This window comes from Pristiophorus japonicus, chromosome 6, assembly GCF_044704955.1.
Source record: "Pristiophorus japonicus isolate sPriJap1 chromosome 6, sPriJap1.hap1, whole genome shotgun sequence".
Lineage (NCBI taxonomy): Eukaryota > Metazoa > Chordata > Chondrichthyes > Pristiophoridae > Pristiophorus > Pristiophorus japonicus.
Window position 1 is genome coordinate 62590413 of NC_091982.1, and position 72089 is coordinate 62662501.

Genomic DNA, 72089 nt, shown 5'->3' on the forward strand with positions numbered 1-72089 from the left:
CGGTGGAGGAGGATTTCCTGGAGTCTATTAGGGATGATTACTGGACCAATATTATGAGGAACCAACTAGAGGGCTGTCCATCCTAGACTGGGTGATGTGTAATGAGAAAGGACTGATTAGCAATCTTGTGCAAATCCCCTTGGGGAAGAGTGACCATAATATGATATAATTCTTTATTGAGATGGAGAGTGACACAGTTAATTCAGAGACTAGGGTCCTGAACTTAAGGAAAGGTAACTTCAATGGTATGAGATGTGAATTGGCTCGAATAGACTGGTGAATGATACTTAAAGGGTAGACGGTGGATAGGCAATGGCAAACATTTAAAGATCACAAGGATGAACTTCAACAATTGTACATCCCTGTCTGGAGTAAAAATAAAATGGCGAAGGTGGCTCAACCGTGGCTAACAAGGGAAATTAGGGATAGTGTTAAATCCAAGGAAGAGGCATATAATTTGGCAAGAAAGAGCTGCAAACCTGAGGACTGGGAGAAATTTAGAATTCAGCAGAAGAAGACAAAGGGTTTAATTAAGAGGGGGAAAATAGAGTACGAAAGGAAGCTTGCTGGGAACATAAAAACTGACGGCATAAGCTTCTATAGATATGTGAAGAGAAAAAGATTAGTGAAGACAAATGTAGGTCCCTTGCATTCAGAATCAGGTAAATTTATAATGGGGAACAAAGAAATGGCAGACCAATTGAACAAATACTTTTGTTCTGTCTTCACGAAGGAAGACACAAATAACCTTACAGAAATATTAGGGGACCGAGAGTCTAGCGAGAAGGAGGAACTGAAGGAAATCCGTATTAGTCCGGAAATTGTGTTAGGGAAATTGATGGGGTTGAAGGTCGATAAATCCCAGGACCTGATAGTCTGCATCTCAGAGTATTAAGGAAGTGGCCCTAGAAATAGTGGATGCATTGGTGATCATTTTCCAACAGTCTAGCGACTTGGATCAGTTCCTATGGACTGGAGGATAGCTAATGTAACAACACTTTTTAAGAAAGGAGGTCGAGAGAAAACGTGGAATTATAGACCGGTTAGCCTGACATCGGTAGTGGCAAAAGTGTTGGAATCACTTTTTAAAGATGAAATAGCAGCACACTTGGAAAGGAGTGACAAGATCTGTCCAAGTCAGCATGGATTTATGAAAGGGAAATCATGCTTGACAAACTTCTAGAATTTTTTGAGGATGTAACAAGTAGAGTGGACAAGGGAGAACTAGTGGATGTGATGAATTTGGACTTTCAAAAGGCTTTTGACAAAGTCCCACACAAGAGATTGGTGTGCAAAATTGCAACACATGGTATTAGGGGGAATGTATTGATGTGGATAGAAAACTCGTTGGCAGACAGGAAGCAGAGAGTTGGGATAAACGAGTCCTTTTCAGAATGGCAGGCAGTGACTAGTGGTGTTCAGTGCTGGGACTCCAGCTATTTACAATATACATCAATGATTTAGATGAAAGAATTGAATGTAATATCTCCAAGTTTATAGATGACACTAAGCTGGGTGGCGGTGTGAGCTGTGAGGAGGATGCTAAGAGGCTGCAGGGTGACTTGGACAGGTTAGGTGAGTGGGCAAATGCATAGCAGATACAGTATAATGTGGATAAATGTGAGGTTATCCATTTTGGTGGTAAAAATAGGAAGGCAGAATATTACCTGAATGGCGACAGATTAGGAAAAGGGGAGGTGCAACGAGACCTGGGTCTCATGGTACATCAGTCATTGAAAGTTGGCATGCAGGTACAGCAGGCGGTGAAGAAGGTAAATGACATGTTGGCCTTCAAAGTTAGGGGATTTGAGTATAGGGGCAGGGAGGTCTTGCTGCAGCTGTACAGGGCCTTGGTGAGGCCTCACCTGTAATATTGTGTTCAGTTTTAGTCTCCTAATCTGAGGAAGGACATTCTTGCTATTGAGGGAGTGCAGCGAATAGTCACCAGACTGATCCCCGGATGGCAGGACTGACATTTGAGAAGAGACTGGATCGACTGGTCCTGTATTCACTGGAGTTTAGAAGAATGAGAGGGGATCTCATAGAAATATCTAAACTTCTGATGGGATTTGACAGGTTAGAGCCTGGAAGAATGTTCCCGATACTGGGGAAGTCCAGAACCAGGGCACACAGTCTAAGGATAATGGGTAAGCCATTTAGGACCGAGATGAGGAGAAACTTCTTCACTCAGAGAGTTATGAACCTGTAGAATTCTCTACCAAGAAAGTTGTTGAGGCCAGTTCTTTAGATATATTCAATAGGGAGGTAGATATGGTCTTACGGCTAAAGGGATCAAGGGGTATGGAGAGAAAGCAGGAAATGAGTACTGAGGTGAATGATCAGCCATGATCTTATTGAATGGTGGTGCAGGTTCGAAGGGTCGAATGGCCTACTCCTGCAAAGACTTTCTATGTTTCTATGTTTCTAAGTTCAATGATATTTTGAGGATCGTCAGCATGAGTACTATTTTAAATCATGCACTCCTTCATGACTTCAATTATAAATCTGACACACTCTTTGTTCTCATGCTGTTGGTGTCCCTCAGCACTCTGTGGGTTGCCTCCTGCAATGCATGACACATAGGTAGGCTTAGTTTGGCACCCTATTTGCCATGAATGATCTTTACACATTATTAAGATTGCTTTCTGAGCTCCCATAAGATGGCTCTGCACTTCGATGTCCTCCTGATGAACCACGTGCAACATCCAAGGCCATTAAACAGGGGACTGTATTACATTCAGACATTGTGGCATAAGTGTTTTGGTGGCTATCTGTGTGTGCCACAAGAGCAGATGGACCCCCTTGTAACCATTGCCATTTTCATCTTTGTCTGTAAAGAAGTCCCATAATCGCCGCAAGCAGGTGCGGACAGGCGGTAGTCCACCTCAGACCCTGCCACTCATGGACATCGAGGAGAAAGTGGCAGGCCTCATCGGTGTCACTGGTCGGGCAGCTGCCATTGGGGGCTCTGACACCCGCTCGGAAACTGAGGGTACATCCTGCACTCTCCCTGGGCTGGGTTAGGGCAATTTCCTGCAGTGACTCTGGACTTGATATAATGGAGTAGCGGCGGTCCTTGAAATGAGCCTGTGCTATGCGACCTTCCTCATGTCACCCTGCCCCTTCCCCTGCTGCTAACTACTTATCCATTGCTTCCTACTTCCAGATGACCAGTCACAGGCTCATCGGTCTCCTCCTCTTCCTCCTCTTCATCAGGCCATCGTCTGTAGGAGGAAGAGGAGGAGGAGGAGAACGATGAGCCGACACCAGTGCAGTATCCGATGACCCCTGTTCCACCATCGGCACTCAGCTCCTCTGGGGACGATGTGACGTTCTCGGCGTTTGAGGATTGCGAGGCTCCTGGTACCAGTGGCATGCAGCAAGGCAGTGCTGGGATCGAATCCCGCATGTCATCTCTCCGGAGGGTGCGTCGGCAAAGTCGATCTGCTGACAGACAGGCAGACATGGAACCGGACATGGTGGGAATGTCCAGGGAGAGCATCCAGCTCACCCGTCAGCTCCTTGATATCGTGGGGAGGATTCCCGCAAACATCGACAGTCTGAAAGCGACTATTACGGAGTTAGGTTCACAGATTGTCAGTGTGAGCCGTGATACCAGCGAGGCCATCAGTGCCCACACATAGATACCAGCGAGGCCATCAATGCCCAAACACAGAGGCTGGTGGCCGCCAGCAGTGACACTGGAGTCCCGGAGAGTGCGGCGCGAACCCTTGTGGAATATGGTGCATCACAGGCACAAGCTCAGCTCCAGTTTGGGTAGGTGATGCAAGCCATAAACCCTCCCGCCATACTCTCTGCGTTCCCCACTGTCACACCCAAACCCAAACCACCTGTGACTGGCAACGCTGATAAAGTGTCTCGCCAGTCAGAAGCCGGGCCTTCCACGCCACGAGCTGGTCCAGTGTGTCCCCAGGCAGTGTCTCCATTGTCTCTCCCCCTAACACAGCAGCACTCGGGCAGCCTTGCTGCACACCATTTTGGTGCCACTTTGGTTAGGAACAGCAGGCAAAGGAATGTGATAAGCGGAAGGGGGAAAAAGCTGGTGGGAAAAAAGAGTGGGGCAGGATATGATGTTGCTGAATTATAGTATTGCTGATGGATGCATCGTATGTTTAATGCTGCTGGATCTCCTATGCTTTCTCCACCCACCAACTATTCTTTAGGTCGCGGGTTTTTTGTTGGACTTCGGCCTTCAGCTGCCTGAAGAGCTGCTTTGCTGATCCCAAATTGGGTTGCTGCTTTAAGTTCAGAAATGCTTTGTACTTGCAGGCTTATTAGCTCCTGGATCTCCTGGTAGTTATCTTCAAACCATTCCTGGTGTTTCCTGGTTGAGTGACCGAGCATCTCGTCACATGCGCTGGTTATGGAGGCCTTGAGGGCAAACCAAGTGCTGTGGGCACTCTGCGTCTCGAGGTCATCGAGGGTCGCCAGGTTTGCAATGAGGTGCTGGCTGTATAGGGCTTTCTTAACAGAGTCTTTGAGTGTCCCGGCGTTGAATTTTCTGTGGCAATGTTTCTATTGCCGTCGCTGCTTTGGGGCTATATTGATGTTAATGACGGAGCGGATTAGGCGGTGGTCCATCCAGCAGTCGTCGACGTGCGAGGATTCTTCAGTGCAGTCAAAATCACCTACCGCCCAGGCACCCAAGGCCCCACCCCACTGCTGGTCAAGAACGGAGAGGCACTCATTGAGGACACTGAGGCAGTCATGGCCCGCTGGAAGAAGCACTTCGAAGATCTCCTTAACCGAGACTCTGCCTTCAACACAAGTGTTCTCGACTCCATCCCGCAGCATGCGACCCGCCACCACCTCAGCAAAACCCCAGCCCGGCACGAGGTAGAAAAGGCCACAAGAACATAAGAAATAGGAGCAGGAGTAGGCCCTATGGCCCCTCGAGACTGCTCCACCATTCAATAAGATCATGGCTGATCATCGTCCTCAACTCCACATTCCTGCACGATCTCCATATCCCGTGATTCCCCTAGACTCCAACAATGTATCTATCTCAGCCTTGAATGTATTTAGAGACTCAGCATCCACAGGCCTCTGGGGCAGAGAATTACAAAGATTCATAACCCTCTGTGTGAAGAGCATCATAACATCTACTTTGCCAGCCTTGAAACAGAGGTCAAGTGTTAAGTGCTAAGCTGCTTGTTATATATTTAACCCCTTGTAACCTGTAATATACTACCACCAGAGGAGCCTACCTGTTGGAGTCCCAAGGGATCCCAGCATCCCTTGGGAGCACGGTATATAAGCAGGCCACCCATGAGGTACCTGCACTCTGGAATCTTATTAAAGGAACTAAGGTCACACTTGCTCATTGTACACAGTACTCAGTTTCATTCTTTGTTGTGAACGCATCACTGCTCACCTATCCACTTTCTATTTTTTGTGACTCCATGTTGATTTAATTGTCCCTCTACTCTTCCATCCTCAGTTCAGTCCGCCAGCCGGTTGAAACACCTTTTCAGAGGCTCCAGGAACTTTTGCCTCATTGTGTACCTACCATTAAGTGGACACATCCCTTTAAATTTCACTTAATACTTGATTTTCCAGTCCCTTCAATAGGCTGGCTGGCTGAAAGAAAGTATTTCATTGATATAGCGTCTTTCACGACCACCAGACATCCCAGCCAGCCTTCAGCTCAAGAACAACAAGGCAACGGGAGTGGATGGAATCCCCACCGAAGCTTTAAAGTATGGCGGAGAGGCACTATTGGCATGAATGCCTGGCCTCATCTCTCGTATCTGAAAGGAGGAGAGCATGCCAGGAGATCTCAAACATGCCGTAATCATGACCATCTTCAAGAAAGGTGACAGTTCCGACTGTGGCAACTACAGAGGAATCTCCCTGCTCTCGGCCACTAGGAAAGTCATCGCAAGAATCCTCCTCAACCATCTTCTTCTTGTAGCTGAAGAACTCCTCCAAGAGTTACAATACGGATTCCGTCAACTAAGGGGTACAACGGACATGATCTTCACCGCATGAGAACTACAAGAAAAATGCAGGGCACAGCACCAACCCTTGTACATGGCCTGCTTTGACCTCACAAAGGCGTTTGACACTGTCAACCAAGAGGGAATATGGAGCTTCCTCCTCGGTTTCGGATGGCCCCAAAAGTTTGTCACCATCCTCCGCCTGCTCCATGACGACAGGCAAGCCACGATCCTGACCAATGGATCCACCACAGACCCAATCCTTGTCCAGACCGGGGTCAAGCAGGGTTGCATCATCGCACCAGCGTTCTTCTCCTTCTTCCTTGCTTCAGTGCATCTCACTCTCAACAAGCTCCCCGCTGGAGTGGAACTAAACTGCAGAACCAGTGGGAATCTGTTCAACCTTCGTCGCCTCCAGGCTAGATCCAAGACCGTCCCATCCTCTGTCATTGAACTACAGTATGGGGACGACGCCTGCATTAGCGCACTCTCAGAGGCCGAACTCCAAGCCATCGTCAACACCTTCACCGAGGCATACGAATGCATGGGCCTTATGCTAAACATCCGTAAGACAAAGGTCCTCCACCAACCTGACCCCGCCACACAGCACTGCCCCCTGTCAATCAAGATCCATGACGTGGCCCTGGACAATGTAAACCATTTCCCATACCTTGGGAGCCTCTTATCAACAAAAGCAGACATTGACGACGCGATCCAACACCGCCTCCAGTGTCCAGCGCGGCCTTCAGTCGTCTGAGGAAGAGAGTGTTTGAAGCCCAGCACCTCAAATCTGGAACCAAGCAGTGATATCTGCCCTCCTACATGGCTCAAAGACAAGGACTATATGCAGCAGACACCTCAAAGCACTGGAGAAGTACCTGCAAATCCACAGGGAGGATAGACGCACCAACATCAGTGTGTTCGCCTAGGCAACATCCCCAGCATCGAAGCACTGACCACACTCGACCGGCTCCATTGGGAAGGCCACATTGTCCACATGCCCAACACAAGACTCCCAAAGCAGTGCTTTACTCGGAACTCCTACACGGCAGACGATCCCCAGGTGGGCAGAGGAGACGTTTCAAGGACCCCTCAAAGCCTCCTTGATAAAGTGCAATATCCCCACCAACACCTGGGAATTCCTGGCCAAAGACCGCCCTACGTGGAGGAAGAGCATCCGGGAGGACGCTGAGCACCTTGAGTCTCAACACCGAGAGCGTGCAAAAACCAAGCGCAGGCAGCAGAAAGTGCATGCGGCAAACCAGACAGCTCACCCACCCTTTTCCTCCAACAACTATCTGTCCCACCTGTGACAGAGACTGTAATTCCTGTATTGGACTGTACAGTCACTTGAGGATTCACTTTTAGAGTGGAAGCAAGTCTTCCTCAATTTCGAGGGACTGCCTATGATGTTGTTGTTGGGATAGAGTGGCCAGGCAACGCTCAAACCTGCCGTTCACTCTTCAAGCAAAGCATTCAATTATGAGCTGCTGATGTAAGGCTTTTCCAGGAGCCAAATCTCCACAATGCCTCCCCTGTGGTTGTGGTGGTGGCATGGTTTCCTCGCTAGGCTCCTCTTTCTCTTCCTCCTCCTCTTCCCCCCTACTCTCCTGAGGTGGTTCTGCAAACCCCATTGGCAATTCCTGTCCCCTCATGATGGCTAAGTTGTATAGCATGCAGCACACCTCAATGAACTCAGAGACCTGCTGAGGGGAGTATTGCAGGCTGCCTCCAGAGTGGTCCAGGCATCGGAACCGCTGCTTGAGCACTCCAATTGTCCATTCGATGATGTTGCGTGTGGCTGCATGGCTCTCATTATAGCGATGCTCGGCTTCTGTCTGAGGTTTCTGGAGGGGGGTCATGAGCCAGGTGGCGAGGCCGTAACCTTTGTCCCCGAGCATCCAGCTCTGGCCTTGTGGTTAACACTGGAACAGGCCTGAGACACTGCTCTCACGCAAGGCGAAAGCAGCATGGATGCTCCCTGGATATTGGGCATTGACTTCCATGATGTGCTGAGTATGGTTGCAGATGATCTGTACGTTCATGGAGTGGAATTCCCTTTCGGTTTTGGAAAACCTCTGGATTCTGTAAAGGTGCTCGCAGGGTGATGTGCATACAGTCAAGGGCACCCTGAACCTTGGGGAAGCCAGCAAATCGTCCAAAACATACATGCCTCTCACTTTGGGCCTCCTTGGTCATTGGGACGTTTATGAAGTCCATCCTGCGTGCATACAGTGCATTAGTCACCTGGCGAATGCAGCAATGTATAGCATGCTACGAGATGGAGCATTAGTTCCCCGCTGATGCCTGAAAGGAGCTGGAGGCATAGAAGGCAAGTCCCGCAGTCACCTTCACCTCGACGGGCAGTGCAGTCCTGTTGCCTCTGGTAGGCTGTAGGCCTGCCTTTATGAGCTGGCAAATCTCTGTGACCACCTCTTTTCGAAAGCACAGCCTTCTAACGCACTGTGCCTCAGAGAGCTGCAGGTATGAGCGATGGCCCCTGTAACCTCATGGAGGGGTAAGGCCTCCTCCCCATACGTCTGCGAGCTCTTCGAGTACATTGCAAATGATGATCAACAAACCTTCTTCCAGCTCGACGCGTATGAATATAGCAGCCAGGATTACTGGCTTCCGACCGAGCATGGCCCCCCCCATTCTTTTAAAATGTCCTTAAATGTCCTTCATAAAACAATCTATAAACTCACATAAACTTCACAATGAAAAGTGTACAGGAACGCAGCGTTCTTCTCCCAATATTTAATCCCTCACCACTGTGACTTTCTCCGCCGTTTACAACATGGTGCCATTAGCGCCCGGTGTGCTCGGGGTCCATCTGGTTTTCCTGGGGTTGTACACGGGCGGACGCTGAATTGAACGAAATGCATGAAAGTTCTCCCCGGGGCGCTAGGACAGCGATGCACGATGACTTACGTCATCCAAATGGTCAAAACAGTGGCAGGGTGGTAAGTTTTAGCGCCACAGCATAACCTTTACCGAAAATTCCACCTGGGTGCAAAATCTTCTGCGTCTTGTTTCACGGTCAAAAAATCATTCTTGCGCCTCACCCAGGTGCTAAATGGGGTGCAAATCAGCCAAAGATCCAGTCCATAGAGTCACACCACACAGGAGGAGGCCGCTCTGGGCTGTTCCAATTGACCTCTATGATTCTAACATATGTTTGTTCAGAGCCCAGATAAATCACCAGATCCTTTCTGTATAGTCCTGACACCAGTAAGAAAGAAAGACTTGCATTTATGTAGCGCCTTGCATGATTACCAAACGTCCCAAAGTGCTTTACAGCTAATGAAGTACTTTTGAAATGTGGTCACTGTTGTAATTTATGAAACCAATTTGTGCACAGCAAGCTCCCACAAACAGCAATATGATAATGTTTTTTTAAATGGTGTCGGTAGAGAGATAAATATCGGTCAGGTCAACAGGGAGAACTTCCCTTCTTGTCTTTGAATAGTGTCCATGGGATCTTTTATGTCACTCTGGAAGGGCAGACAGAGCCTTGGTTTATCATCTCACATGAAAGACAGAACCTCTGCCACTGGAATGCCAACCTGGATTTTGTGCTCAAGTCTCTGGAGTGGGACTTGAACCCACAACCTTCTGACTCAGAGATGAGAATACCACCCACTGAACCAAACTGACATGTGTACAGCCAGCTCTCCTGTGACTGCAGAGCTCCCAAACTTCCAGTATCCCACCGTGAAGAATCCGATTCATTGCTCCGTATTTCCAACAATTGGCAGCAAGTACTATACACATCTGTGAACAATGCAATGTATTTTTAGAACAAGTTGTGGTTAAATACCAATCATTACTGCAATGCTATTTTTGTTTTCAAATCAATTTTAAACAGTAGCACAGGTGCAGCATTGAGAATCCGGAACCCTCGAGACCGAGGTCCTTCCGGGTTCCAGGCTTTTACGGACTTTAGATCGTCTTTCTGACATCATGAATCCGGAAAACCTGAGCCCAGGTTCTGGAATTTACGGATTTCGGAGCGTCAGAAAGGCAGGGGAGGGGGTTCCCTGCCGAGGAGCTGATCAGGCAGGTCCCACTGCGTAGGAGGTGTTCGGGCCGGCCCCACCACGGAGGAGGTGTTCGAGCCAGCCGGCCCCATCACGGAGCTGTTCAGGCGGGCCCCATCGGTGAGGAGGTGTTTGGGCGGGGCTCACTGTGAAGGAGCTGTTTGGATGGGCCCCACCGCGGAGGAGCTGTTTGGGCGGGGCCCCACCGCGGAGGAGCTGTTTGGGCGGGGGCCCACCGCGGAGCAGCTGTTTGGGTGGGGCCCCACCGCGGAGGAGCTGTTTGGGCAGGACCCCACCGCGGAGGAGTTGTTCAGGTGGGGCCGCACTACGGAGGAGCTGTTCGGGAGGGGCCCCATCGTGGAGGAGCTGTTTGGGCGGTCCGGCGAGGAGGTCCCGAGGTAAGGGTAGTGGCGGCAAGGGGTGTGTAAGCAAGGCCTGAGGTCGGGCAGCGGTGGGACCCCGAGGTCGGCAGGGTCGGCAAGTCTGGATTTTCGACGCTGCACCTGTACGTGTAAGGACAATAGATAAGCGACATGCAGAGAAATGCGCACTTCTCCTCCAAGCACCTTCTCTCTGACAGTAAGTGCTTGAGCTGTGGGATGGATGTTCCTGGTTGTGGGTGTGAGGAAGTGAGTGCTGTTTGTGATGAAGATCCTCCGTTGTTTGCACCCTTGGAGCTGACCTACTTTTTTCTTACACCAACAAAAACTTGCATTTATATAGAGCCTTTAACATAGTAAAGCATCCCAAGGCACTTCATGGGAGCGATTATCAAACAATATTTGACACTGAGCCACGTAAAGAGATATTAGGAAAGGTGACCAAGAGCTTGGTCAAAGATGGAGGTTTTAAGCAGCATCTTAAATAGGATTACATACGATATACGGCACAGAAACAGGCCATTCGGCCCAACCAGTCCATGAGGCATTTATGCTCCACTCGATGCTCCTCCCATCTTTCCTCATCTAACTCTATCAGCATAATCCACTATTCCCTTCTCCCTCATATGCTTGTCAAGCCTCCCCTTAAATGCATCTATACTATTCACCTCAACCGTTCCATGTGACAGCGAGTTCCACATTCTCACCACTCTCTGGGAAAAGAAGTTTCTTCTGAATTCCCAATTGGATTTCTTGGTGACTATCTTATATTGATGGCCTCTAGTTATACTCTTCACCACAAGTGGAAACACTCTCTCTGCATCCACTCTGTCAAAACCTTTCATAATTTTAAAGACCTCTATTAGGTCACCCTTTTTTTTTCAAGAGAAAAGAGTCCCCACCTGTTCATCCTTTCCTGATAATGTATTTCTGGTATAATCTTTGTAAATCTTCTCCGCACCCTCTCGAGTGCCTCTATATCCTTTTTATAATAAGGCGACCAGAACAGTACGCAGTACTCTAAGTGTGGTCTAACCACAAAAGGAGGAGAGAGAGGTAGCGAGGTTTAGGGAGGGAATTCCAGAGCTTAGGTAGCTGGAGGCACAGCCACCAATAGTGGAGTGACGGAAATCAGGGATGAGTACTGTTATATATGTGGACTTGTACAGCCACCAGAGGGCTTATCCCCTGGAGTCTCAGGGAACCCATAATCCCTTGGGAGCACAGGTAGTTAAGGAGGCTTCACAGGTTGGAGAAGCACTCTGGAGACTTGCAATAAAAGACTGAGTCACACGTTACTTTGTGCTCACAGTGTTCAGTCTGACTCTTTCTCCATACACAACAACCGGCAATGAAATACAGATAGCGAACACAAAGATACAGAGAACAGTGGGCATCCTGGAGAAATTTTCAGAGGGAGATGATTGGGAAACTTTTGTGCAGTGATTCAACCAATACTTCGTGGCCAACAGGCTAGATGGGGACTAGAGAGCTGTCAAATGAAGGGCGATCCTCCTCACCGTCTGTGGGGCACCAACATATGGCCTCATGAAGAATCTGCTCTCTCCAGCGAAAACCACGGAGAAATTGTACGTCAATTTGTGCACACTGGTCCAAGAGCATTTGAACCCAAAAGAAAGTGTTCTGATGGCGAGGTACTGGTTCTATACCTACAAAAGATCTGAAGGCTAGGAAGTGGTGAGTTATGTCGCTGAGCTAAGACGCCTTGTAGGACATTGCGAATTTGAAGGATATTTGGAGCACATGCTCAGAGACATTTTCATATTTGGCATTGGCTACGAAACCACACTTGGCAAACTTTTGAATGTGGAGACCCCAACCTTGAGTAAGGCCATAGCGATAGCCCAAGCGTTCATTGCAACTAGTGACAATAGGAAGCAAATTTCTCAGCACACAAGTGCTGCTACAAGTACTGTGAACAGAGTGATGTTGTTTTCGAATGGTAACGTACAGGGCAGGTCACACATACCTGCAGCTGCACATCCGCAGATGACTCAGAGTCCACCATCAAGCGTGATGAATGCAAGGCCATTAATACCTTATGGTGCTGCCGGGGTGATCACCATTTCCATTCATACCGATTCAAAGAGTACGTTTTCAAGCGCTGTGGAACAAAGGGACACCTGCAACGAGTGTGCAGGTGAGCTGCAAAGCCTGTTAAACCTGCAAACCACCATGTTGCAGAGGAGAACAGATCTACGGAGGATCACGACCAGAGCCTCAGATAGAGGAGGCAGAGGTACATGGGGTGCGCACATTCACCACGAATTGTCCATTGATAATGCTGAATGTTGAACTAAATGGACTCCTGGTGTCAATGGAGCTGGACACGGGCGCGAGCCAGTCCATCATGGCAAAAAGACTTTTGAAAGGTTGTGGTGCAACAAGGCCTCAAGGCCAGTCTTAACTCCAGTTCGCATGAAAATAAGAACTTACACTAAAGAATTGATTCCTGTAATCGGCAGTGCTACCGTAAAGGTCTCCTACGATGGAGCGGTGCACAAGCTACCACTCTGGGTGGTACCGGGCGATGATCCTACGCTGCTCGGTTGGAGCTGGCTGGGAAAGATATGCTGGAACTGGGACGACGTCCGAGCACTATCGTCCGCTGACGATGCTTCATGTGCCCACATCTTAAAGAAATTTCCTTCGCTGTTCGAACCAGGCATCAGGAAATTCCAAGGAGCAAAAGTGCAGATCCAACTAATTCCGGGGGCGTGACCCATCCATCACAAGGTGAGAGCAGTACCGTACATGATGAGAGAAAGGACAGAGATCGAGCTAGACTGGCTTCAAACAGAGGGCATCATTTCACCGATCGAGTTCAATGAGTGAGCCAGTCCTATTGTCCCAATCCTCAAGCGAGACAGCACCATCAGATTCTGTGGCGATTACAAAGTAACTATCAATCGTTTCTCCCTGCAGGACCAATACCTACTACCAAAGGCTGACGACCTCTTTGCAACGCTGGCAGGAGGAAAGGCGTTCACAAAGCTGGACCTGACTTCAGCCTACATGACGCAGGAACTGGAGGAATCACCGAAGGCCCTCACCTGCATCAACACGCAGAAAGGTCTTTTTGTTTATAACAGATGCCCGTTTGGAATCCGATCAGTGGCGGCAATATTCCAGAGAAACATGGAAAATTTACTGAAGTCGGTCCCACACACCATGGTCTTTCAGGACGACATCTTGGTCACAGGTCGGAACACAGTCGAGCACCTGCAGAACCTGGAGGAGGTTCTTAGTCAACTCAACCATGTGGGGCTCAGGTGAAAACGCGCGTTCCTGGCGCCTGAACTTGAGTTCTTGGGAAGGAGGATTGCGGCAGATGGCATCAGGCCCACCAACGTGAAGACGGAGGCAATCGAGAATACACTGAGGCCACAAAACGTGCCGGAGCTGTGGTCGTTTCTGGGACTCTTGAACTACTTTGGAAACTTCTTACTGGGTCTCAGCACACTGTTAGAACCACTGCATGTCTTACTACAAAAAGGGGTTTGGGCCAAAAGCCAAGAAAATGCCTTTGTAAAAGCGAGAAAATTGTTTTGCTCGAGCAAATTGCTTATGTTGTATGATCCATGTAAGCGTTTGGTACTAGCATGTGGTGCATCTTCATATGTAGTTGGGTGTGTACTGCAACAAGTTAATAATTTCGGCAACGTGCAACTGGTTGTTTATGCATCCAGGAGTCTGTCGAAGGTTGAGAGATCCTACAGCATGATTGAGAAAGAAGCGTTAGCGTGTGTCTTTGGGGTAACGAAAATGCATCAATACCTGTTTGGGCTAAAATTCCAATTCAGAAACTGACCATAAGCCACTTATATCCCAGTTTTCCGAGAGTAAAAGGATAAATACCAACGCATCGGCCCGCATCCAGAGATGGGCGCTCAAGTTATCCGCATACAACTATGCCATCAGCCACAGGCCAGGCACAGGATGCTGTTCCGATGCTCTCGGTAGGCTGCCATTGCCCACCACGGGGGTGTAAATGGTGCATTCCGCAGATCTAGCCATGGTTATGGAAGCATTTGAGAGTGAGCAATCACCCGTCACTGCCCGGCAGATCAAAACCTGGACAAGCCAGGACCCCATATTATCTCTAGTCAAAATCTGTGTGCTTCACGAGAGCTGGTCCAGTGTCCCAGTGGAAATGCAGGAAGAGATAAAGCCGTTCCAGCGGCGCAAAGATGAAATGTCTGTACAGGCAGACTGCCTTCTGTGGGGCAATCGAGTAGTGGTCCCCAAGAAGGGCAGAGACACCTTCATCAATGACCTCCACAGTACCCACCCAGGCATCATAATGATGAAAGCAATAGCCAGATCCCACATGTGGTGGCCAGGTATCGATGCGGACTTAGAGTCCTGCGTTCACAGATGTAATACATGCTCGCAGTTAAGCAATGTACCCAAGGAGGCGCCACTACGTTTATGACCTTGGCCCTCCAAACCATGGTCTCGGGTACATGTCGACTATGCAGGCCCGTTCTTGTGTAAAATGTTCCTTGTGGTTGTAGACGCGTATTCCAAGTGGATTGAATGTGAGATGATGTCGACTAGCACGTCCGCTGGCACTACTGAAAGCCTGCGAGCCATGTTTGACACTCACAGCTTACCCGATGTGCTGGTGAGCGACAACGGGCCATGTTTTACCAGTGCTGAGCTCAAAGAATTCATGATCCGTAACAGGATCAAATATGTCACATCTGCCCCATTTAAACCAGTGTCAATGGTCAGGCAGAGAGAGCAGTGCAAACGATCAATCAAGGCTTGAAGAGGGTAACGGAAGGCTCACTGCAGACTCGCCTATTCCGAGTCCTGCTTAGCTACCGCACGAGACCACACTCACTCACTGGGATCCCACCTGCTGAACTGCTCATGAAAAGAGCACTTAAGACAAGGCTCTCGTTAGTTCACCCTGATCTACATGAACAGGTAGAGAGCAGGCAGCTTCAACAAAGTGCATACCATGATAGCGCAAATGTGTCATGCGAGATTGAAATCAAGGATCCTGTATTTGTATTAAATTATGGACAAGTTCCCAAGTGGCTTCCTGGCACTGTTGTGGTCAAAGAGGGGAGCAGCGTGTTTCAAATGGACTCATTCACCGGAAACACTTGGACCAAATCAAACTCAGATTCACGGACTACCCTGAGCAACCCACCTTGGATCCTACCTTTTTTGATCCCCCAACATACACATCAGTGGCACCACGGTTAACCACGAAGCACAACCCATCATCCACAGCAGCCCTGCAAGGCCCAACATACCAGACAGCCCAGCAATGCCAGCTGCACAGCAGCCCAGCGAGGGCCCAACAAATGATTCACCAACACCAGCTTTCACACCGAGACGATCAACCAGGGCAAGAAGGCCCCCAGATCGACTCACATTGTAAATAGTTACACTATTGACACTTTGCGAGGAAATGTTGTTATATATGTGGACTTGTATTTACTCTGTGCAGCCACCAGAGGGCTCATCCCCCGGAGTCCCAAGGGATCCGAGAATCCCTTGGGAGCACAGGTTGGAGAGGCACTTTGGAGACCTGCAATAAAAGACTAAGATCACACTTTACTTTGAGCTCACAGTGTTCAGTCTGATTCTTTCTCCATACACAAGTACGAGGCCAGAATTGGAGGAGCGCAGAGATCTCAGGCGGGGTGGGGGTGGTGGGGGGGGGGCGCTGGTTATAGGGCTGGAGGAGGTTACAGAGATGGGAAGGGGCGAGGGCCATGGATAGAGTTGAAAATAAGGAAGAGGGTTTTAAAATCGAGGCGTTGCCGGACTGGGAGCCAATTTATGTCAGCGAGCACAGGGGTGATGGGTGAGCGGGACTCGGTGCGAGTTAGGACACGGGCAGCCGAATGAGCTGACATTTACGGAGGGTGGCAAGTGGTATGTTGGCCAGGAGTGCATTGGAATAGTCAAATCTATCGGTAGATTATTGCAAGTAGAGACACTGAAATGATTTATTCCACATATATGTATTCTTTACTACTGTGCCCATGAAAAATGTGTTTCAATATCCGGTTCCTTATTCCACTCCTGAAGGGACTTTTTTTTGTTTCAAAAATATACTTTATTCATCGAAAATTTTCACAATACATTGGAAAATACTTCAGTACATTGCGGTCAGCAATTCTATACAATTCATTTGGATGCTGACAGCAGTTCCATACAATGCACTAGCGTACATTTCATTTCAAGGTACAGTTTAGTACAATCCGTCAATCACGTTACATGTAGTACTGTGCAAATAAGGGTATTACATGGAGCAGATAAGAACAGGTTTACATTACATTCCAGGATACATTTCAATATTGATCACGAATCATATTATTTGTAGCACTATGCAGATGAAAGCAGTACACGGAACGGATGAGAATATATTTACATTTCTTTACAAGTTACTAAACAGTGCAGAGACTTACATGATACATAGCACAACACAGGTGTTTTTCACTGCATGGTGCTCTATGTATACAAGCAGATTAACAAGTACAGCCCGAGGGGCGTCTGATTCCATCCCCTGGGTTTACCATGGTGGAAGGCCCTTAAACTGTGGCTCTTCCCCATTGTGCCTTTGCGGCGACTGCACCAATCTTTAGTGCATCTCTCAGCACGAATTCCTGGACCTTGGATTGCACCAGTCTGCAACACTCGGCCATGGACATCTCCTTGCTCTGGAAGACCAGCAAGTTTCGGGAAGACCAAAGTGCGTCTTTCACCGAGTTGATGGCTGTGCTTCCCTATGAACAGTCCGCAGAGCACAGAGTCCTGTGTTACGGAGCTGCTTGGGATGAACCTCGACAGCAACCACTGTATCTCCTTCCAGACCTGCCTTGCAAAGGGGCGATCCCGAAGGAGATGGATGACAGTCTCGTTCACACCACAGCCATCTCGGGGCAAAGTGCCATGTCTCTGAAACCCCAGCTGCACATGAAGGATCTGACGGGTAGGGCCCTTCTCACCGCCAACCAAACAACGTCTTGATGCTTGTGTGAAAGCTCTGGCGATGAGACATTCTGCCGAACGAGTTCGACAGTCTGCTCGGGGAACTGCCCGACAAGATCCACCATCTCCTTCTTCCATAGGGCAGCCAGGACCTTGTGTGCTGACCACTGCTTTATGGCCTTGTGGTCAAAGGTGTTTTGTACATCGTGTCTCTGCGAATACGGTCCATTTTCGGTCTCCCGACGAAATGGAAGACTGCTCGGGTGACTGCCACGGCACAGGAGCAGGGTATGGGCCAGACCTGCGCCACTTACAACAACACCGAGAGCACCTCACTCCTGATGACCAGGTTCTTTCCTGCAATGGGGAGGGAGCGCAGCTTCCACCATCCCAGTTTATGTTTGGCTTTAGCGAAATGTGAACACATCTCATCCTGCTCGAGGGTGCGGACTCTGGAGCGAAAGATGATTTTGGAGGACTCTGAGGCAAAGAGCGAGGCTTGCTGGCCCTTCACCTCTTGGAGTTCCTCCGTGACATTGACCCCCATCAACTGCAGCAGGAGCAGGTTTTGCATACTCTTCTGGAGTTGGGACAATTCCCTCTGTCTCACTCTCGCCTTCTGAACACCTTTGACAATGAAGAACCTCTTGATGTTTGTCTTGATTGTTTCCCACCAGTGCATCGGGGAATCACAGAGGGGTTTTACGATTCTCCAACCTTTGTAATCCCTCTGGAGTTCCTCAACGTTTTCTGGGGTCAACAGTTTCACGTTGAGCTTCCATATCCCCCTGACAACTTTCTGGTCTACCTGTGCAAGGCAGTCGGCCAGTAGGAGGCAGTGGTCAGAGAAGAACACCGGAGTGACGTCGGTGGATCTGACCTTGAGCATGTGGGACACAAACAGGAAGTCTGCTGGAGTGTGGCACTCCTGCAAGAACAGCAGGTCTGCCTTGACCTTGGCGAAGTACACCAAGCTGGAAACACATCGCATAGTTGACTTAACGCTACCACGTTAATGGATGCAATCTTTAAACACATTTTTAAATTGGTGATTACAGTCCAAACATTACATTACAAACACGCAGTCCTTTGGCCCAGTGGCCTGTTCCCACATACATAGTTTAGCTTTAAAATCTTCTACTGCACCTTGGCTGAGATATGGGTTGTCCTCTGCCTCAGGGGTGCTTCGACTAGGGGACGCCAGCAGTGTTGACGGCAGGTCCTCCATGTCAACTGGGCTGCCCTCGCCTGGTGTTGATTGTTCCTTGTGTGCATTCCCTGTGGTGTTGTTGCTCACAACGTTCTGGAGCTGGGGTGCATTGGTCGCTTCGTCGCTCCTGTAAGGGATAAATTGTAAAAGTTGCAAATAGGTGGTCAGAATTATGCTGAAGGTAGTGAACTTATCAGTATTAGGAGGGTCGGTATAATTGCCTATGTATGTAATACTTGCTTATATAGGTATAGCACACTTATACGCCTTAAACTACAGCTTAACCTTAGTAACACTTAAACAGCCGAAGTCAGCAGTTTTGTTTAGAAGTCCCTGAGGAAGAGATGAAGAAGCCAGTACAAACCACTCTATGAGTCGGATTGACTGGGGTAGAGGGCAAAATGGAGCAACACAATGATGAGAGATGGACAGTTGCATGTACCACTCAGAGCCCGTCTGATAAGAGTCGACAAATCAAAGTAACTTCGCTGCTAGAAATAGACCTATCGATGATTTTGTAGGAGGATAGCTCCTCTCTAAAACTTGTATAAATTGTACTTGAAACTTCTTGTATTTCGGAGATTTTAGGCTGAACCTTCCTGTGCGTTGCTCGTAATAAAGCCGGTAAACCTGAGGTTTTGTTTGTTTACTTTTGTGATCGTTATAGAGTGGGAGCTGGACGAGGTGTCGATTATCTATATCCGTTAGTCCACCTTGAAGGAGAGAAGCCTTCCTTTTTACCCCAACATTCTCGGAAATCCGGAGCTGGGGTGGGACTGATCCAATTTTAAGGATATATCCCCTTGTTCTTTGTGAGCTGTATGTGTGTCAGCTGTGGCTCAGTGGATAGCACTCTAACCTCTGAGTCAGGAGGTTGTGGGTTTAAATCCCACTCCCGCTGAGGGAGCACTGCACTGTTGGAGGTGCCGTCTTTCGCATAAGCCGTTAAACCAAGGCCCTGTCTGCCCTCTCAGGTGGATGTAAAAGATACCATGATACTATTTCAAAGAAGAGCAGTGGAGTTATCCCCGGTGTCCTGGACAATATTTATCTCTCAATCAACACAACAAAAACAGATTATCTGCTCATTATCACATTGTTGTATGTGGGAGCTTTCTGTGTGCAAGTTGGCTGCCACATTTCCCACATTACAACAGTGACTGCACTCCACAAATGCTTCATTGGCTGTAAAGCGCTTTGCGACGTCTGGTGGTCATGAAAGGCGTTATATAAATGCAAGTCTTTCTTTCTGTTCTGGAAACCCTCACCAGAGGACGTAGCTTCTCTGTATCTATTCTATCGAATTGTTTCATCATTTTAAACAATGAGAACACCTTCTCAACCTTCTTAGCTCAAGGAAAACTATCCAATTTTATGGGAGCTGTCCTCATAACTTAAGCCTTTTAGTGCCGCTATCATTGTAGCAAATCAATCAGCATTGTTCAAGAACAGAATGCCTCATTAAAGTTTTAAACAAATTCTAATGTTTGCAATACTTAGCAAAAGGAGAATATTGCCATAATTCACTGCCACTTCTATTCTAGGAATGGCCACCTTGAAGAAGTTCTGCTCCTCTCTCAGGCAGAATTTGCATTTGTCTCTTTTGCCTTGTTCCTCTTCATTTGCTTTCTGCTTCCCTTCTCGTGCTTCCCCTTTTGTTCTTTCCTCCCCTCCCCACTTTCCCTGCCCCAGCGCTTTCTTAAAAACCTGTTACATCTCTAACTTTTTTCCACTTTTGACGAAGGGTCACAGACCTGAAACGTTAACTCTGTTTCTCTCTCCACAGACGCTGCCCGACCCGCTGAGTATTTCCAGCGTTTTCTGTTTTTGGTTCAGATTTCCAACATCCGCAGTATTTTGCTTTGGGAGAAATGACCCTTGGTGTTCTTAGTCGATGAACATTTAACCCATTTAGATGACTCTCTATTCCATTTAATTTGTCGAACGCGATAGTGCAGTATACAGAGAACTTAAGGTATAAATGCTTAACGTGCGTGGACAACATTCCTCTGGGTTTTATTTTAGGCCTATGTTTGGGGTTAATTCCTGCTTACGAATCAACATCATCATAGGCAGTCCCTCGAACCGAGGATGACTTGCTTCCATGTCAAAAAGTTCACAGGTGTTTCAATAATGGACCTAAAATTCCAGGTCCGAACTAAATCCTAAAGGGTGGAAGATGCCTGTGCTTGGATTTTTTTTAATATGTGGTGACCGTTGCACACCAGCCACCACACAGGCTCGACAGAGCTAGGTCTTGGTCCAGTGGCAAAGATTAACCAAGACGTCTGGTGACCAGTTCTGCTGCACGGACCTAGTGCGCACACATATCCTTCCGCTCCCCGGCCTGCGAGCACTATCGGAGCAGGCCGGGGAGCGGAAGGAGCATTGTGGAGGCCTAGCCCAGCAGGCTGAGCGGCCCACGGCCTGCGAGCACCATCGGAGCAGGCCGGGGAGTGGAAGGAGCAGCGTGGAGGTCTACCACTCCAGGGAGTAGCACGTGCTGGAGCAGGAGAGCAACGGCAGTGAAGAGTGACGTCATCAAGGTCCAGGTCAGAGATTGGAGCATGGGCAGGTACCGCAGGAGCAGCGAGAGATTGTAGAGGGACGTGATCGGAGCCCAGGCTAGGCATGAGTTTGGGGCCCAGAAGAGGTGAGGGCCCAAGGACAGCACGGGCCAGCCCACACTGCTTACGAATAGTGTGCAAAGAAATGCAGAAAATGTTGGCGATTTAAAGGATATTTTGCATGAAAACGAGACTTCCATTTGATATTTCAAGATTTTCTGGCTATTTTTCCCACAGAAAGGATTTGGAGAAAAGAATTTACGTTAAGCACAGGGCATGTCTTGAAGAAGCACATCCAGGACAGGACGTTGTTAAGATGCTAATGAGCTAGCTTTGACATTCTCTGATTGTAGATTGTAAACAATAAGCAACTTTGTTAACTTGTCTTGGAAATCAATGAACACCTGACATCGATTGTGCTGATGGTCCCGGGTGCTTGGCAGGAGGGACAATAGACCTATTGTTTTCCTGGCAGTGAACATTATTTGATAAAATACAAAGCTAGACACCGCAGTCAAGCCTTTGAAAGAGAAAGAAATGAAACAGTGAGGCTCAGAAAAAAAGTTGTGAGGAGGATACAATGCAGGTGGAGTTAAAGAAAATAGTTGGTTTAAGTCAAACAAGATAGCCCACTAATATGGGGAAACATAGCATATTCTTCATTTTTTTATATTATTACATGAAAACTAGAGGTACTGGTGAAACTAAGTGAATCTGATCTCAACAAATGCTCTGCAGTTTAGTGATTGATATCAAGCTTGGTCTCACTGTGTCTTTGCCTAAACCGCCTTTAGAGGGAAGAAATACAAGAGCAAAACATGCGAATATCTGGCTCAGGGCGGAGGTGATTGTGAGAAAATTGATTGCTATATTTTCAGAAACCATTTATAGGTGGAGGGACGAAGGAGAGAGGGGGGGGATGAAAGGATTAGGGGAAGAAGTTTCAAAATATTCACATCTTGAACCCCTTCTCTTCTTTAAAATAATCTTCAGTGCTGTTGCACACAATTTGGGGCCGAAATTGGATAGTGCTGCATTTGGGGGTGCTAAATGTAAAAAGATGGATGATTTAGCACCCGGCGAAATGGCCTGCAAAATTGTGGGAAATTGGGCATTTTCCTTGAGAAATGCAGCGAGGAGGTATCGGGGGCGCTCATGGCCTCAGAGGGGCGCCTCAGGGGTGCTATTCCGAAGCTGGACCCAATTTCAGCTGACTGATAATCAGCCTGCTGTTCATTACAGCTCTTAAAGGGGATGTCGTTTCAGGCAATATCATAATTTGCTCAATTGACTGAACTACCAGGAAGGTGCGCGATGGCTGCTGCAGGGCGTTATGTAAGGGACACTCGGTTCAGTGACCTGGTGTTGGAGATGTCGGTGGGGGCAGTTGAGGGAAGGTACTGTTCCCTCCACCTGGGGGAAGGCCAACTCCACAGATTTTTAGGGCCACGTGGGCAGAAGTGGCTGCGGAGGTGTCGGGCAGCACGGTGGTGGATAGAACCCCCACCCAGTGTCGCAAGAAATTCAACAACCTCACTCAGGTGGTCAAAGTGAGTATATGTTTCCACAACTCGTCCATAGCAGTCTCTGAGCCTCTGTCTGTGCACATTCTGCAAAGTAGTGCTTAACCCAGCAGGCAACCACCAACCATTGAATACATTTAAGACAGAAGATAGTTTCTTAACCGACAAGGGAATAAGGCGTTATGGGGAGTGGGCAGGGAAGTGGGCCTGAGTCCATGATTAGATCAGCCATGATCTTATTAACTGGCGGAGCAGGCTCAAGGGGCCGTATGGCCTACTCCTGTTCCAATTTCTTATGTTCTCATATAACCATCTGTACCTACTCACACTCACAGCTTCATTTCACGCCTTGCCTACATTCACAGCTATTTAACCATATCTTCCACATATATAACAGGACTGTTACTCACACAGATTCCAGGCCAAGATGGCACACAACAGGATGAAGCAACAGCAGACTGGAGGGGAAGAAAGCTAAACTGCGTCAGCTTTCTGACCTGGGGGAGCGAGTGCTGCAGCTCATTGGTCCGCAGATGGTGGGCGCCGTGCCCGGCGGAGACATCGAGCCTGCTGGAGGCACCAATGTTATCTTTATCCCCTCTTCTCATTCCACTTCCCCATTAAACCAGAAGGCCTTATTACTTTCCAGCTCCTCATTCTGTCTGCCTTCCTTGCTCCATTCCTGCATCCCTGCCCTCACCTCTACGTGGCTCTTGTGCCATTTATGCTTTCAGATAATGGGCCAGCGGATGAGCAGCCTGTGCCTGAGTCCCCCCACCACCCTGGTGTCGAGGAGGAGGTGGCGGAGGAGGAGGAGACAAGCACTGCATCACTGTTTCTCTCACCCACAAGCACCAACTCAGATACTAGCACTACACGGTCATTAGATGTTAGTTTAGGACACGGGTATGCACTGGGTGATGCACCGGGGCATGGGCACTGCAGCACGGTCAAGGGGAAAGGGAAGCTCGGGAGCCATCTCTCCGGAGGGCGGGTTTGCATGTGAGTTTTGCTGCGCAGTACTCAGATGATGACCTCGAAGAGGAGGTGTTCCCACAAAGGGTGATGGCCATGCACTCCGAAATGATAGGTGCAATGGCAAGGGTGCCTGAGAGTCTCTCGGCAATGGTAAGGAGCATGGAGGAGTCTGCCTCCTGCATTGAACACAGCTCTGCGCTTACCATTATCAGAGGCAGTCCCTTGGTATCGAGGAAGACTTGCTTTCATTCTTAACATGAGTCCTTAGGTGGCTGTACAGTCCAATACGGGAGCCACAGTCCCTGTCACAGGTGGGACAGATAGTCGTTGAGGGAAGGGGAGGGTGGGACTGGTTTGCCGCACGCTCTTTCCACTTGCTTTCTGCATGCTCTCGGCGACGAGACTCAAGGTGCTCAACGCCCTCCCAGATGCGCTTCCTCCACTTAGGGCAGTCTTTGACCAAGAACTCCCAGGTGTCAGTGGGTATGTTGCACTTTATCAGGGAGGCTTTGAGGGTGTCCTTGTAACATTTCCTCTGCCCACCTTTGGCTCGTTTGCCGTGAAGGAGTTGCGGTAAGAGCGCATGCTTTTGGAGTTGCGTGTCTGGCATGCGAACTACATGGAGCCCATCATTGCCAATCTGCAGACGCTGGTGGACTCTCAGACACGCCTTGCAGATCCAGACCTCATGACGCATGTCATGGGTGATGTGGCAGCTTCCATTGCAGCACAGGCGGAAGCGCTAAATGTCTTGGCACTGCAACAATGTAAATGGTTGCTTGCATGGATGCTCAAACTGCTCTCATGCAGTTTCAACTGGATGCGACGCAAGCTCTGACTGCTGCCATCGTCGCTGGGTCCACCACAGTCGATCAGGGATCTCACGGTGTCGCAGCAGCCCATGATTCTGTGCTCCATCAGATTGGTGGGGCTGCTGAGGTGCTGCTCCGGGGGAGTGGCAGTGGGTCCGTGGAGCAGGAACCTGCTGTCCTCTCTCAGGATGACAGCATTCCTGATCCCACCACTGCCACTCCACCATTGCACATGTTGCTACCTGTCACCCAGCCAGCCCAGACTGCTCGCGCCCAGCCTGAGGTGGTGCAGAATACAACTGGGCCTTCCAGGCTCAGAGCTGGTCGAGGGCATCCTCCAAGGCCATCTGTAGTCTCTGGCACCGACACTCAGCAACCTTTCACCAGCCCTGCTGCAGCCACAGGGGACACACTGCGGAGAAGTTGTAGAATAGGTCGTCGATAAAGACGATTTAACAAAATGCACACGGCTGATAAATAAAGACACAGTTATATATCTTATTGCTTTTTGATAAATGGTGATTGGAATGTTTAATATTTGTTGTTGTCTCTTATTTCAGTGTTGGGGATTTGGAATGGAAGGGCAAATTGATGGGGTGATGGAGAAGTCCACAGGAACCGGGAAGTGGGACTGAAATCAGTGGAAACGAGCTGAAACGGTCGCGGACCTCCTTTGCAGAATCGTGATGGACTCGTTGCCTCCTCTGTCGCATATGCTGCTGCTCTTCCTCCACTTCCTGCTCCTCCTCCTCCTCTTCCTGCACCTCCTCCTCGTCTTCCTCCTCCTCCTCCTCCTCCTCCCCCTGCTCCTCCTCCTCCTCCTCCTCCTGCACCTCCTCCTCATCCTCCTCCTCCTCCTCCTCCTCCTGCACCTCCTCCTCGTCCTCCTCCTCCTCCTCCTCCTGCACCTCCTCCTCATCCCCCTCTTCCTCCTCCTCCCCCTGCTCCTCCTCCTCCTCCCTCTGCTCCTCCTCCTCCCCCTGCTTCTCCTCCCCTCCTCCTCCTCTCCCTGCTCCTCCTCCTCCTCCTCCTCCTCCTGCACCTCCTCCTCGTCCTCCTCCTCCCCCTCCTCCTCCTCCTCCACTCCCTGCTCCTCCTCCTCCTCCTCCTGCACCTCCTCCTCATCCTCCTCCTCCCCCTCCTCCTCCTCCCCCTGCTCCTCCTCCTCCTGCTCCTCCTTATCCTCCTCCTCCCCTGATCCTCCTCCTCCTCCTTCCCCTGCTGCTCCTCCTCCTCCTCGTCCTGCTCCTCCTCCCCCTCCCCCTCCTCCTCCCCTGATCCTCCTCCTCCTCCTCCTCCTTCCCCTCCTCCTCCTCCTCCCCCTGCTCCTCCTCCCCTGCTCCTCCTCTCCCTCCTCCCCTGCTCCTCCTCCTCCCCCTGCTCCTCCTCCTCCTGCTCCTCATTATCCTCCTCCTCCCCTGATCCTCCTCCTCCTCCTACCCCTGCTTCTCCTCCTTCCCCTCCTCCTCCTCCTCCCCTTCCTCCTCCTCGTCCTGCTCCTCCTCCCCTGATCCTCCTCCTCCTCCTCCCCTGCTCCTCCTCCTTCCCCTCCTCCTCCTTCCCCTCCTCCTCCTCCCTCTCCTCCTCCTCCCCCTGCTCCTCCTCTCCCTCCTCCTCCTCCTCCTCCTCCTCCTCCCCGTGCTCCTCCTCCTCCTGCTCCTCCTCCTCCTCGTGCACCTCCTCCTCCTCCTCCTGAGGTGGTGCGGCTATGCCTGGTGGCAATGTCTGCGCCCTCATGATGGCCAGGTTGTGCAGCATGCAGCAAACGACGACGAATAGGGACACCCGCTGAAGCGAGCACTGGAGGGCTCCTCCCGAGCAGTTAAGGCAGCGGAACCGTTGCTTGAGCACTGCGATGGTTTGCTCAGTGCTGTTCCTGGTGGTGGCATGGCTCTCATTGTATGAGTGCTGGGCAGGAGTATTGGGGTTGCGGAGGGGATTCATGAGCCAGGTGGAGAGCAGATAGCCCTTGTCTCCCAGCAGCCGGCCGCGAGCTTGATGTGGTTGCTGGGACAGAGCTGGCACACCGGGCTGGCACAGGATGAAGTAATCGTGGCTGCTGCCAGGTTAGCGGGCATTCTCGGTCATTATTCTGTGTGTGTGGTCACGCATCAACTGGACATTCAGTGAGTGGTAGCCTTTGCGATTGCGGAAGATCTCTGGATTGTGCTGCAGTGCCATCAAAGCGACGTGGGTGCAGTCAATGGTGCCCTGCACCCTGGGGAAGCCCACTATCCTGGCAATGCCACATGAGCACTCGTGCTGTTTCTCTTTGGTCATGGGGAAGGAAATGTAGTCCCTACTCCTTCTATATAGCGGATGCAGCACTGGACACCAAATTGGGGGATGTTAGATATGTTTCCTGACGCTCCCTGGAATTTCTATTGGCATAGAAATTGAGCACGATGGTGACCTTGACTGCGACCTCACCCTGGTCTGAGGCTGGAGGTCTGGTTGCAGCAGATGGCAGAGCTCTGTGACCACGTCCTTTCTGAAACGCAGCCTTCGCGCACATTGCTCCTCAGTGACATTGATGTAGGAGAACTGCTGCTTGAATCCCCGGGGAGGATAAGGCTTCCTGTTACCAGCCCCTGTGGTGCCTTCGTCCTCTGGCAACATCTTCATGTGCTTTTCCCTGTGCTGCTGGATGTGCTTCTCTGTGCCTCTCCCTTTCCCTCTCCCTTTCCCTTCCCCTGAGCCTCTCTCTGTGCCTCTCCCTTTCCCTCTCCCTGTGGCGTGCTCCATGGGCCTCTCCCTGTGTCTCTCCCTTTCCCTCTCCCTGTGGCATGCTCCATGGGCTACTTTCTGTGCTGCTCCCTCTCTTAGTCGTAGCCTTTCTCTCTCCCTCTCTTGATGCCTTGCCCTCTGCAATTGTCTTCGGCAAAGCATTCTCTGACGGTGAAGTTGGAGCAGCCAATCGAGTGCCAGCACAGACCACATGAAGGGAGGGAAATGGTACAATGTCGAAAGTGCCATGAGTGATACAGGGGAAAAGGTCGGAGGCAGAACCATGGTTGAGCAAAAAATTGCTGAGATCGGTCCAGCAGCCACACGGACTAACTGTTGCAAACGAGAAATATGTATGGCCGACAAAATAAAAATTCCAAGATGACGCCTTTAAATAGCGCTGGCGCATCCTGTTCCCGATTGGAGCGAGGCAGATCAAGCTGCCGTTGTCATCGCCAGAGTTCACTTATGCTGGCCAATTACCTCTGGGGCGGTAATGGGGTGATGCGCACAGCGATGACGCTATCATTGCCGCACGCCACTGAGCGGAGAGCTCGCTCCAGCGCCACCGCCAAACCATTGCCCAATTCTACGGCGGGCGATTTCCTTGCTGCGCCTGGGCGGAATCTATTGTGCGGTCCGTTAGTGCTAACAGCCGTCGCTACAAGGGGCAATTTCGGCCCCAACGAATCAAGACCACATGTAAGACCATGTGTTGTCTAAAAGTGAGGTTAGAGGGCAGGTGATAATAAAAATGTTTGCATGCATTGATCAATTAAGATATAGATATACATATAATATAAAATATATACATATTCCGTTACCATTTTAAAATCATACATTCTGTCCTTATTTTTGTATTTCCATTATAACTGCCAATGTCAACATTTATGATGGAAACTGTCTATGTAAACAAATCACACTGTAATCACATTCTCCACCAGTGGCAACGTTGCAGCGTACCCACTGGTTGGAGGGTGTAATTACAGCGTGACAAAGTTTACATTATAAATGTTAACATAGGCATTTATAATGGTTGAATGAAGAGGAAATGCATACAGGCATAAGGTGTACATAGATATAGACCGTTTAGCCATTGCACGGGGAGCTGTAAACTCCTTTGCAGCACCGCTGTCGCGAGTTCTCTCAGATTTGCGAAGTGAGAACTATGAGTCCATGCTTCAGCCTGAATTAAAAAATGAGGAGTCGAAGGATGTCCCTTTTTCAGTGATTCACGCACAGATAAGGTGCAGCATGATTAAGCCATTGCACTGTTTCAGTGACCCAGTTCATTTTAAAAATGTGTTTCGGATTTTGGAGACAAAACGACCTTTTTTTGCAGTGCATGCATTTTTGTGATCCAGAGTTGGATCTATAATAGATATTTCACAGTAATCACATCCCATAACTTTGCAAAGTCACGGCAATGCAGCAAAGATTTTTTGCATTTTGTTTTGACTTGCAATCTAAACCCAATAAACAACTTGGTAATATTTGGCACCTGCTCAATCATCTCGAAAGTGAAAATAATTTCATTTAGAATTCATTAGAATCATAGAACGAATCAGCACAGAAAAAGGCCATTTGGCCCATCGTGCCTGTGCCAGCTCTTTGAACAAGCTATCCAATTAGTCCCACTCCCCCTGGTCTTTCCCCATTGCACTGCAAATTTCTCCTTTTCAAGTATTTATCCAATACCCTTTTGAAAGTTACTATTGAATCTGCTTCTACCGGCCTTTCAGGCAGCGCGTTCCAGATAACAACGCAAGGAGTAAAAAAAAAATCCTCACCTCCACCTCTGTATTTGTTGCCAACTATTTTAAATCCGTGTCCTCTGGTGACCATTTGGTCAGTGAAAACAATTTCTCCCTGTCTACTCTATCAAAACCTCTCAGAATTGTGAGCACCTCAATTAAATCTCCCCTTAACCTTCTCAGTGCAGTGCTGAGGGAGTGCTGCATTGTCAGAGGTGCCGTCTTTCGGATGAGACATTAAACCAAGTCTGAGAGTCTGCTCTCTCAGGTGGACGTAAAAGATCCCATGGCACTATTTCAAAGAAGAGCTGTGGAATTATCCCCCGGCGTCCTGTCCAATATTTATCCCTCAATAAAAAAGATTATCTGGTCATTATCATATTGCTGTTTGTGGGAGCTTTATTGGCTGCCTCTTTTCCTACATTACAACAGTGACTCTGCTCCAAAAGTACTTCGTTGGCTGTAAAGTGCTTTGAGACATCCGGTGGTCGTGAAATGTGCTATATAAATCTAAGTCTTTTTACCTTCACTGCTCTAAGGAAAAAAATCTCAGATTCTCCGGTCCGACCACATAACTGAAGTCCCTCATCCCTGGTTCTGTTCTATGAAATGTCCTCTGCAGCCTCCTCAAGGCCCTGATGTCTTTTCTAAAAAAAATGTCTGAGGTGTTCCTAAAACTGAGCTATGATTCAGTCATTTGCTTGTATCCAAATCCTCTCTTAATTCTCCTTTTTTTTTTACACACATTGTGATGGCAGGTTTGAATAACAAGACACTTGGCAGCACATACGCTTGACGTGATGTACAATATTAACTTAATGACACAGCGGGCTAATTAATGAATCATTTATCACCCTTTTGATAACTGCCACGCCAAAATAATTCTCAGCTGCACAAACGGGCAATTAGTTCAAGTCACGATGGAGAGGATATGACCTCTCTTAAGCACATAGCCATTGGAGGACAATAGAGTATTGCTATGCTGCTGAATCCTCCAGTGGTAATAAAATGCTCAGCTCTGACACGGACGATCTTAAATAGAATCACATTCGATCTACATACATTAATCATAAGAAAAAGCAAATACTCACTGCACCCACCCCTCCCCCCTTTAAGCTTCCTCATAAGCTGATGTCGTTTTCTGAGAATATTATTTATAGAAAGTAATTTTCTACAGTGCTTGAGGGAGAACAAATAAAAAGGATATTGGATTAACAGCAGCATTTGTCAATTCAACTGTCATTTCAAAGGATTATCTTTATATCAAAGTAGATACATTGGTGAAGGGACGCAGAGAGGGAACAGTGGAATGAGAGAAGTCTGTGATGTTTTTGTCACATTTGAATGTTTATCCATTTAAAGCCATGGCATTTATTTTAATGGTAGTATTCCATTCCAGCTTTATTATCTGTTATTCATACACGGGAGGTGAGCATCGCTGGCAAGGCCGGCATTTATTGCCATCCTTAATCGCTCTAGAGAAGGTAGTGGTGGACCACCATTTCAGAAGGCAGTTAAGAGGCAACCACATTGCTGTGGGTCTGGAGTCACATATAGGCCAGACCGGGTAAGGACGGCAGATTTCCTTCCCTTTAGTTCAAAACAAATGAATCAAATAATTTAACTAAGGCACAACATATAAACACTTGGAGAAGGCAATTCAGCCCCTTGAGCCTGTTCCACCATTCAATTAGATCATGACTGATCTACCTCAAATCCTTTTTTTAAAATTCGTTTCTGGGATGTGGATGTCACTGGCAAGGCCGGCATTTATTGCCCATCCCTAATTGCCCTTGAGAAGGTGGTGGTAAGCCGCCTTCTTGAACCGCTGCAGTCCGTGTGGTGAAAGTGCTCCCACAGTGTTGTTAGGGAGAGAGTTCCAGGATTTTGACCCAGTGACGATGAAGGAACGGCCAATATATTTCCATTTACCCGTCTATGATCCATATCCCTCGTTATCTTTACTTAGTAAAAATCTGCCAATCTGAGTCATGAACATTTCAATTGGCCCAGCCATTTGCAGGGACAGAGTTCCAGATTCCCACTGCCCTTTGTGTGAAAAAATGTTTCCTGATTTCGCTATTGAATGGCCTGGCTCTAATTTTAAGTTCATGCCCTCTCATTCTTGATTTCCTCACCAGAGGAAATCATTTCTCTGTATCTACTCAATCGAAATCTTTTATCATTTTAACACTGCAAATAGATCACCCCTCAACCTTTTAATCGCAAAGGGAAACAACCCAATTCTAAGTAGTCAGCCCTCATAATTTAACCCTATTAGCCCCTGTATCATTGTGGTGAATCAAGTGCAGAATACTTCAATAAAGTTTTAGGCCAATTCTAATGCTTGCAATATTTGGCAAAGGGCGAGCAGACTAATTTGGTGTTCTTGGTAGATAAGTTTTTTATGACCTGGAACGCGCTGCCTGAAAGGGCGGTGGGAGCAGATTCAATGGTAACTTTCAAAAGGGAATTGGATAAATACTTCAAGGGGAGAAATTTTCAGGGCTGTGGGGAAAGAGCAGGGCGAGTGGTCTAATTCGATCACTCTTTCAAAGAGCCGGCACAGGCACAATGGGCTGAATGGCCTGTATGAACATTTAGACCACTATTTAATGCCTTTAACATCAGTAGAGTGGCAGAGTAATGCCATTTGAATGCAGTGTGTGTTTGGCAATTGTTGCTACCACTAATCCCTTGCCTCTTGTACTTTGTTTCACTATGAATGTTGAAAGCAGTCTGAATAGGCCAAAGGAAATACACACCAAAACTTTTGGGTAAGTTGTTGAACCGAACCCCATCTGTTCCCTCAGGTAGATGTAAAGGGTCTCATGTCAGGTTTCAAAAGCAAGGCCTTTCTCCTCGCCAACTTTAATCCTTCAACCAATGCCACCAGAAACAGATGGCCTACAGGGCTGTAGTAATACCCGCCCTCCTGTATGGATCTGAGCCATGGAGATATATCACCAACGATGTCTCCGTAAGATCCTGCAAATCCCCTGGGAGGACAGGTGCACGAACATCATTGTCCTCGTCCAGGCTAACATACCCAATATTGAAGCACTGATCACACTAGATCAGCTTCGCTGGGGTGGCCACATAGTTCGCTTGCCAGATACAAGACTCCCTAAGGAAATGCTTTATGTGGAGCTCCTTCATGGTAAACGAGCCAAAGGTGAGCAGCGGAAGCATTACAAGGACACCCTCAAAGCCTCCCTGGTAAAGTGCGACATCACCACTGACACCTGGGAGACCCTGGCCGAATACTGCCAAGGTGGAGAAAGTGCATCCGGCAGGGCGTTAAGCTCTTCGAGTCTCAACGCAAAGAGCGTGAAGAGGTCAAGCGCAGACAGCAGAAGGAGCGCGCCACAAACTAGCCCCGCCCACCCTTCCCTCGATGAATGTCTGTCTCAGGTAATCCCTCAGAATTGGCTACTGGCAGTTTAGCAGACCCAGTCGGTAACAGGGGCTGTGGCTCTCGTATTGGACTGTTCAGCCGCCAAAGAACTCACTTTGGGAGTGGAAGCAAGACTTCCTCGATTCCGAGGGACTGCCTATGATGATGCTAATGATCTGGCCGTATTACAACAGTGACTTCACTCCAAAGTACTTCAATGGCTTTAAAGCGCTTTGGGATGTCCGGTAGTAGTGAAAGCCGCTATATAAATGCAAGTCTTTCTTTCTTTCTTGTCTCATTGCTGTTCGTAGGACCTTCCTGTGTGCAAATTGGCTGCCACTATTTCCTGTTGTTTCGGCAGCGACTACACTTCATGAAGTATTTCTTTTGTCTGTGAAACCCTTTGGGACGTCCTGTGGTCGTGAAAGGCACTGTATAAATAAAAGTTATTTTATTTCTCAAAGTCTCATAGGTAAGGAGGAAGTTTTGCTGAGCTGGTGGGATCGCTGTGAACCCAGCTGTGTGCTCGCATCTGGACAGATGTGACCCAGAAACGGCAGGAAAGGGCAACTGTTCCGCACGGAACATGACGGAGAAATGAAGTATAACTCTCATCCATAATTGAGCCAATCAAAAGCTTGGGTGAAAAATGAGCGAGAGGATTTAGTTTAAATACACGTTATTAATTATTAATTACACAAACAATGCCTGAAATGCTTTGACCCTAATCCCATATCAGGCCTTTTGCAAAATAATTTTAATCAAAACTCGTTTGGAGTTTTAATGCTGACTTCATTTTCTCAACACCTGCTCTGTTAAAGTTGGTCAAGGCTTTGTCCAAAAAGCAGAGATCTTCAGATTAGTTCTCAAAGTGTACAGAGTGATATTAACTAGTCAAAATGTGTCATTGAGATGTGTGGGTCCTGCAGACATGTGTTAGCAAACCCAGAGGGGATACGTTGCCTCCAATGATCAATATAAGTGTCGCAGAATTACTTGTGCTGGCAGCATGATATTTTCAAGACAGTTGCAAAGCGTACATTTGCCTTAAAGCAATAAAAGGCTTCATTTATACTGCAACTGAACCATTGGCATTAGTGCTCGTGAGGCGTGTCTGAATGTCTGTGTCCATTCAATGTGCCTGCCACTATGGATTTGAGCCCATAACATCCATTGCTTGGCCCCTCTCGGGCTCCCTCCTGCATCAACCCTGTCACCCAGTCATGCTACCTTCCGTTACTTTCCCAATTCCTCCCTCCCCCACAATCGGTCTCCTTGAGCACTATGCCCTCAATGCCAACTCATGCCTACTCTTCCGATTTCCTATTTTTCCTGACATTATCCCAGGCTTGAATTCACCCTTTGATTAAGCCCAGCGCTCCCCTCCCTGCCCATCTTGGCCTAATCAGTAGGACCTATTCAGACACCCCTCACGAGCACTAACGCCAACTGCAACCACCCTCATGTCAACCTTCCCCACCCATGCCTGCTAGGGGGCTAACCTCATCAACCTACTACCCTTCTCGCTTACCCCACCCAGCATTGCCCATTTGGGCTCTATGTGGATTAGCATTCGCCTCCGCTCTCAGCACTGCCTGCCAGAAGGCCCATTCGCTCACCAATAAGCTCCGGGCCGTCCACGAGTTTGCTGAGGATGATTGCATTGACATTCTCGCTTTGACTGAAACATGGCTCATGGCTGCCTCTTGTCAAAACATGCCCAGCTGGCTGTCCTTTCCCCCTCCTCTCCTGCCCAAACTTCTGCAGTAGCCACCTGACAATTGCTGCCACCTCACACCTTGTTGCCTCCCTCTATGTTGTCAGCTGTGGCTCAGTGGGTAGCTCTCTCGCCTCTGAGTCAGAAGATTGTGGGATTAAGTCCCACTCCAATGATTTAAGCATATTTTCTAGGCTGACACTCCAGTGCAGTACTGAAGGAGATGCCATCTTTCGGAAGAGTCATTAAACCGAGGCCCCGTCTGCTCTCTCAGGTGGACAGAAAAGATCCCATGGCACTATTTGAAAGAGGAGCAGGGGAGTTCTCCCTGGTCTCCTGGCCCCAAAAATGTATTCTGTAATGTCTGTAAGCTTGTAATGTTTGTAGCTCCACGCTGTGGATGTGGACGTATTTTGTACTGCAGGTGCAGGGTTAATAATAAACAGAACTAGGCAGATTTCCAGAGATTTCCGAGAGAGCTGCCTGCCATGTTAGGAAGCTGTATGTGCTGTGCTCTGTTAATATATCACAGTTGGCGACGAAGATGGGATTTTTGGGATGATTTAAAGCTGAAATTTTTATTGGTGAAGGATTCAGCCAGCCGACAGAAGACTTTGGAAGTTTCTGTCTTTGAAAAAAGCTCCAAAAAATCCGAGGTAAAATACAGCACACGGTGTGAACAGCTAGAGATTAAAATAGCAGGTGTATTGGGATATTTGGGTGAATATAGAAATGACCAGGAACGTTTTAAAGCATATGTGGATCAGCTAGAAATGTATTTCACTGCAAATAACATAATCAAAGTTCCAGACAATGCGGTCCAGAACCAGGCTGTGTTGGAATGTAAGAAAGCGATTTTCTTATCGGAGGCAGGTCCGGCATTATATGACACCCTTGTAAATCTGCTTGTGCCTGATGAGCCAAAGGACACAACACTTAAAGAGATTTTAATGAAGCTGGAGCAGCACTATAACCCCAAACCGTTAGAAATTGCTGAAAGCTATCGTTTTGGGATTCAGATTCAAAAGGCTGATTTAAGTATCAGTGATTACATCGTAGCATTAAAAAAGTTAGTGATGCACTGTAATTTTGGAAACTTTCAAAACCGAGCATTACGGGATCGTTTTGTTTGTGGAGTGAAAAATGATGCGATCAGAAGGAAGTTATTGACGAAGGATGACTTGACTTTTGAGATTGCTTTTCAGACAGCGAGGTCGATGAGCATGGCTGAACAATATTCCCAAGAATTAAATAATGATTACAGTCGTCAGTCAACCGAGGTAAATCACCTGCAGGTCCAAAGTAAAAGATGGGCATGGTCGAAAGTCTCAGAAACTGAAAATTTTACCAGAGCTTCGAAGTCATGCTATAGGTGCCTGGGACAACACATTTCTCAAAGTTGTCCATGCGTGATGGCAGAGTGTTTCTTCTGCAGGAAGACTGGGCATCTTGCGAAGGCATGCCGACTGAAAGGTAAACCAGTTTTCAAAGCTATGAGTCCAGCATTCAAAGCTATGAGTAGAAATCCCAAGAGACTATATAGCATGGAGAAACAACAACAGGACGAGGAGATGTTAGAGTTACACGTCATCTGGAGCACAAGGTTAATGGACAGCGTTTCGGAAAGCATCAAAATCCACATAGATGTTGCGGGATTCAAGATACCAATGGAAATTGACACGAGTGCATCCATGAGTGTCGGACCGGAGTTACTGTACAGCGACAAATTGCGTTATTTCCAACTGGAGAAACCCAGGATAGAGCTCTGAGGCTACTCGGGAGAGAAAATTCCTGTGATAGGTCGTATCACCGTACCGGTGAAATATAAAGATCAATTTCAGAACTTGCCTCGAATAGTAGTGAAAGGAGACAAGTCTGCCTTACTAGGAAGAAATTGGTTGAGCTCACTGAAGCTGGATTGGAGTAAGATTTTCTGTGTGCAACCGAGATTTTCATCAATGGATGAGGTTCTCAAGAAGTATTCGAAGATGTTCTGTGTTCCGTACCATATGCACCCAAGGAGAAAGTTGAGCAAGAACTCAAAAGACTAGAGACTGAGAACATTATATGTAAGATAGATCGATGTAATTTGGGCTACACCCATTGTTGTTGTACCTAAGTCCGATGGTAAGGTAAGATTGTGTGGTGATTATAAAAGTAAGCGTAAACCAAGTTCTCGAGGGTAATGTCCCCAATACATTGCCGAATATAAAAGATTTGTTCACAACACTGACAGGTGGTCAGATCTTCTCAAAACTGGATCTTACGAATGCCTACTTACAGCTTGAACTAGATGAGGAGTCCAAGTCATGTTTGACTATAAATACTCATCTAGGCCTATATCAATTTAATAGGCTACCGTTTGGAGTGTCTTCTACCCCTGCCATATTCCAAGGGGTGATGAACCAGATTTTGCAAGGTAGTGAAGGGATAGTATGTTATTTGGATGACATACTAATTTCAGCACCAAATAAGCAAATTCATAATAACATTTTGAATGAAGTCCTCAAACGGCTAGAGAAGCATAGAGTACGAGTATCTACTCGTAAGTGTGAGTTATTTAAAAACTCAGTGGAGTATCAGGGTACAGAGTAGACAAAGATGGTTTACATCCAACCATGGAAAAATTGGATGCAATTAGAAATGCACCCACTCCCAGGAATGTCACTGAACTTCGTTCATTCTTGGGTCTTTTGAACTATTATGGGAAGTTCCTACCAAATTTTGCTACAGTATTACATCCACTGAATGAACTTTTGAAAAAACACGTGCAGTGGAAGTGGTCAAAAGAATGCGATACAGCATTCAAGAAGAGTAAAAGCAAATTGGTAGAGAGCTCCATGTTAGTTCACTATGACATATCTAAGGAGATTAAGCTAGCATGTGATGCCTCTCCGTATGGAGTTGGGGCAGTAATCTCTCATGTATTAAGTTGTGGGGAGGAGAGACCAATTGCTTTTGCTTCACACACTCTCAGTGCCAGTGAGAGTAATTATGCGCAAAATGAAAGGGAAGCTTTGGCATTAATTTTTGGGGTCAAGAAGTTTCACAAATACTTGTATGATCAGAAGTTTACCATCATTACGGACCATAAGCCCCTAACAGCAATCCTCCATCCAAAGTCCCTAGTTCCAATATTAGCTGCAGCCCGAATGTAGAGATGGGCTTTGATTATGTCAGCATATACATATGATATTGAATACAGACGATCAGGTGATCACAGTAATGCTGGTGCAATTTCTAGATTGCCTTCCTCATCACAAGTTACACCCGATAGGGAAGAAGTGTTTTATTTTTCATACATTGATGAACTGCCAGTCACAGCTGAAGAGATTGGTAGAGCAACCAAACGTGACCCAGTGATGTCAAAGGTGTATGAGTATATTGCAAATGGATGGCCAAACCAGGTAACAGACAAAGATACACATTCATTCTTCATTTGGAGGAATGAATTATCAGTCGATAAAGATTGTATCATGTGGGGTGCAAGAGTGGTTATACCAAATAAATTCAGGTCCAAATTATTCGGAGACCTCCATGACCAGCACCTGGGAATATGTTTGACTAAGAGTTTTGCACGCAGTTATTTATGGTGGCCAGTTCTTGATAAAGGTAGAGTAAAAGAGAGAAATGTGAAATTAAACCAGAAGGTGAGAGTGAAGAACCATCACCATAAATGGTTAAAGTGGTTACCAAGAAGAGTGGTGAAGATATGTGGTCATCGCACATGTTTGGTAAAGATGTTTGATAATGGACAGGTTAGGTTTGTTTATATTAATCATATTTTACCTACAGACATGGAAGGAGTTGAAGGTGGGAATGATTCAATTATTTCTGACTCATCAGATAGTTTTGATATACCAGTCGCAAGTCCAACATCCAATGTACTGGAAACAAATCCAGGAGAGAATCAGAATGAAAGTCTGAGTCCGAGTCAGGAAAACAAAGAGCCTGAAGTTAGAGTGAGTTCAAATGAAAATCAAGGAAATTCTGTGGAGGAAAACATTCCTCAGGATGAGCCTCGAATGAGTATGAAATCAACACCATGTTTGGAAGGTTCTGTTCGAGAGCGAAGGTATCCTCTTTGAAACAGAAAACAAGTGGTAATGTTAAAATTGTAAATATGGAAAAAAAAAGTTTATATCCTGTGTTATGTATAAACATGAACGTTATGTATGATGTTTGTTATGATGGCTTCTTCATAAAGGAGGGAGAAGTGTAATGTCTGTAAGCTTGTAATGTTTGTAGCACCACACTGTGGATGTGGACGTATTGTGTACTGCAAGGGCAGGGTTAATAATAAACAGATCCATGCAGAGAGCTTCCTGCCATGTTCGGAAGCTGTGTGCGCTGTGTTCTGTGAATATATCACATATTCCTCAACCAACATTACCAAAGACTGATTAGCAGGTTATTGTTCGTGGGAGCTGCTGTATTTCCCTCCATTAGAACTGTGTAATTCAGAATTAATTCGAGATGTCGTGACATCTTAAAGGTGCTATGTAAATGCAAACGTGTCTTTCATTGCCTGTTCAGGTGTGTGTAATTGATCCCATGACACTATTTGAAGATCATGAAGTGCACTGGCTAACTGTTCTCCGTCACCGCAACCAACACTACCAAAAATCGCTAATCTAGTCATTCAGTCATTGACTGTTTGTGGGAGCTTGCTGTGCTCAAACTGGTTGCTGTGTTTACCTACATAGCAACAACATAGAGTTTTGGTCTCCTTATTTAAGGAAGGATATACTTGCATTGATGGCAGTTCAGAGAAGGTTCACTAGGTTGATTCCTGAAGTGAAGGGGTTGACACATGAGCAGGTTGGGCCTCTACTCATTGGAGTTTAGACGAATGAGAGGTGATCTTATTGAAACATATAAGATACTGAGGGGGCTTGACAGGGTAGATGCAGAGAGGATGTTTCACCTCGTGTGGGAATCTAGAACCAGGGGGAATATTTTCAGAATAAGGGGTTGCCCATTTAGAACTGAGATGAGGAGGAATTTCTTTTCGCAGAGGGTTGTAAATCTGTGGAATTCTCTGTCTCAGGGAGCTGTGGATGCTGGGTCATTGAATATATTTAATGTGGAAATAGACAGAATTTTGAACGATAAGGGAGTGAAGGGTTATGGGGAGCGGGCAGGGAAGTGGAGCTGAGTCCATGATCAGATCAGCCATCATCATCATAGGCAGCCCCTCGAAATCGAGGAAGACTTGCTTCCACCCTAAGCATGAGTTCTTAGGTGGCTGTACAGTCCAATACAAGAACCACAGTTTCTGTTACAGGTGGGACAGACAGTCATTGAGGGAAAGGGTGGGCGGGGAGCCTGGTTTGCCACACCCTCCTTCCGCTGCCTGCGCTTGATTTCTGTATGCTCTCAACGACGATACTCGAGGAGCTCAGCGCCCTCCCAAATGCACTTTCTCCACTTAGGGCGGTCTATGGCCAAGGACTCCCAGGTGTCAGTGGGGATGTCGCACTTTATCAGGGAGTCTTTGAGGGTGTCCTTGTAACGTTTCCTCTGTCCACCTTTGGCTCATTTGCCGTGGGCGAGTTCTGAGTAGAGTGCTTGCTTTGGGAGTCTCGATCTTCATAAATGGCGGAGCAGGCTCAAGGGGCCAAATGGCCTACTCCTGCTCCTATTTCTTATATTCTTATGTTCTTATTACACTTCAAAAGTAAATCATTGGTAATCCATCCTGTGGAAATGATCGGATGCTTTGTAAAAACAAGTTCCTTTTTTCTTTATTAGAAACATAGAACATAGAAAATAGGAGCAGTAGTAGGCCATTCGGCCCTTCGAGCCTGCACCGCCATTCAATATGATCATGGCTGATCCTCTATCTCAACACCATATTCCCGCATTTTCCCCATACCCCTTGATGCCCTTTGTTTCTAGAAATCTATCTATCTCCCTCTTAAATATATTCAGTGTCTTGGCCTCCACAGGTTCACCACCCACTGAGTGAAAAAATTTCTCCTCATCTCGGTCCTAAATTTCCTACCCTGTATCCTGAGACTGTGACCCCTTGTTCTAGACTTCCCAGCACGGGGAAACATCCTCCCAGCATCCAGTCTATCCAACACCGTCAGAATATTTTACGTTTCAATTAGATTCCCTCTCATTCTTCTAAACCCTAGTGAATACAGGCCTAGTCGACCCAATCTCTCCTCATACGACAGTCTTGCCATCCCACGAATCAGTCTGGTGAACCTTCGCTGCATTCCCACTTTTTCAAGTATATCTTTTATCAGGTAAGGAGAGCAAAACTGCACACAATACTGCAGGTGCAGTCTCACCAATGCCCTGTATAACTAGTAAGACATCCTTGCTCCTGTACTCAAATCCTCTTGCAATGAAGGCAAACATACGATTTACTTTCCTAACTGCTTGCTGCACCAGCATGTTTGCTTTCAATGACTGGTGTACAAGGTCATCCAGGTCCCTCTGTACATCGACACTTCCCAAGCCATCACCATTTAAATAATACTTTATCCTTATGTTTTTCCTACCAAAATGGATAACTTCACATTTATCCACGTTATACTGCATCTGCCATGTGTTTTCCCACTTACGCAACCTATCTAAATCGCCTTGCAGCATTCTCCTCACAACTCACAATTCCACCTAGTTTTGTGTCGTCAGCAAACTTAGAATTATTACATTTGGTTCCCTCATCCAGATCATTTATATATATTGTGAATAGCTGGGGCCCAAGCACTGATCCCTGTGGTAACCCACTAGTCACTGCCCGTCACCCCAAAAAATACCTGTTTATTCCTAATCTCTGTTTCCTGTCATTTAACCAATTTTCAATCCATGCCAATACATTACCCCCAATCTGATGTGCTTTAATTTTGCACATTCACCTCTTACGTGGGACTTTATCAAAGGTCTTCTGAAAATCCAAATACACTACATCCACTGGTTCTCCCTTATCTAATCTATCAGTTACGTCCTCAAAAAACTCCAGTAGGTTTGTCAAATATGATTTTCCTTTCATAAATCCATGTTGACTTTGTTTAATCACTTTGATATTATCTAACTGTGCCGATATCACATTCTTTATAATCTGCGTCTGAACTTTCTACAGAAACTGCAGAAAGTTATCTTGGTAACTCTGTGCAGAGCAGAGATTTCAGCATTGTGACCATTCATCAGAATTCACAGATTTACATCCCACAGATTGGACCACCAATTATAATTTACAAGGTTTAGATTCAATCAACAAATGCTTTATGCCCCGTAAGCAGAGGCCAAGTACAGAATTTGGAGTACCATGCTTTCAAACGTTATGTACTGGCAGTGCTAAAACCTTTCAGTGTCAATCATCTTTACTATGATATTGGCACCTTTCAAATATCAATCAGAGAAAGTCTGCCCATCTCTCAGTCAACAATGTAGAAAGCTCAGACACAGATTTGAAAGGACAACATTTATATAGTTTCATGAGGACTGCGTTAGCACTCGACCTCCTGCTCTGACATCACCGACAGATGCAACTTCGGTCGGCAGAGTGAAAGACAGAGAGAAAGACGGCAAAATGTAACCAGAGGGAGGAGGGCCAACAGGGCTCTCAACTAAATGCCTTACCCTCCCAGGGCATTCCAGCAGCATTTCTCCTACATCAATTTCACTGAGGAGCAGTGTGTGCGAAGGCTCCGCTTCAGCAAGGACATGGTCACAGAGCTCTGCCACCTCCTGCCACGGGACCTGGAGCCACAGACGAGGGTGAGGATAGCTCTCTCAGCGGCAGTCAAGGTCAACATTGCGCTCAATTTCTACGCCAGTGGATCCTTCCAGTGTGCAACAGGAGATATCTCCAACATCTCTCAGTTTGCATCCATCGCTCCACCCGTGACGTCACAGAGGCTCTCTACAGATGGAGAAGGGATTACATTTCCTTCCCCATGACCAGAGAGATGCAGCATGTGGCTTTGCCAGGATAGTGGGCTTCTCCACGGTGCAGGGCACCATTGACTGCACCCATGTCGCTCTGAGGGTAATGCATCAAAATCCTGATATCTTCTGTAACCGCAAAGGCTTCCACTCACTGAATATGCTGTTGATGTGCGACCACACACACCGCATCCTCACTGTCAATGTCCACTATTTGACAGCAGTCATGGTGCATTAATCCTGCGCCAGCTCTCTTATACAGGGCCTTGGTGAGACCACACGTGGAGTATTGTGTGCAGTTTGGTCTTCTTTGCGAAGAAAGGATATACTTGCCATAGAGGGAGTGCAGCGAAGGTTCATCAGACTGATGGCGGGACTGTCATATGAGGAGAGATTGGGTCGGCTGGGCCTGTATTTACTAGAGTTTAGAAGAATGAGAGGGGATCTCACTGAAGCATATAAGATTCTGACGGGGCTCGACAGACTGGATGCGGGGAGGATGTGTGCCCCCAGGCTGGGAAATCTAGAACAAGGGGTCACAGCCTCAGGATACGGGGTAGGAAATTTAGGACCGAGATGAGGAGAAACTTTTTCACTCAAAGGATGATGAACCTATGGAATTCTCTACCCAGAGGGCTGTGGAGGCCAATCACTGAATATATTTAAGAGGGAGATAGATAGAGTTCAAGACACAAAAGGCATCAAGGGGTATGGAGGCAAAGCGGGAATATGGTGTTGAGATAGAGGACCAGCCATGATCATATTGAATGGTGGTGCAGGCTCGAAGGGCCGAATGGCCCACTACTGCTCTTATTGTCTATGTTTCTAGCCCCCACACCAAGCTGCTGGGAGACAAGGGCCATCCGCTCTGAACCTGGCTCCTGACTCCCATTCGCAACCCCAACACTCCTGCCCAGCACTCAAACAATGAGATCCATGCTGCACCAGGAACATCACTGAGCAGACCATCGGAGTGCTCAAGCAACGGTTCCGCTGCCTTGAGTGCTCGGGAGAATCGCTCCAGCACTCGGCTGAGCGGGTGTCCCTATTCGTCATCGTCTGCTGCATATCACTCGCGGTTTTGCAACGGCGGTCCACGGACACTCTTCAGTGTTTGGTTCCAGTGAATTCCAGCCCACTTCCCGGTTGCTCTGCAGATTCCCATCAGCGCGTCAATTTCCCCTTCCATACCACAGCCCCAAAACTGAAATGAGAGACAGCACCAAAGATGCAACATTCCAATTAAAATTTATCTCAGCACATTTAACAGTATCATAAATAACAATTGTGTGCAATACCTCGTATCCCCCCTTATCACTCGGTTTACCTATTCTAGTGCTACTCCGCAGTGTGTCCCCAGTGGCTGCAGCAGGGCTGCTGGAAGGCTGCTGAGTGTCTTGGCCAGAGACTGCAGATGGCCTTGCAGGACGCCCTCAGCTAGTTTTGGGCCTGGAAGGTCTGGCTGTAGGCTGCACCACCTCGGGTTGGGCAGGGGGTGACAGGCAGCGACTTGTGCAATGGTGGAGTGGCAGTGGTGAGCTCAGGAATGCTGTCATCCTGAGAGAGGACAGCAGGTTCCTGCTCCACTGATCCACTGCCACTTCCCCGGGGCAGCACCTCAGCATCCCCACCAATCTGATGGAGCACACCGTGAGATCCCCGGTAGACTATGGTGGCAGCAGTCAGGGCTTGCGTGGCATCCAGTTGAGACTGCATGAGAGCAGTTTGAGCATCCATGTGAGCAACCATTGCCTCCATTTCAGCACCAAGACATTGAGTGGCTTCCGCCTGTGCTGCAATGGAAGCTGCCACATTGCCCACGATAGCGTCATGAGGTCTGGATCCGCACGGTCTCTCTGGGAGCCCACCATCATCTGCACACTGGAAATAATGGGCTCCATGGTGTGCGCAGAGCTGTCTACAATGCGGGAGGCGGACTCCTTACCATTGCTGAGAGGCCCTCCGGTACCCTTGCCATTGCACCTAGCATCTCGGAGTGCACGGCCACGACCCTTCTTGTAAACGCATTCCCATCAAGGTCCTGATCTGAGTCCTGTGCAGCAGAACTCGCGTACAAACTCTCCTGTAAATTCTATGGGGCCGAAATTGTTCCTTTCTCTAAGAGCCATGACTGCCTCACAGAGGTGGCCACGGGTCAGTAAGGACTCACCGCTCAGTCAGCGCGGAGTGGCCACCATTTTGTAAACAGCTCTACTTTATGTTTAGAGTGGTGTACGGGACCACCCCTACCGTTTTCCCGTTGCGTCGGGCACACGCCGACCCCTTACCGACCAGCAGCGACCCGCTTTCTGCTCCCCGCGGGAAATTGCCCCGTGGGAGCGCCACCGCCGCTCGGTGCCACTGAGCGCTTTCTCCTGGCGGGGAGCTGTCTGTGGCTGGGTGGTCAGTCCGCCCTTAAAGGTGAGGTCGCATTGACAGTGACTCCATTGTAATTTTTCTTGTCGGCCGACTGCTAGGTCGGGGTGGCAATTCTGCTCACGGGTTCAGCTGGGCCGCCAACAGGCAGCCTGGCCCTCGCTCTTGGGTGCCAGGCTGCTGGCCCGGCCGAAACCCTCCCTGGTGGCCCACCGTTTGCCACTAAAGTGGCTGCAGAGTTCACAGCGGCCTTCCCCTTTAACTGAAGGGGAGGGACATTGTGAGTCATAAAGCGCAGCGCTGATGATTTGGAGCGACGGCCATTCCAACCCGCCCCCACTTCCGCCCCACTAATGACGGGCGCTCTGCCCCGCCCCCACTTCTGCTTCACTTCCAACACCAACACCGCTCCGACCGGAACCAAGAACCAAAGAGCTGAAAATCACCGGATTGTCCGCCCCTTGACGAAACACTTAAAAATCAGTCGGTGCGCCCCATGTCAGGGAGAGGGCAATTTTGGCCCATAGGCAAAGATCTGCAAGCAGTTTCTCCATTTTTTTTTCACTCTCTTGCTCCTTGTGCTTAGATTCCAAAAGGATGATTTTGTGCTTTTGTGCCAATCAGTTCACTATATTTGGCATTTAGGGTGCCTGCGCTCCTCTAATTCTGCCCTCTTGAGCATCCCTGATTATAATCGCTCAACCACTGGTGGCTGTGCCTTCTGTTGCCTGGGCCCCAAGCTCTGCAACTCCCTGTCGAAACCTCGCCGCCTCTCTCTCCTCCTTCAAGACGCTCCTTAAAACCTACCTCTTTGACCAAGCTTTTGGTCACCTGCCCTAATTTCCAGCTAGGCGGCTTGGTGTCAATTTTATTAGCTCATAATACTCCTGTGAAGCCTTTTGGAACGTTTCATGATGTTATAGGCGCTATATAAATGCAAGTTGTTGTCAGTGTTGTTGTTGTTGTTATTGTTGTAAGGATACTTCCTTGAGAATTGTCTGTAGCTCTGGTGTGTCCCCCTGAGTTGGGGGTGGGGGGGGAATCTGTCGGGGTTCTCACTCATGATCGCTGCCCACTGAATCCCGATGGACACAGGGGATGCTGAGCAAGGGTCAGGTCAGGTTTGATTATGCTGCCACTTGCAGTTGAACAGGTTCCACACCTCCTCCCCGCCACCCTACTAAGAATTTCAAGTAGAAATTAAACACACATTAGTTAGTATGGTTGGGCAATTTCCCTGCAGAGTGTATAATTAACATTACTTGAACCCTATATAATTTGCAAAGGCATAGATTGCTGTGTTGTACATTTCACATTTTGCAAAAGTGCAAGAAAATAAATCCCTAACTGTCACCAAACTATTAAATAAATGTTCAGGTCAACAGTTCAATTATTTCACAGTATTCATCCAAACTCTGTAGAAATGCTTGGGTATAGAACAGGGCAATGCTACACCTGAATATTCTGTGGAGGGATAGAAACACACTCTAAAATGTTGTTTTTTTTTGTTGGAATCACCCATTCCTCATGAAGCAATAACTAAGACAAATTGCTACTCCCAGAGTACAAGGCCAAGACGTTTATTAATGCCTCAGTACAATCTTTGTTTGCACACAGCAGGATTCCAGGCAATCTACGACTCCAAGGAACCAGCTCAAAGAAGGCAATGCTTCTACTGCACTGTCGGAGGTGTCAGCTTTCAAATGAGGCGCTAAACCGAGGCCCCGTTTGCTCTCTCAGGTGAACGTATGAGATCCCATGGCGCTATTTCGAAGAAGAGCAGGGGAATTATCACCGGTGTCCTTGGCCAATATTTATCCCTCAATCAACATCACTAAAAAACAGATTATCTGGTCATTATCACATTGCTGTTTGTGGGAGCTTGCTGTGCGCAAATTGGCTGCCGCGTTTCCTACATTCATCATCATAGGCAGTCCCTCGGAATCGAAGAAGACTAGCTTCCACTCTTAAAATGAGTCATTAGGTGGCTGAACAGTCCAATATGAGAACCACAGTCCCTGTCACAGGTGGGACAGATAGTCATTGAGGGAAAGGGTGAGTGGGACTGGTTTGCCGCACGCTCTTTCCGCTGCCTGCGCTTGATTTCTAAATGATCTTGGCGACGAGACTTGAGGTGTTCAGCGCTCTCCCGGATGCACTTCCTCCACTTAAGGTGGTCTTTGGCCAGGGACTCCCAGGTGTCGGTGGGGATGTTGCACTTTTTCAGGGAGGCTTTGAGGGTGCCCCTGTAACGTTCTCTCTGTCCGCCTTGGCTCGTTTGCCGTGAAGGAGTTCAGAGCAGAGCGCTTGCTTTGGGAGTCTCGTGTCTGGCATGCGAACGATGTGGCCTGCCCAGCAGAGCTGATCAAGTGTGGTCAGTGCTTCAATGCTGGTGATGTTGGCCTGGTCGAGGACACTAATGTTGGTGCGTCTGTCCTCCCAGGGGATTTGTAGGATATTACGGAGGCATTGTTGGTGGTATTTCTCCAGTGACTTGAGGTGTCTACTGTACATGGTCCATGTCTCTGAGCCATACAGGATGGCGGGTATTACTACAGCCCTGTCGACCATGAGTTTGGTGGAAGTTTTGATGGCCTGGTCTTCAAACACTCTTTTCCTCAGGCAGCCGAAAGCTGCACTGGCGCACTGGAGGCAGTGTTGAATCTCGTCGGCAATGTCTGCTCTTGTTGCTAAGAGGCTCCCGAGGTATGGGAAATGGTCCACATTGTCCAGGGCCGCACCGCACCGTGGATCTTGATGACTGGGGAGCAGTGCTGTGCGGCGAGGACAGGCTGGTGGAGGGCCTTTGTCTTATGGATGTTTAGCGTAAGGCCCATGCTTTTGTATGCCTCAGTAAATATGTCAACTATGTCCTGAAGTTCAGCCTCTGAATGTGCACAGACACAGGCCTCGTCCACATAATGTAGCTTGAAGATAGAGGTTGGTGTCATGTATCTCACATTACTGTATATAACTGTATCTTACCATGCGAAACATGACTGTAACTGGATATGACCTGCAACAATAAGCATACCTTACCATCAGGGATGCACTTGCAGGAGACACTCCATACCTGTCCCACTGAGGTATATAAAGAGAGGTCTCAGGCAAGTGCAGCACTTGAGAGCTGTGAATTAAAGGTGCAGGTCCAGAGTGACCTTGACTTCAGCATGTGTCTCGTGTAAGTCAGTCCATTAGAGTCAGGACTTAACAGTTGCGTGAATTACGGGATCACAGAATCCACAGAATGGCTACCAAGAGCTCAGATGAGAAATACAATGCTGGAGACAATTGGGATGACTTTATAGAAAGGCTCCAGCAAAGCTTTGTGACCAAAGACTGCCTGGGCAACGATAAGGCAGACAAGAGAAGAGCCCATCTCTTGACCAGCTGTGGCTCCAAAACATACGCTTTAATGAAAGAGCTGCTGGCACCCGAGAGACTAGCAAGCAAGTCGTTTGAGGAGTTGAGCACACTGGTGAGAGATGACCTGAAGCCAGCGAGCAGCCTACACATGGCCAGACACAGGTTCTACAACTACAGACGCTGTGTGGGCCAAAGCATACCCGACTTCCTGGCGGAACTTCGGAGGCTGGCTAGTTCATGTGAGTTCCCCGATGAACTAAGGAGAGAAGTACTGAGAGACTTTTTTATTGAAGGAATAGGCCACGCAGGCATATTCAGAAAGCTTATAGAGACTAAGAACTTGATACTAGAGGCTGCAGCACTAGTCGCACAGATGTTCTTGGCAGGCGAAGAAGAAACGAGGCTGATCTATACTTCGGGTACGACAACCAATGAGGCATCGGAACAAGGGGTTCACATTGTGAAACAAACTGCTACCCCACACACAGACAAAGGCAGGAGAGCAGGCCTTCAGCAGCAGACAGTGGCGCCAGAAGCCATCGAAATTAAGGGCCACATGAACGGCCGATCACACCTCATCAAACCACAATGCGAGCAATCAACAACAGATTGAGAGAAGCTCAAGGGAGATCAGCCAGACGCAGCTCATCCTTCGGAAACAATGGAAACGGTCTGTGTTGGAGATGTGGGGGAAGGCACTCAACCAGGGTGTGTCGATTTCAGCATGCCGTTTGCAGAAACTGGAACTACACAGGGCACCTGGCTCGCATGTGCAGAAAAACAGCAGCTCGGCTGGTAGACAAATCGGAAGGGTCGGAGAGCGGACCAGAAGATGGTTGGAACAGTGCACGGGACGCTGAGGTACAGCGGGTTAACACGATCAATGTCCAAGACGCTTCTAATTATGATGAGGGTTCTACTCAACGGGATACCCGTCAACATGGAACTGGACACGGGGGCCAGTCAATCCCTCATGAACGTTCAACAATTTGAACAGCTGTGGCCGCACAAAAGCAACAGACCAAAATTCACAAAGATCGACACCAAACTAAGGACCTATACTAAAGAAATCGTCCCAGTTCTTGGCAGCGCCATGCTCCCGGTCACACACAAAGGGATGGTGAATCGACTTTCCCTGTGGATTGTCCCCGGGGATCTCCCAGCCCTGTTGGGGAGAAACTGGCTAGCAGAACTTAATTGGAAATGGGATGATGTTCACGCCATGTCATCAGAGGAATGGACCTCCTGCTCAACAGTTCTAAACCGTTTTGAACATCTCTTTCAGCCAGGTGTGGGCACCTTCAAAGGGGCTAACGTTAGAATCTGCATCACACAGAATGCCAGACCGGTCCATCACAAGGCTAGAGCTGTGCCTTATGTGATGAGGGAAAAGATTGAAAACGAACTGGACCAGCTTCTGCGGGAAGGCATAATTTCTCCCATGGAATTCAGCGACTGGGCAAGCCCCATCGTCCCTGTCATGAAGCCTGATGGATCCGTGCAAATCTGTGGGGATTACAAGTCTACCATAAACAGAGTCTCACTGCAAGACCAATACCCGCTGCCCAGAGCGGAGGACCTATTTGCCACGTTAGGTGGAGGAAAACTTTTCTCGAAACTTGACCTCACATCTGCGTATATGACGCAAGAACTGATCGAAGAGTCTAAGCTACTCACCACCATCAACACACATCGAGGCCTTTTTGTGTACAATCGATGCCCATTCAGCATCAAGTCGGCAGCTGCTACATTCCAGCGCAACATGGAGAGTCTGCTCAAGTCCATCTCGGGGACGGTTGTGTTTCAAGATGACATACTCATCACGGGCAGGGACACAGACTCTCATCTCCGCAATCTTGAGGAAGTACCAAGTAGATTGAATCGGGTAGGCCTTAGAGTGTTTGCTAGTGCTTTTGGGGAGGAGTTAAACTAATATGGCAGGGGGATGGGAACCAATACAGGGAGACAGAGGGAAACAAAAAGGAGACAAAAACAAAAGACAGAAAAGAGATGAGTAAAAGTGGAGGGCAGAGAAACCAAAGGCAAGAAACAAAAAGGGCCACTGAATATAAAAGGGCTGCAGGAGGGGTCAAAACTAAAAATCATGGTTTAAAAACTAGGATGAAAACACTCTACCTAAATGCACGCAGCATTCGAAATAAAGTAAATGAGTTAACGGCACAAATCATTACAAATGGGTATGATTTGGTGGCCATTACAGAAACATGGTTGCAAGGTGGCCAAGACTGGGAAGTAAACATACAGGGGTATCTGACAATTCAGAAAGATAGGCAAGAAGGGAAAGGAGGTGGGGTAGCTCTGTTAATAAAAGATGATATCAGGGCAGGTGTGAGGGATGATATTGGCTCCAATGAACAAAATGTTGAATCATTGTGGGTGGAGATTAGAGATAGTAAGGGGAAAAAGTCACTGGTCGGCATAGTTTATAGGCCCCCAAATAATAACTTCACGGTGGAGCGGGCAATAATCAAGGGAATAATGGAGGCATGTGAAAAAGGAACGGCAGTAGTCATGAGGGATTTTAACCTACATATCGATTGGTCAAATCAAATCGCACGGGGTAGCCTGGAGGAGGAATTCATAGAATGCATACGGGATTGTTTCTTAGAACAGTATGTAACAGAACCTAAGAGGGAGCAAGCCATCTTAGATCTGGTCCTGTGTAATGAGACAGGAAAAATAAACGATCTCCTAGTAAAAGATCCTCTCAGAATGAGTGATCACAATATGGTTGAATTTGTAATACAGATTGAGGATGAGGAAGTTGTGTCAGAAACGAGCGTACTATGCTTAAACAAAGGGGACTACAGTGGGATGAGGGCAGAGTTGGCTAAAGTAGACTGGAAACAAGGACTAAACGGTGGCACAATTGAGGAACAGTGGAGGATTTTTAAGGAGCTCTTAATTAGTGCGCAACAAAAATATATTCCAGTGAAAAAGAAGGGCGGCAAGAGAAGGGATAACCAGCTGTGGATAACCAAGGAAATAAAGGAAAGTATCAAATCAAAGACCAATGTGTATAAGGTGGCCAAGGTTAGTGGGGAACTAGAGGATTGGGAAAATTTTAAGCAACAGCAAAGAATGACTAAAAAAGCAATAAAGAAGGGGAAGATAGATTATGAAGGTAAACTTGCGCAAAACATAAAAACAGATAGTAAAAGCTTTTACAGATATATAAAACGGAAAAGAGTGACTAAAGTAAATGTTGGTCCCTTAGAAGATGAAAAGGGGGATTTAATAATGGGAAATGTGGAAATGGCTGAGACCTTAAACAATTATTTTGCTTCCATCTTCACAGTGGAAGACACAAAAACAATGCCAAAATTTGCAGGCCACCGGAATGTGGGAAGGGAGGACCTTGAGACAATCACTATCACTAGACGGGTAGTGCTGGACAGGCTATTGGGACTGAAGGTAGACAAGTCCCCTGGTCCTGATGAAATGCATCCCAGGGTATTAAAAGAGATGGCGGAAGTTATAACAGATGCATTCGTTATAATCTACCAAAATTCTCTGGACTCTGGGGAGGTACCAGCGGATTGGAAAGCAGTTAATGTAACGCCTCTGTTTAAAAAAAGGGGGCAGGCAAAAGGCAGGTAACTATAGGCCGGTTAGTTTAACATTTGTAGTGTAGCTTGAAACTATCATTAAGGAAGAAATAGCGGTACATCTGGATAGGAATTGTGCAATCAAACAGACGCAGCATGGATTCATGAAAGGGAAATCATGTTTAACTAACTTACTGGAATTCTTTGAGGATATAACGAGCATGGTGGATAGATGTGTACCGATGGATGTGGTGTATTTAGATTTCCAAAAGACATTCGATAAGGTGCCACACAAAAGGTTACTGCAGAAGATAAAGGTACGCGGAGTCAGAGGAAATGTATTAGCATGGATAGAGAATTGGCTGGCGAACAGAAAGCAGAGAGTCGGGATAAATGGGTCCTTGTTAGTGGTTAGTGGTGTGCCACAGGGATCAGTGCTGGGACCACAACTGTTTACAATATACATAGATGACCTGGAAGAGGGGACAGAGTGTAGTGCAACAAAATTTGCAGATGCCACAAAGATTAGTGGGAAAGCGGGTTGTGTAGAGGACTCAGAGAGGCTGCAAGGAGATTTGGATAGGTTAAGCGAATGGGCTAAGGTTTGGCAGATGGAATACAATGTCGGAAAGTGTGAGGTCATCCACCTTGGGAAAAAAACAGTAAAAGGGAATATTATTTGAATGGGGAGAAATTACAACATGCTGTGGTGCAGAGGGACCTGGGGGTCCTTGTGCATGAATCCCAAAAGTTTAGTTTGCAGGTGCAGCAGGTAATCAGGAAGGCGAATGGAATGTTGGCCTTCATTGCGAGAGGGATGGAGTACAAAAGCAGGGAGGTCTTGCTGCAACTGTATAAGGTATTGGTAAGGCCGCACCTGGAGTACTGCGTGCAGTTTTGGTCACCTTACTTAAGGAAGGATATACTAGCTTTGGAAGGGTTACAGAGACGATTCACTAGGCTGAATCCAGAAATGAGGGGGTTACCTTATGATGATAGATTGAGTAGACTGGGTCTTTACTCGTTGGAGTTCAGAAGGATGAGGGGTGATCTTATCGAAACATTTAAAATCATGAAAGGGATAGACAAGATAGAGGCAGAGAGGTTGTTTCCACTGGTAGGGGAGTCTAGAACTAGGGGGCACAGCCTCAAAATACGGAGGAGCCAATTTAAAACCGAGTTGAGAAAGAATTTCTTCTCCCAGAGGGTTGTGAATCTGTGGAATTCTCTGCCCAAGGAAGCAGTTGAGGCTAGCTCATTGAATGTTTTCAAGTCAAAGATAGATAGATTTTTAAGCAATAAGGGAATTAAGGGTTACGGGGAGAGGGCGGGTAAGTGGAGCTGAGTCCACGACCAGATCAGCCATGATCTTATTGAATGGCGGAGCAGGCTCGAGGGGCTAGATGGCCTACTCCTGTTCCTAATTCTTATGTTCTTATGTTCTCCCGCATTGGGTTGTTGTTTACAGCTCAGAAATGCCCTGCGCTTGCGATCTATTAGCTCTTGGATCATCTGTTCATTCTCATCAAACCAATCCTGCTGTTTCCTGATTAAGTGACCGAGCGTCTCTCCGCAGGCACTGGTTATGGAGACCTGGAGGGCAGACCAAGTGCTGTGGTCATTCTGCGTCTCGGGGTCATCTAGGCACACCAGTTTAGCTGTGAGCAGCTGGCTGTATAGGGCTCTCTTAGATGGGTCTTTAAGTGCCCTGGCATTGACTTTTTTGCGGCACTGCTTCTGCTGGCCTCGCCGCTTTGGGGCTATGTTGATGTCGATGATGGATCGACTAGGCGCTGGTCCATCCAGCAGTCGTCAGCTCCTGTCATCACGTGGGTGATATGCACATCCTTCCAATCCCTGGCTCGGATGATGACATAGTCGAGCAGGTGCCAGTGTTTGGAGCGAGGTTGTTGCCACGATGCCTTGTACTTGTCCCTCAGGTGGAACAAGGTGTTGGTGATGACAAGTTCATGTTCTAGAAAATTTGTCAGGAGTAGGGTACCGCTAGAGTTGGCTTTCCCTACCCCTCTCTGCCAATCACTCCTCCCTAGAGGTCTTTGCCCTTGCTGCCCCTGGTAGTGAACTCACTGAGGAGGATCAGTTTGTCGCCTGCGGGGACTCAGGACAGGGATTTTTCGAGGCTGGAGTAAAAACCCTCTTTGGTCTCATCTGTTGCATCGAGTGTTGGGGCGTATGCACTGATGACTGTGGCACACTGATTCCGGGATAGGGTGAGTTGAAGAGTCATGAGGCGTTCGTTAATGCTGCAGGGGGAGTCTTTGAGGTGGTCGACCAGCTTGTTTTTGATGGCGAAGCTGACTCCGTGGAAAGGGAAACCAGTTCTGCCTCTGGTTTCCCTTTCCAGAAAAAGGTGTAACCTCCACCTTGTTCCTTGAGCTGGCCTTCCCCTGCCCGCCGGGTCTCGCTTAGGGCGGCGATGTCGATGCCAAAGCATCTAAGTTCCCGGGCAACTATGACGGTGTGGCATTCCGGCCTGTCGCTGTTGGAGTTGTCCATGAGGGTCCTGATGTTCCAGGTCCTGAACTTCATGTTAGAGGAATGGAAGATTCCTACATTACAACAGTGACTGCACTCCAAAAGTACTTAATTGGCTGTAAAGTGCTTTGAGACATCCGGTGGTCATGAAAGGCGCAATATAAATTTCAAGTCTTTCTTTTCATTTTCTTTATTACCGCACCATTCATTTCCACCAGGGGTTCTCCCGCTCGCCCACCCTAATTCTGACCTGATGTTGGTGGAAACGCTGGTGGAACGGTTCGAGCCCACAACCTTCAGCCTCAGAGGTAAAACAGAATGCTACAAACACAGCCAAACTGGCACTTTCCACTTGACAATCTGCCCCAAGCAGTGATAAGTCACAGCCCATTTGTACATACTATTAAAACCACAGGAGCAAAAATATTGTTATGTTAAATATTTAGTGTGTGTTGACTAAGCTGTATTTTATTTCATAACCTCGTACAGCCTATTTAACTGTGCCTGTAAAAATTGTCCTCTTAATTAGTATAGAAGCCTTCCAGATGTGTTCATGATTCTATTCCTGGAATTATACTAAAAGCAAATATCCCAAGGTCAATATTTGAAATGCTGAAAATTATATTTACTCTGTGAAATTCTGCGCTGTGACAAATGCAAATTGTTTCAATAAACATTAACCAATATGCCAATATATCAGTGTGGCCAAGTCGATGAGAAGTAAAATATTGCCATAATGGAAAGTGTGTGAGCAAATGGCAGCCATGTGTCCAGGTTGATTTTGTCGCACTTGACTACATGAAGTTAATGAACTGAACCAAGCTCTGTGAGATATAAGTTTGCATTTTCAGGCTCACCATGACATTTACGATTTCTTCATTGCAATAACAACCAAAAAGTTTCTTTACATAGCTCCATTGACATAAGAACGTAAGTGTTACATATGTAAACTTGTATTTACTCTGTACAGCCACCAGCGGGCTCATCTGCTACAGTCCCAAGGGATCCCATAATATCTTGGGAGCACAGGTATTTAAGGAGGCCTCACAGATTGCAGAGGCACTCTGGAGACCTGCAATAAAAGACTAAGGTCACATGTTACTTTGAGCTCACAGTGTTCAGTCTGACTCTTTCTCCATACATAACAGTAAGAACACTAAGGGTCGAAATTCGTTTGATAACCCCACCAGTTAGCACCTGTGAGGGGAGGGTAACTGGCGGCAAAGGACTTACCATCGGCGGGGAGCGGGTTCCAGGCCTCTGGAGAAATGGAGTTGGGCGGTGGGGCCGGCGCCAAGGGGTACCGCTTCACGCTCTACCGCCACCCACGTGGTGATGTCATCGAGCGTGCAATGCCCCCTTGGCGCCGGGGCTGCGAAATTAGGTAGGTACGATGGCCTTACCGGCAGGCGTTTGTACTGACTAGAAACGCTGTCGGAGAGATTGCAGATACCGATGCAGTCCAGTCCAGAGATCAAGTTAAGTTGCTAACTTAAATTTTTTTCAGCATTTATGTATTAATGGCACCAGTGGGGAAGTGTGGGTGTGGGTCAGAGAAGTTTTTGGAAAATCTTTTTTTTTTCTTTTTTTTCAACTCTCATGCCGGCAGCCAAGCGTGGGGAAAATCGGTCGGCCTCCAGAGAAACATAGACATAGAAATGTAGAAAATAGGTGTAGGAGCAGGCCATTGGGCCCTTCGAGCCTGCACCACCATTCAATATGATCATGGCTGATTGTGCAACCACAGTATCCCACCCCTGCCTTCTCTCCATACCCCCGCCATGAGGGCCACATCTAACTCCCTTTTGAATATGTCCAATGAACTAGACTCAACAGCTTTCTGTGGCAGAGAATTCCACAGGTTCACAACTCTCTGGGTGAAGATGTTTCTCCTCATCTCGGTCCTATATGGCTTACCCCTTATCTTTAGACTGTGACCCCTAGTTCTGGACTCCCCCAATATCGGGAACATTCTTCCCGCATCTAACCTGTCCAATCCCGTCAGAATTTTAGAAGTTTCTTTGGGACCCCCTCTCATTCTTCTAAATCCCAGTGAATATAAGCCTAGCCAATCCAGTATTTCCTCATATGTCAGTCCTGCCATCCCGGGAATCGTTCCGTTGGCCCCCCGAGGTTTGAGCGTGCAACACCACCTTAAGTGCTGCTCTTTCAACTTTGGGCGGAAAAACTGAATTTGGCAGTTTGAGGCGGTGATTACCGCCTGGCGGTAAAGTCAACCTTCAGGAGGTGCCGTCGCCTCAAAAATGGCAGGACCGAATTTTGATCCTTAAGAATTAGGAGCAGCAGAAGGCCATACGACCCCTCAAAACTGCTCCGCCATTCAATAAGATCATGGCTGATCATCGACCTCAACTCCACGTTCCTGCCCAATCTCCCTATCCCTTGATTCCCCTAGACTCCAAAAATCGATCTCAGCCTTGAATATACTGAACGATTCAGCATCCAGAGCTCTCTTGGGTAGAGAATATCAATGATTCATATTCTGATTGAAGAAATTCCTCCTCATCACAGTCTCGACCCCTTATCCCAAGACTGTGACCCCGTTCTTGACACTCCAGCCAGGGGGACAAAATCCTCTCAGCACCTACCCTGTCAATCCCCCTCAGAATCTTATATGTTAATAGAAACATAGAAACATAGAAATTTACAGCGCAGAAGGAGGCCATTTCAGCCCATCGTGTCCACGCCGGCCGACAAAGAGCCACACGGCCCTCGGTCAGCAGCCCTGAAGGTTACATATAAACCTATGAACAATGAACAATGGCGGACAGGTAAAAAGCATCCAGCCCAACCAATCCGCCCCACACAACTGCGACACCCCTTACACTGAAACATTCTACATTCCACCCCAACCGGCGCCATGCGATCTACTAGGAGAGGCAAAAAAAGATAAAAACCCAGACCAATAGGGGAAAAAAATCTGGGAAAATTCCTTTCCGACAGATGCAGGCGATCGAAACTATTCCATGAGATCACCCTGGCCGTATTCGATTCCCTGCAGAACTTGCCATCTTATCTGCGTCAGCCAACAAGAGGTTATCCAGTCTAATCCCACTTACTAGCTCTAGGTCCATAACCCTGCAGGTTAATACACTTCAAGTGCCCATCCAAGCACCTTTTAAATGTGGTGAGGGATTCTGCCTCTACCACCTTTCAAGGCAGTGAGTTCCAGACCCTCACAATCCTCTGTGTGAAGAAGCCCCCCCCCCCAAATCCCCTCTAAACCTTCCACCAACCACCTTAAAACTATGCCCCCTCATAATAGACCCCTCCATGAAGGGCTTGACAGACCCTCCATATGCCCACAGCCAGGACATTCACATGGGCAAGATTGCAGTATTTGCCCTTCTCTTGCTTAGCAAATATCCTGAAAACACTTGCGCCTGATAAAAGCCAGCGTAAAGCCTACTTTTACCAGCGAAAGTGTTTTAAAACAAACAAAAACAGTAAAATAAAATTTAAAAAACACATTTTAATGTTAAGAACCCTGCCCACTAAGGTAAGTTTATTTTAAACCATAATTAAAAAACTTTTTAAAATATTGGGAAAATATATATTTTTTCTAAGACATTTATTAACTTTAATTTAAATTAATCTTAAATATGTGGTGTATTTTTTCTATTGTTTATTTGCATTTTGGTTGTTTGTGGGGTGTTTCTCATTCACAATAATGAGAATTCCAACTTACAGAGTTCCCATTATTATGATTGAGAAAATACTGTGGCTGGATTGGCTGCCCAGAGCCATGTGACTCCAGCTCCAGCTTACGGATGTCCCAACACGCACATGCTGCGATGCACTGGGAGAGGAGGCCTCAGGACCGGGATCGCTGGTGGGCGCGGCAGGAACAGGTCGGTGCGCATCTTTTTAGCCATTTTCTGTCGAGCACCCGCGGGAAGCAGAAGGGCATAATCTCATTTTCAGTATACTGTGTAGATGCAACTGTTCTCAAAACACAAGCATTATGTTGAATGGAACTTCAACTTTTACTCATTTTTAAAAAGAGTAAGTCACTTGCAGGAATATAAGTTTTTATCTCTGCGCACACTTCAGAATCTCAGATGCTTTAGCACACATTCAAAACAACATGAGCTAGTGTGGCCAATTGGAGAGAACCCCTAATGATCACATCTATTCCAGGGTTAGCTTATTTGCAAAATGATCATTGAGCAGCGAATTCCCCTAGACGGTGTAATGCAAATCAGTTTGCTTAACACGTGAGAACAAGCAGCAATATCACATGGCTCCAGTTGGGGGTGGAGTGTAGAATGTTTCAGTGTAAGGGGTGTCGCAGTTGTGTGGGGCAGACAGGTTGGGCTGGGTGCTCTTTACTTATCTGCCATTGTTCACTGTTCGTAGATTTATATGTAACCTTCAGGGCTGTGTTAGCCGGCACGGACACGGTGGGCCGAAATGGCCTCCTTCTGCAGTATAGATGTCTATGTTTCTATGTTTCTAAATCATTCAGTTTCATGCCGTACCATATTGAATTTGTGTGCTTTCAATATTCCGTCACAAATGCATTCTCCACAGCTTATAATGGATGCAGTGGTGCTTTAATGATTTGCCCACTCTACGTGATTTGCCCGCTATCCGTGATGGCCGGTATAGCGGGGAAGTGCTTCGACAGCACTGTATTACATAACAAGAATGTTGTAGATCACTACTGAGTAATACTAAGCAATGCAACAAGCTTTATTTAAACCGCAATGTCAAATACATATGCCAAAAATATTAACTGGTAAAACCGTTTTTGAAAATGTTAAATTCATAATTAAGAATGAGTGAACGTGGTGTTAACGAAATCTCTTCACTGTCTATATCCTGTCCCTGTTCACCCGCCTCTTCATCTTGAGCTTGCATTGTATCCAGTGTCTCTTCAATGTCATCTGTGTCAGCTTCAGATGGAGCGTCGTGGTATCCCAGGTGACATCTTCCTCCAACAACCCATCTGGTGCTGTCACAGTCTGCATTAATCATAGTATCGCTGTATAAAACAGCACAGGAGGCCATTCGGCCCATTGTGCCTGTGGTGGCTCTCTGAAAGAGCTATCCAATGAGTCCCACTCCCCCTGCTCTTTCCCCATAGCCCTGCTCATTTTTATTTGCCTTCAAGCATGTATCCAACTCCACTTTGAAAGTTATTATTGAATCTATTTCCACCACCCTTTCAGGCAGTGTATTCCACATCACAACTCCCTGAGTAAAACATAGCTCAGGCCACCGAACTGAAAAATCTCTGCAAAGGCCTGCGTGGAGACCCACGAATCCCAGGGACGTAGGTGCTTCGCACGGGATCCTGGGATCACTTGGGCTGGCCCAACCAATCCGGGTCGGGGTATTCCCATTCATACTCAGTAATTGGAATCACCATGAGTATGAATGGGAATACCCCATAAAACACACAAACACTTCAAATACATTTTTCAAAAGCATCACATCTTTAAAATTAATCAAAATGTAAAGTAATTAATTATTTAAAACAAAAATGTAATTTTTTGAAAAATAAATTTACATATTTTAAAGGGCTAAAAATAAACTTACCTTATTTAACAGGATTTAAAAATTATTGAAATTTTTTTATTTTTTTGTCCTTTTAATGTCTTACGACTTTATCAGTCATAAGAATTTCAAGAGCATTCGCTGGGCAAATCGCCCAACTCCTCACCACGGAGAGCCTTTACTTCTGGATGCGTGCGATCTGTCGAGGATTCTTGACAAATCGCAAGTTCCGGGTTTAGATGCGGGCGCTTCACATACCTAAACCTGGAACTTGTGGGGCCCCTACAGGTGCATGTGCAACTCGTACATGCCCGTAGGGACCGCAAATTCAGGGCGAATGTTTCCTCATGTCCCCGCTGCTTCTTTTGCCTATCACCCTAAATCTATGTCTGCTTACCGACCTGTAATAACAAACATTTCATGCAGCGTTTTCCAAAATCCCACTTTCTTGAAGCAATGCTGGGTTCGTTGCACCCAAGAGAGAGAGAACATCCCTTTACACACTGGGATGAAGTCAGCGCAGCATCACTGTCGATCTCTTCAAGGACTTTCTCTCTCCTTGTCTTCACATGATGCTGCTTCATACAAGAGACGTGCCCTGGTCCATAGGCTGGATCAGACAGTGGGGTGCTGGTCAGGAGCGCTATAAGATTGATGTTCCTCAAGCAGAGAGCTGTCCTGAATCAGGACAACTCTACAATCCCCTTGATTTTGGTTTAAAAACTATTCATTTGCAGGAATTGGGCGTCACTGGCAAGGCTGGCATTTATTGCCCATTCCTAACTGCCCTTGAAAAGGTGGTGATGAGCCGCCTTTTTGAACTGCTGCAGTTCATGATTCTTTGTAATGGTCTCGTTGCGCCGTTTCAGAGGACAGCTGAGAATCAACCACATTGCTGTGGGTCTGGAATCACATATCGGCCAGACCGGATAAGGGCAGCAGATTTCCTTCCCTAAAGGGCATTAGTGAACCAGATGGGTTTTTACGACAATCCATCAGTTTCTTGGCCACCATTACTGACACTGGCTTTTTATTCCAGATGTTTTATTTAATTTACTGAATTTAAATTCCCCAGCTGCCGTGGTGGGATTTGAATTCATGTCTCCGGATCATTAACTTAGGCCTCTGCATTACTAGTCCAGTAACATACCTAACATACTACCGTACCGCCTGTGATCCTACATGTGTAGCCATTCAGAAAAAATTGTCTCTGGTCATCCTCGCACGGTAAACCCTAGGTAAGTGTTTGAACCCCTCTAACACAGCCTGGCTCTCTGCAAATATCCAAATATCAGCAGATCACATTTCTCAGTGCCATCCATATTGCAGCAGGCCATAACAGCATGTCTTCCCTGAGCATCCTCTTGGCAAAGCAGAGGTCGACCTTTGAAGGCGAGTGTGCCATAATCCAACTTATGTTTCAGTTCGAAATACTTGGAGCGCTTAACATATTCTTTGAAATTGACCTTAATGCAAATGGATCATTGTTAGCCTTTTTGGACCAATTTAACATAGAAACATAGAAAACATAGAAAATAGGTGCAGGAGTAGGCCGTTCGGCCCTTCGAGCCTGCACAGCGGGTGCATCAGAGGCGGCGGTTGTCGAGGAGGAATTTGGGATGTTGGTGAGGCCTACAAAAGGCCCAGCGGGAGCGTCGGAGGCGACGGCAGTCAAGGAGGAGTTCGGGCAGTCGATAGGCCGACCGGTGCAGCTGCAGCAGGGTGAGAAGGCAAAAAAGAAGTAGAAATAAATTGAAAGGTGACATCACAGCCAAAGGGGTAAGTGTTTGGCTTGTGATTGATTGGTAGGTTGCTTTTCTTTTTTCTTTTCTTTATCAGTAAGTAATATTTAGCATTGTTGTTGCCAAATCAAGTTTATCTTAGGGTTAAGTCATGGCAGGACAGCTCGGACATGTGTTATGCTCCTCCTATACTATGTGGGAAGTCAGGGACGCTTCCGGTGTCCCTGATGACTACATGTGCGGGAAGTGTATCCACCTCCAGCTCCAGACAGACCGCATTGCGGCACTGTAGCTGCGGGTGGATGAACTCTGGAGCATCCACGCTGCTGAGAATGACATGAATAACACGTTTAGCGAGTTGGTTTTACCGCAGGAAAAGGGTCCACAGCCAGATAGTAAGTGGGCGACCAGCAGGAAGAGCAGTGCAAGGAAGGTAGCGCAGGAGTCCCCTGCGGTCATCCCCCTGCAAAACAGATACACCGCTTTGGGTACTGTTGGAGAGGATGACTCATCAGGGGGGAGCAGCAGCAGCAGCCAAGTTCATGGCACCGTTGGTGGCTCTGCTGCACAGGAGGGCAGGAAAAAGAGTGGGAGAGCTACAGTGATAGGGGATTCGATTGTAAGGGAAATAGAGAGGCATTTCTGCGGCCGCAACCGAGACTCCAGGATGGTATGTTGCCTCCCTGGTGCAAGGGTCAAGGAGCGGGTGCAGGACATTCTGAAAAGGGAGGGTGAACAGCCAGTTGTCGTGGTGCATATAGGTATCAACGATATATGTAAAAAACAGGATGAGATCCGACACGACGAATTTAGGGAGCTAGGAGCGAAATTAAAAAGTAGGACCTCAAAAGTAGTAATCTCAGGATTGCTACCAGTGCCACGTGCTAGTCAGAGTAGGAAATGCAGGATAGCTCAGATGAATACGTGACTTGAGGAGTGGTGTAAAAGGGAGGGATTCAAATTCCTGGGATATTGGAAACGGTTCTGGGGGAGGTGGGACCTGTACAAACCAGACAGTCTGCACCTGGGCAGGACCGTAAAAATGTCCTAGGGGGAGTGTTTGCTAGTGCTATTGGGGAGCAGTTAAATTTACATGGCAGTCGGATGGGAACCTATGCAGGGAGACAGAGGGAAATAAAATGGAGGCAGAAGCAAAAGATAGAAAGGAGAATAGTAAAAGTGGAGGGCAGAGAAACCCAAAGCAAAAAAGAAAAATGGCCCCATTACAGAAAAATTCTAAAGGAGCAAAGTGTGTTAAAAAGACAAGCCTGAAGGTTCTGTGCCTCAATGCGAGGAGTATTCGGAATAAGGTGGACGAATTAACTGCGCAGATAGCAGTTAACACATATGATGTAATTGGCATCACGGAGACATGGCTCCAGGGTGACCAAGGCTGGGAACTCAACATCCAGGAGTATTCAACATTTAGGAGGATAGGCAGAGAGGAAAAGGAGGCAGGGTGGCGTTGCTTGTTAAAGAGGAAATTAATGCAATAATAAGGAGGGACATTAGCCTGGGTGATGTGGAATTGGGATGGGTGACGGCTTGAACAGTGCCGCCTTGACGTGATTTATGCCGTGGTCAATTATAAAGTCTTGGAATTCTGCGCTGGTGAAGCACGGACCATTGTCACTGACCAATATGTCAGAGATTCCGTGCGTTGCAAACATGGTTGCGAGGCTCTCCACAGTGGTGGAGGTTTTGCTCGAGTTTAAAATGGTGCGTTCGATCCACTTTGAAAATGCATCGACAACTACGAGGAACATTTGCCCATGAATGGGCCCGCATAGTCTACGTGCACCCACGACCACGGTTTGGTAGGCCAGGGCCAGGGGCTCAGTGGAGCCTCCCTGGGGGCATTGCTGAGTTGGGCACAAATGGTGCACCTTCGGACGCAGAGCTCCAGGTCTGCGTCAATACCAGGCCACCAGACGTGGGATCTGGCTATGGCCTTCATGAGAACGATCCCCGGGTGCTCGCTGTGGAGCTCCCGGACAAATGCCTCTCTGCCTCACAGAGGCATGACTACTCGGCTGCCCCACATCAGGCAGTCTGCTTGTAGTGATAGCTCATGCATGCGCCTGTGAAAGGGTTTTAATTCCTCGGGGCAGGCATCGCGAGGAATTAAAACACATCTTTTACTAAGGACACATTAGGACACATCTTTTTACTAAGGATAACGTGGGGTCGCTGGCTGCCCAGGCTCTGATTTTGCGAGCCGTCATGGGCGAACCTGTGAACTCAAAGGCATTGATTGCCATGACTATCTCACAGTCCTGTTCGTCAGACACTTCCGTGGTCGCCAGGGGTAGCCTGTTGAGCGCGTCGGCACAGTTGTCTGTGCCTGGTCTGTGCCTTATGGTATAGTCGTAGGACGCCAGCATGAGTGGCCACCGTTGAATTCGCGCCGAGGCGTTGGCGTTTATTGCCTTGCTCTCGGATAGGAGGGACGTGAGGGACTTGTGGTTGGTTTCTAACGCGAACTTGGCCCCGAAAAGTTACTGGTGCATCTTTTTGACACCGTACACGCAAGCGAGCGCCTCCTTCTCTACCATTCCGTACCCGCGCTCCGCCCGCGAAAGCGACCTGGAGGCATAAGCTATGGGTTGTAATTTGCCCGCGCTATTGACATGTTGCAAAACGCACCCGACCCCATACGCTGACGCATCGCATGTGAGAACTAGCTTTTTATCTGGGTCAAAGAAAGTCAAAACACTGTTGGAACATAGAAGGTTGCGTGCCTTATTGAAAGCGCGTTCCTGGGCGTCCCCCCAAAACCAATCGCACCCCTTTCTGAGTAGCATGTGGAGAGGCTTCAGCAGCGTGCTTAAGTTCTGCATAAAGTCCCCAAAGTAATTGAGTAGCCCGAGAAAGGCGAGCAGTTCTGAGACATTCCGGGGCCTGGGTGCCAGGCGAATTGCTTCTGTTTTGGACTCTGTTGGGCGGATTCCATCAGCGGCAATCCTTCTGCCCAAAAATTCAACCTCGGGTGCGAGAAACAGGCACTTGGAATTCTTGCCTTGTAGGCCTACCCGATCCAACCGCTTTAGTACTTCCTCCAAATTACAGAGATGGGAGTTGGTGTCCTTGCCCGTGATAATTATGTCGTCTTGAAATACAACCGTACCCGGGATGTACTTGAGCAGACTCTCGATGTTGCGCTGGAATATGGCAGCTGCCGACCTGATGCCGAATGGGCATCGATTGTACATGAAAATACCTCGATGTGTGTTGATGGTGGTGAGTAGCTTGGATTCCTCGGTCAATTCTTGCATCATATACGCAAGGTCTAATTTTGAGAACAGTTTACCTCCAGCCAATGTGGCAAATAAGTCCTCCGCTCTGGGCAGCGGGTACTGGTCCCGTAGGGAGACTCTGTTTATGGTAGATTTGTAGTCCCCACAGATTCGTACAGATCCATCAGCCTTCATGACTGTGACGATGGGACTTGCCCAGTCGCTAAATTCCACAGGTGATATAATGCCTTCCCGCAGAAGCCTGTCTAATTCGTGTTCAATCTTTTCCCTCATCACATAGGGTACAGCTCTGGCCTTGTGATGGACCGATCTAGCATCCTGTGTGATGTAGATTTTGACTTTGGCCCCTTTGAAAGTGCCCACACCTGGCTGAAAGAGATGTTCAAATTGCTTTATAACTGTTGAGCAGGAGGTCCATTCCTCTAATGACATGGCATGGAGATCATCCCATTTCCAGTTTAGTTTTGCCAGCCAGCTTCTCCCCAGCAGCGCTGGGGGGTCTCCTGGGACAATCCACAGGGGAAATCGGTTCACTGTCCCTTTGTGTGTGACAGAGAGCATGGCGCTGCCGAGGACTGGTACGATTTCTTTGGTATAGGTCGTTAGTGTGGTGTCGACCCTTGTGAGTTTTGGTCTGTCTCTTTTATGCTGCCATAGTTGTTCAAATTGTTGAGCGCCCATAAGAGAGTGACTCGCTCCCGTATCCAGCTCCATGTTGACAGATATCCCGTTGAGTAGGACCCTCATCATGATAGGAGGTGTCCTGTTGTCGGAGCAGCGGCCATTGATCGTGTTGACCCGCTGTACACCGGTGTCCCGGGTACTGTCCCCACCATCTTCCGGTCCACTTTCCGACCCATCCGATTCGTATACCAGCCGAACTGCCGTTTTTTTGCACATGCTGGCCAAATGCCCTGTATATTCACAATTTCTGCAAACAGCCTGCTGAAATCGACATCCCCTTGCTGAGTGCCCACCCCCACACCTCCAGCACAGACCTGTTCTATTGTTCAAAGAGTTTCCAAAGAATGAGCTGCGTCTGGCTGATCTCTCTTGAGCTTCTCTCAGTTTGTAGTTGATTGCTCGCATTGTGGGTTGATGAGGTGTGAACGGCCATTCCTGTGGCTCTTGATGGCTTCTGCCTGCTGTCGAGAACCTGTTCTCCCGGTTTTGCCTGTGTGTGGGGGTCACAGCTTGTTTAGTGCTGTGAACTTCTTGTTCCAATATTTCATTAGTTGTCGTACCTGCATTGTAAATCAACCTCGTTTCTTCTTCCCCTACCAAGAATGTCTGTGCAACCAGTGCTGCTGCCTCTAAGGTCAGGTTCTTGATCTTTATGAGCTTTTGGAATATGCCTGCGTGGCCTATTCCTTCAATGAAAAAGTCTCTCAGCATTTCTCTCCTCAGTTCATCGGAGAACTCACATAAACTAGCCAACCTCCGAAGTTCCGCCACGAAGTTGGGTATGCTCTGGCCCACACAGCATCTGTAGTTGTAGAACCTGTGTCTGGCCATGTGTAGGCTGCTCGCTGGCTTCAGGTGGTCTCTTACCAGTGTGCTCAATTCTTCAAACGACTTGCTTGCTGGTTTCTCGGGTGCCAACAGATCCTTCATTAAAGCGTATGTTTTCGAGCCACAGCTGGTCAAGAGATGGGCTCTTCTCTTGTCTGCCTTATCATCACCTAACCAGTCTTTGGTTACAAAGCTTTGCTGGAGCCTTTCTATAAAGTCCTCCCAATTCTCTCCCGCATTGTACTTTTCATCTGATCCGTTTTTCGCCATTCTGTGGATTCTGTAATCCCGTAACCCGTCGCCACTGTAAAGTCCTGTCCCCTCAGTACAGATTCACATGAGGCATGTAGTGAAGTCAAGGTCACTCTGGACCTGTACCTTTATTTCACAGCTCTGGAATGCTGCACTTGCCTGAGACCTGTCCTTATATACCTGTCTCTTGCAAGTGCACACCTGGTGGTAAGGTATGCTGGTGGTTACAGGTCATATATTATTAGTCATGTATAGCATGTTAGGATATAGTAATATATAATAATGTAAGATAGTGATGGAAGAGTCTGGGAAGCAGGAACAGCAGAATCATTACCTGCACTTTGTGTCTGAAAATATTGGGAGCGGTGGTTATAAACTGAAATTGTTGAACTCGATGTTGAGTCCGATCAATAAATCCTATCAATGTGCTGTCCGTTGAGCACTTTCAGTTCCATTTGCAGTTCAAGGGCTGGATTTTAGGTTTTTCTATTTTCGGGATGAAAACGGAGGCGGGGAGGGAAAATTACCGGCCGGCGGGAGTAGTCTGCACGTTGGTAAGGAATTTTTACCAACTGGACCCTGCGTCAGAGGGCGCAGCCTGAGGGGAGGCGTTGTACAACTTTCAAGGTGCAAAAATGGGAAACTCACGAACTAAAATGTCATGATCGTGTGCGTTCCGAGAGAGTCCGTAGGGTGGGGGGGCGGGGGGAGGGGGGGAACCTTAAAAAAAAATTCCCAAAACATTGCCCACGCCACCACAACACAAATCGCTAAAAAGATTAAAAGAACAAACACTGGCGCTTACCATTACAGCACTTTACCGTCCTCACCGCCGGCGGCATGGCAGGACCGGTCCAGTTTCCCAGGCGGTCATTGCGAGGCGCAATTCCGAGCGGACGGGTCGGGCAGGAGTCCAAACTCTGACGGTGTTGCGACCAGGGGCGTTGCACACCCGGTGCCGCTCTTCCCGGCGGTGCTGCTCCGTGCTGCCGCAAAATCCGACCTGAGGATCGCGGCGGGGCACAGGAGACCTCACCGCCGCCTCTCACACCGCTCCCGGGGTGAAACCCGCAGTGCAAAGGACCGGAAAATCCAGCCCCATAGGTTGAAACCTTCAGCCGTGTCCGATCTTCTGAGCGTGCTACATAATGCCGTCTGACTGCAGGGGTTAGTAACAACTCGCTCCAGCTGCCCTTACTGCAACCTCTTCTGCAGTAATGGAATATGTGCAGTTACTGGCGTTAATTAAATCTGCTCCTCATCATTGCTATTAATGATTGATATTGTGCATGTCCTTACAGGAGGTAATCATTTACCGCTATGTATTGAATTAGCCAAAGGCTATGCACACCACCTTGAGCACCTTCCATCATCATCATAGGCAGTCCCTCACGACCTTTAATACCTGCAGCGATGTACTCCAACTGGCAATAATTGAATGATCAAACTACTAGCAATTTAATTATTGGTCCCACCCCTACCTTTCACCAGAAACTGCTCAAATAACTCCACTTGGCTCATGTAAGCCCCTTTTCCGCATCTGCAGCAGGAGTGACGTGAGCAATATACAGTAAACTGCATGCATTGCGAAAACAACACTTCCCACAAATGAACCTCCTTTGATCTCGATGGAATGGTCTTTCGTGCTTTAGATTATTTCAACGCAACGCCAGAGTTAATGAGGAATGCTGAGAGGCAGGCTCCGAGAGGCAGGTCGGTGCGCAGGAGGGTCACCGTACAACTTCATAATCATTCTTAAAGGATAAAGAAGATGGGAACATCGTTGCAGGTTTCAGTAATAGGAGGAAAAATAACAGAAAATGCTAGTGACACTCAGCAGATCGGGTAGCATTGGTGGAGAGAGAAACAAAGTCAACGGTTGGGGTCAACGAACCTTTCATCAGAACTGCAGACTTTCGACATCTGCAATATTTTGCTTTTGGTCTGATTCTATAATAGTCTTGTTTCAATTCAGGGTCTGTGTTTTTTGAAAGTTATTGGGAGAGATAGGAACATAGGAGCAGGAAAAGGACATTCAGCCCATTGAATCTGTTAGATCATGTCTAACCTGCATCTTAACTTCATTTACCCGCCTTTGTGCCATAACTCTTAATACCCTTGCCTAACAAAATTTGTCAATCTCAGTCTTGAAAGCTCCAATTGACCCCCGGCCTCAGCAGCTTTCTGAGGGAGAGAGTTCCAGATTCCCACCAACCTTTGTGTGAAGAAGTGCTTCCTGACAACACTCCTGAACATCTTGACTCTAATTTTAAGGTGATGCTCCCTTGTTCAGGACTCCTTGACCTTTAGTCAACACTTTGATCAGCTCACCCTTTAATCTTCTATACTTGAGGGAATACAGGCCAAGTCTATGCAATCTGCCCTCATGATTGAATGATTTTAACCCCGGTATCATTCTGGTAAATCTGCCCTACGTCCCCTCCAAGGGCAATATATCTTTCCTGAGGTACGGTGCCCAGAATGTGTCGAGGCTGTGCTAACTTTCCTGGCTCCATGAAAATTGTGTCATGGACTTTCTCTACTGAGATGAGTCGATCTAAAATAATTGATTGCCTGTGCTCAAACCATGGAGTGCTTCATCTGTGATCCACGCCGTCTGATTGATCTACAACCAAATGGAATTGACATCATTCTGAAAGATTACAGTAGACTTGATTGCAATGATTCCTGTTCTGTTAATGCCCTGCCGAAATATCAAACTGTTTCACTGGCAGTACATGTGGTGGGAGATGGATTGGCTTGTAATGGGCATCGTTGACCCATGACCTTATCTGAAGAAAAGCAGCAAGCATTCCCAGTGTCCCAATCTGTAATGTATTTGCTTCATGGGTTCTTTGCCTAAGAATTCATAGCAACACACTACTATTAGGAACTAGTTGGTTTATTAACAAAGGATCAACAATCACACTACACATTACCAATTCATCCACTGAGCTCGCAATTGCATACCGTGGATGACCTAGACACAACTGGCTGGGGTTTTATTGAGGCTTGTGAACATTCTGAAATGGGAGGGAGAACAGCCAGTTGTCGTGGTGCACATTGGTACCAACGACATAGGTAAAAAAAGGGATGAGGTCCTACGAAACGAATTTAAGGAGCTAGGAGCTAAATTAAAAAGTAGGACCTCAAAAGTAGTAATCTCGGGATTGCTACCAGTGCCACGTGATAGTCAGAGTAGGAATCGCAGGATAGCGCAGATGAATACGTGGCTTGAGCAGTGGTGCAGCAGGGAGGGATTCAAATTCCTGGGGCATTGGGACCGGTTCTGGGAGAGGTGGGACCAGTACAAACCGGACGGTCTGCACCTGGGCAGGACCGGAACCAATGTCCTAGGGGGAGTGTTTGCTAGTGCTGTTGGGGAGGATTTAAACTAATATGGCAGGGGGATGGGAACCAATGCAGGGAGACAGAGGGAAACAAAAAGGAGGCAAAAGCAAAAGACAGAAAGGAGATGAGGAAAAGTGGAGGGCGGAGAAACCCAAGGCAAAGAACAAAAAGGGCCACTGTACAGCAAAATTCTAAAAGGACAAAGGGTGTTAAAAAAACAAGCCTGAAGTCTTTGTGTCTTAATGCAAGGAGTATCCGCAATAAGGTGGATGAATTAACTGTGCAAATAGATGTTAATAAATATGATGTGATTGGGATTACGGAGACGTGGCTCCAGGATGATCAGTGCTGGGAACTCAACATTCAGGGGTATTCGACATTCAGGAAGGATAGAGTAAAGGGAAAAGGAGGTGGGGTAGCATTGTTGGTTAAAGAGGAGATTAATGCAATAGTTAGGAAAGACATTAGCTTGGATGATGTGGAATCTATATGGGTAGAGCTGCAGAACAGCAAAGGGCAAAAAACGTTAGTAGGAGTTGTGTACAGAACTCCAAACAGTAATAGGATGTTGGGGAGGGCATCAAACAGGAAATTAGGGGTGCATGCAATAAAGGTGTGACAGTTATAATGGGTGACTTTAATATGCACATAGATTGGGCTAGCCAAACTGGAAGCAATACGGTGGAGGAGGATTTCCTGGAGTGCATAAGGGATGGTTTCCTAGACCAGTATGTTGAGGAACCAACTAGTGGGGAGGCCATCTTAGACTGGGTGTTGTGTAATGAGAGAGGATTAATTAGCAATCTCATTGTGCGAGGCCCCTTGGGGAAGAGTGACCATAATATGGTGGAATTCTGCATTAGGATGGAGAATGAAACAGTAAATTCAGAGACCATGGTCCAGAACTTAAAGAAGGGTAACTTTGAAGGTATGAGGCGTGAATTGGCTAGGATAGATTGGCGAATGATACTTAGGGGGTTGACTGTGGATGGGCAATGGCAGACATTTAGAGACCGCATGGATGAATTACAACAATTGTACATTCCTGTCAGGCATAAAAATAAAAAAGGGAAGGTGGCTCAACCGTGGCTATCTAGGGAAATCAGGGATAGTATTAAAGCCAAGGAAGTGGCATACAAATTGGCCAGAAATAGCAGCGAACCCGGGGACTGGGAGAAATTTTGAACTCAGCAGAGGAGGACAAAGGGTTTGATTAGGGCAGGGAAAATGGAGTACGAGAAGAAGCTTGCAGGGAACATTAAGGTGGATTGCAAAAGTTTCTATAGGTATGTAAAGAGAAAAAGGTTAGTAAAGACAAACGTAGGTCCCCTGCAGTCAGAATCAGGGGAAGTCATAACGGGGAACAAAGAAATGGCAGACCAATTGAACAAGTACTTTGGTTCGGTATTCACTAAGGAGGATACAAACAACCTTCCAGATATAAAAGGGGTCAGAGGGTCTAGTAAGGAGGGGGAACTGAGGGAAATCTTTATTAGTCAGGAAATTGTGTTGGGGAAATTGATGGGATTGAAGGCCGATAAATCCCCAGGGCCTGATGGACTGCATCCCAGAGTACTTAAGGAGGTGGCCTTGGAAATAGCGGATGCATTGACAGTCATTTTCCAACATTCCATTGACTCTGGATCAGTTCCTATCGAGTGGAGGGTAGCCAATGTAACCCCACTTTTTAAAAAAGGAGGGAGAGAGAAAACAGGGAATTATAGACCGGTCAGTCTGACCTCAGTAGTGGGTAAAATGATGGAATCAATTATTAAGGATGTCATAGCAGTGCATCTGGAAAATGGTGACATGATAGGTCCAAGTCAGCATGGATTTGTGAAAGGGAAATCATGCTTGACAAATCTTCTGGAATTTTTTGAGGATGTTTCCAGTAAAGTGGACAAAGGAGAACCAGTTGATGTGGTATATTTGGACTTTCAGAAGGCTTTCGACAAGGTCCCACACAAGAGATTAATGTGCAAAGTTAAAGCACATGGGATTGGGGGTAGTGTGCTGACGTGGATTGAGAACTGGTTGTCAGACAGGAAGCAAAGAGTAGGAGTAAACGGGTACTTTTCAGAATGGCAGGCAGTGACTAATGGGGTGCCGCAAGGTTCTGTGCTGGGGCCCCAGCTGTTTACATTGTACATTAATGATTTAGACGAGGGGATTAAATGCAGTATCTCCAAATTTGCGGATGACACTAAGTTGGGTGGCAGTGTGAGCTGCGAGGAGGATGCTATTAGGCTGCAGAGTGACTTGGATAGGTTAGGTGAGTGGGCAAATGCATGGCAGATGAAGTATAATGTGGATAAATGTGAGGTTATCCACTTTGGTGGTAAAAACAGAGAGACAGACTATTATCTGAATGGTGACCGATTAGGAAAAGGGAAGGTGCAACGAGATCTGGGTGTCATGGTACATCAGTCATTGAAGGTTAGCATGCAGGTACAGCAGGCGGTTAAGAAAGCAAATGGCATGTTGGCCTTCATAGCGAGGGGATTTGAATACAGGGGCAGGGAGGTGTTGCTACAGTTGTACAGGGCCTTGGTGAGGCCACACCTGGAGTATTGTGTACAGTTTTGGTCTCCTAACTTGAGGAAGGACATTCTTGCTATTGAGGGAGTGCAGCGAAGATTCACCAGACTGATTCCCGGGATGGCGGGACTGACCTATCAAGAAAGACTGGATCAACTGGGC